At 39.0% G+C, this 72,089-nt stretch overlaps 5 protein-coding genes across 5 annotated transcripts; 2 read left to right on the forward strand and 3 right to left on the reverse strand.

Annotated features, from left to right (window-relative positions):
• The first annotated feature begins 16,391 nt into the window (after positions 1-16,391).
• Positions 16,392-19,048, forward strand: LOC110731816 (40S ribosomal protein S4-3). The gene is made up of 5 exons (XM_021911701.1): positions 16,392-16,541; positions 17,529-17,606; positions 17,692-17,872; positions 18,087-18,184; positions 18,345-19,048. The coding sequence occupies exons 1-5, from the start codon at positions 16,539-16,541 to the stop codon at positions 18,774-18,776; spliced, it is 792 nt and encodes a 263-aa protein (XP_021767393.1). The 5' UTR covers positions 16,392-16,538; the 3' UTR covers positions 18,777-19,048.
• Positions 19,049-35,996: 16,948 nt separating this feature from the next.
• LOC110731819 (magnesium transporter MRS2-11, chloroplastic-like) lies at positions 35,997-40,574 on the forward strand. Its single transcript, XM_021911703.1, has 12 exons — positions 35,997-36,566; positions 36,852-36,924; positions 37,068-37,138; positions 37,776-37,861; positions 37,953-38,043; positions 38,223-38,291; positions 38,568-38,648; positions 38,735-38,900; positions 38,983-39,028; positions 39,277-39,357; positions 39,700-39,826; positions 40,217-40,574. The coding sequence occupies exons 1-12, from the start codon at positions 36,180-36,182 to the stop codon at positions 40,310-40,312; spliced, it is 1,374 nt and encodes a 457-aa protein (XP_021767395.1). The 5' UTR covers positions 35,997-36,179; the 3' UTR covers positions 40,313-40,574.
• Positions 40,575-42,677: 2,103 nt separating this feature from the next.
• LOC110731817 (SRSF protein kinase 2-like) lies at positions 42,678-46,726 on the reverse strand. Its single transcript, XM_021911702.1, has 4 exons — positions 46,296-46,726; positions 44,454-45,371; positions 43,674-43,721; positions 42,678-43,497 (listed from the first exon to the last, which is right to left on the reverse strand). The coding sequence occupies exons 1-4, from the start codon at positions 46,482-46,484 to the stop codon at positions 43,078-43,080; spliced, it is 1,575 nt and encodes a 524-aa protein (XP_021767394.1). The 5' UTR covers positions 46,485-46,726; the 3' UTR covers positions 42,678-43,077.
• Positions 46,727-48,302: 1,576 nt separating this feature from the next.
• On the reverse strand, positions 48,303-53,368 carry LOC110731899 (protein argonaute MEL1-like). Its single transcript, XM_021911817.1, has 23 exons — positions 53,348-53,368; positions 53,044-53,252; positions 52,795-52,944; positions 52,559-52,689; positions 52,354-52,469; positions 52,192-52,260; positions 51,820-51,872; positions 51,614-51,749; positions 51,411-51,527; positions 51,195-51,302; positions 51,023-51,085; positions 50,829-50,948; positions 50,602-50,749; positions 50,388-50,509; positions 50,160-50,297; positions 49,967-50,070; positions 49,815-49,880; positions 49,670-49,733; positions 49,355-49,484; positions 49,167-49,267; positions 48,934-49,028; positions 48,799-48,830; positions 48,303-48,717 (listed from the first exon to the last, which is right to left on the reverse strand). Exons 1-23 carry the CDS (start codon positions 53,366-53,368, stop codon positions 48,539-48,541), a joined length of 2,472 nt encoding a protein of 823 aa, XP_021767509.1. The 3' UTR covers positions 48,303-48,538.
• A 303-nt stretch (positions 53,369-53,671) lies between these two features.
• On the reverse strand, positions 53,672-55,596 carry LOC110731820 (protein argonaute 18-like). The gene has a single exon (XM_021911704.1). It carries the CDS (start codon positions 54,753-54,755, stop codon positions 54,333-54,335), a length of 423 nt encoding a protein of 140 aa, XP_021767396.1. The 5' UTR covers positions 54,756-55,596; the 3' UTR covers positions 53,672-54,332.
• Positions 55,597-72,089: the final 16,493 nt, after the last annotated feature.

A 72,089-nucleotide genomic window follows, 5' to 3' on the forward strand; every position in this document is an offset into this window, starting at 1 on the left:
TAGGGGTGACCATCATCTCGCCCCAAGGGAAATTGAAAGTGTTGGTGGTGTCCCAGAAGAACTCCACCAAAGCGCGCACTACATGATGACCCCCGCTGGAGGCAACCATAGCCTCAGAGGTCTCGAACAAAGTAGTTAGCCCGCAAGACTCCCATAGGAGTCTCGTCTCAAGATCCCTAGCGATGTACATCCTGTACAAATCACCCAAACCATCACAGCCGGAGCCATGATGCCACGTCCTCCCGGGCGTGATGCCCTGTCTCACCCTCTCAGAAATGTGGTGGACGGGGGAGAAGAACAGGGTCCGCTCATTCCACTCTGTAAGTCGACCAAGCGAAGTGGAAGGCGTGACGTCATCCTCTACGGGCTCATGCTCCCGTCTAGTGTTTCGGGATCGTGAACCTAATCCTCGTTGTCTAGCCATGCTACATTATGCAAAAACATCATAAATTAAGGTTCTATAGTATCTAAGGTTTGCCTAGCCGCATGATACTATGTTCGCAAAAACAGAGTACGTGGTACTAAAACAAAGCACAAATTCAAATTGAGCATAACGACATTTTTCAGGCAATTACACAATTTCTTGCAACACTATAGTGATTATTGTGACAAATTGGACAAGAATTGCTAGCAAAAACATTAAGAACGAGTCACATTGTTCTTTACGACCTTAAGAGGTCCAACAATGGCAAATCGCTCATTTCTTCACCAAATTGAGTCAAACAAGTCTCAAATTACTCCCAAGGAAATATATAAACATAATCAAGCAATTTCATGGCATAAAACTTGACAAAAAAGCAAATTGAGCATTATAAATTTCAAATTTTCATGAAATTTGTGAATAAACATGCCAAAAATTCATGAAAACCGATGTGAGTTTGAAGAAAACTTACATAGATCAAAAAAATAGATGAAAAGAGCTTTGATTTGCAACAAATTTGAGCAAATTCGGTTGAGAAACGAGCAAGCACCGAGCAATTGAAGTTTTCGGACTTTTTTCGAGCAAATTCGCGACGAGCAGCCAGCAAAATGAAGAGGAAAGGGGTATTTAAGGAAATCCCCGTGCTGGCGCCAAGCCCTATGCATTGGCGTTCAAAATTAGGCTTGGCGCCTAGCGCCAACCTAAGCGCCTGGTGCTAAGGCTAAATGGGTGGCGCTGATGGTTTTTCAGTGGCGCTAGAGCACCCAGCCCTTGGTGGGGTTGTTCTACCCTTTTGTAACATATGGGTTCCTTAGTACGCCAGTTAGCCCCTCTAAGCAATTTGACATGATTTAGTAATCGGCTTGATTACCTAAGGTGATCGACCTGATGGAAGATCGTCTCACTTAGCTTAAAGCGCCTAAGCATTGGCTCATTAACAAAAAGCACCGACATATAGGTTCAAAAGCAAAAGGGCACCGACGTACAGGTTCAAAGCAACAGAAACGCCAACGTACAGGCATAGCGGGAGCAAAGTTCAGGCGAACTTTTAAAGATCGGCAGGCGTAGATCTTCAGTAATTTCCTTTGGAAAACTATCGCATCAAATGAGGATGACTTCAAGAGAGGATATCTTCGACAGCATTCCCTAGCTTGCGGAGAGTTGTCACAAACAACTGGAGGTAATTTCGGGCGAAGTTGTCTTCGATCATATTCCCTTAGGCATGGAAGATGGTCATAATGCGGATGAGGATTGTTTCAAGAGAAATAATCTTCGATGGTATTCCCTTGGACGTGGAATATTATCAATGCGGAGGAGGATCATTTCGTGCAAAGCAATCTTCCAAATTGGAAGCAGTTACGGGCGTAGCGGTTTTCAAGCGGGATGACGTTCTCTAGGTTGTAGGAGGTCATCAAAACAACAGTGAAGCGGCAAATCGGTTACTTTCAGAGACGTGTGCTCGACGGTGCAAGATACACGTTTCTTAAATCTTTTATCTGTTTAACTAACGCTAGTTTTGCAGGTACCGGCGTTACAAGAATGATTTAGGATCGCAGAACATTCTGAATCAATCTCCGTCCCTATCGACACTTTGACTTTTGTTTTCGAAACTTGCGTTTCTCCAAACTCAGTCAAAGTGGGGGCTTGTGTAGACACCCATTTGTGTCTCCCCAAAACCAAACCTAGTGATGAGTACCTTTCACGTCGAATCATAATCGAATGAAGCGAAAGTGTGGAAAATTTAGTGTTGCGGATAGTTTTAATTCTTTTCTCTTCTCTCTGTTTTTGAAAATTTATTTTAAGAAAACAGCCAATCTAGTTTGGTTGGTCCATGATATGGGTCCAATAGTAGTGTAGTTGGATGGGGCTTGACAAGAGCTTTCCAACGATATATTATAAGCCCAATTCCGATGAATATTGAGGAAGTTATGGCCAATTTACTAAACTGGGCCCGGTTTGAGCTTTATATGCGGACCAATGATCTTGGGGAGGGCCTAATATGATTTATCATTCCTAATGCAATTATGAATGGTTTTAGTCTTCTAGAATCTTCTAGAAGGTTCTTTTCATTCCTAATTCAATTAGCATTGATAAATTGACTTTTGTTGACTTTTCAGAGTTTTAATCAAAATCAAAAAGCATTTTCGAGGAAATTATATGATTTTATCCTCCAGTACGGCAAACTTATCTAATTTTCGAAAACGCGTTGAAAATAGGCTTGGCGCCTAACCCCAGGCCTTGGCGCCTGGAACCAGGCCTGGCGCTAGCCATTGGCGCCTAGCGCTAGTGTTGGTGCCTGTCGCCAGCTAGTCAGGGTTGGCGCCAACTCTGTTTTTTGTGAGTCAGACTCTGTTTTGTTTAATTTATCTTTTTGGCTGATTTTCTCTATAAATATCGTATTAAAAACTCCGTTTTCATGGACGAATTCTCACCATTCATCATCAATTCTCATCTACATTCATCTACAATCAGTTTTCATTCATCTTTCAATTCTTTCTTTTTCTCTAAACTTTGCTTTCACATACAAAATTCCGCATTCACAAGATCTAGAAACACCTAGTCATATTCGAAGTTGCCTTCGCTCTAGACGTGAAAGGTTTAATTTCTGAGGGTTTGGTCCCAAATCTCTCTTTCAATTATTTAATTTAATTGTTTTGTTTATTATTTTCCTTGAAGTTACTAACACGTGTATTTTGTTATTAGAAAGAGGTATGAGGCATCAAAGTAAGTGCTTTAATTGATTAATTGATATTATGATGTAGAAACCATGTTTAGATTGTTATTATGATATTCCTAGTATCATGTTTAGGGAAAAGGTTATAATATCAAATATGCTTATTATGATTGTTACGATGCTTCTTATGTTCTTCCTAATATTTATGATTGTTAATATCATGTTAGGGCTAAAGATTTGATTTTTATTTCTTAGTAACATGCTAGGGATTGTTATTAATCTTGTTAGTATCATGCCTAGGATGTTGCTATTATTATGCTTTAATATTAACATGAACATGATTATAATTGTTATAATTTATGATAATTATGAATATTATGATTATATTTGTGATGATTATAATTATTATGATTATTTATTATTGTTGCTTGATATTTATTGTTATTGCTTGGTCACACCTTTATTGCATGTTTAAAGGAAATTTGTACTTTTAATCACGCTTAACAAGATATTACTCCGTAATAATCTTGTTAGGGTTAATTATGATTATAATTTCAAGTGATCGCCAATAATAGTTTATTTGTGCATTATATTCAACCAACATAGATAAACAGGTTTAGGGTTAATCCTATTGATTGTATGTTAGTCAGAAAGCGCACATGAATACGATCAGAAAAAAGTAGAGGCCTATTATTAGGGCAGGTTCAATCTCTTTTAGGTTGGATTTGTACCTTCATCCCCGAACCCTTATTTGGTTCTAGACCTTATGGAGTTGACGATCTCTTGGATCGTTAAGGGGTGTAACCTTCATCCTATGAACGGTTTACAAGTTCCTTAAAAACTTGTTGGCGACTCTTTTGCTCTATCTTCTTCCCTTTTGGACGCCACCGTACTTTAGTGTATGATCACAGTGGGGTTCAAGCTAGTGGGATTAAGGCTTGAAATCTATTCCCTACATCACCTAACCTGCCCCAATAAAGGGGTACTAACACAGGAGCTAGCCGTGCCAGTATAAAAGAACCACTCGTAAGTGGCGGAATTCCTGTGCATAATAATAAAAAGGAATATACAGCGTCGTGTATTCCCAGTTGAAGTTATGGTTAAATATAAAAGCCCATAACTCCCCTCATGTGTTGATACTCAAGGTATATACGTTCCAAGAGTCTTGGTGCGTAATCTCTTTCAGTTTACGTTGCTTATTACATATTATTAGACTTGGTGGTGACTCTCAGATCATAACAAAATCAAGCATTACAATTACTCAAGCAATCAAACATACCAATTTAATTGTTGAATAGTGACCACATAATATTTAATGTTGAACCCTTTTTAAGTCTATCTCGGTGTCAAAGACACCTTAAATGCTTAATGCGCCACAAATCCTATCCCTCGGTGTTGAAAACACCTTAAGTACACTAAAGCACTAAAATATAATATATTCCTCGTGTTCAAAGACACTTAAATAACTCTTTCGTCATGCTTATATCATCAATAAAAATTATATGAACCATAATACAATCCCTTTTCAATATTCCAAACTCAATTAACATACAGTTTAATTAAACATGCTTTCTATCATGCCAATAATAAAAGTGTGGTTCATATTCAACATGCCAAAATAATTATTAATTCATCACAATAAATCATGCTTCATAATTTAATCACCAATATCAACCAAACCACAAATTCCATTAAAAAACTAGCATGATACTACTTAGAATTAATTAATCAAATCCTAGCATGTTCCTATACCATCAAATATATGCCAAGTATGCGAACGTACCTTGAATACAATCTTAGATCGCCACGACTATGCGAAATCACTCAATTGACAATCTCCTACAATTTAAAATCATAAGGAAGCATTAATATCTACTCCACACAAACTTCCAGCAATATTTACCCTCATTAAATCACTCATAAATTAACTAAAACAAGCTAAAAATTAATTTTAAACCCCTTACTTTAATCCCAATAAATGGGTACTCAAAAATCCCTTCAAGAAACTCAATTGTGACTTACTAACCAAAATTCCAGCTTTTCACCAAAAAAAAAAAAAAAAAAAACCCAAAATTCCAGCTTTATTAAATTATTAAAATTTGCTGAAATTATGTTTGAAAACACCCAAATCAAAGATTTAAAACATCCTTAATCAAATTCCATCATTATACAATAATTTGGAAATCTAGGGTTTTCAATTTGTGAAACGCTAAACATCGCCCGCAATTTACCATATAAAGCCCACAAATATGATATGGTTTGACCATTATGCCCTTTTTCTAAAATTGAAATAATCTCGGTGTAAAAAATGTGGAGCCGTACTGGCTCGCCGGGGGAGACCGGAGGGCAGGCCGGAGATGCGGGGGACGCCGGAGGTACGTCGTCGTCGACGGAAAACGAGGTAAGTCACCGTTAAAATTCACGGTTTACCGTCGGAGTGGCTCCGGCGCCTAGGGTGGACGCCCAAACCGTAGCCTGGACGTCCAAGCCAGACGCCAGAACCACCAGAGTGGCGTCCAGCCCAGACGCCCAGACCACCAGACTGGCGTCCTGGGCAGGCGCCACTCCACTGGGTGAGGCGGCCCTGCCAGGCGCCAGTCCAGTGGTTGTGGCAGCCCTGGCAGACGCCACCCTTATAAATTAATTTTTTTTTTCTTTTTTGATTTTGTTGTTGTTTTTTATTTAATTTTTTTTTTAAAAAAAATCGAAAATGATTTTTTAAAAAAATTCGAAATGGGTTTTTTTTAAATTAAATTTGAAAATTCGAAATAGGTTTTTTTAAAATTAAATTTGAAAATTCGAAATGGTATATTTTTAAATTTAGTTTGAAAATTCGAATTGGGTTTTTATAAAAATTAAGTTTGATTATATATAATTATGCTTTTTTTTGTGTTAATTCTGTGTAAATATAGAAATTAAATGTATTATCCGTTAAATGTATTTATTGTAATATATAATTGATGCAGGAATATGGTGGAGACGGAAATGATTACAGTGGGATATTTGGACATGATGGTCCATTCGAAGAAGCTCAACAGGCGATTGATTGGGCAAAACAGGTTGCAATTGCAGCTGGATTTTGCTTGGTAGTAGCAACTCATAAATCTCAACGGGATGGTAGAATGGATCGCATTTTGAGATGTGACCGTTATCGCAAAAGAGAAGAAAGAGATTTTCGTACAGCCACTCGGTTTGACACAAAGCGGAAAGGTTGTGGGTGTGAGTTCAGAGTAAAGGTTCGACAACTACGGAGTCGTGACGGTTGGGAAGTGATAGGTTACTCTAAATGGGGGTATCACAACCATGAGATGATAGTATATGAAGAGGGTCATCGACAACTGAGCGGCTTAAGTCCTGCTGCGAAACTAGTTGTGAAAGAAATGAGTGATGCTCAAGTGAAGTCTGCTAAAATATTAGCATCTGTGTTAGAGAAATTTCCAGAAGACCATCCAAACCGAAGACACATCTACAACGTCAGACAACAACTCAGGTTTGAACGGTCAGAGGGAAGGAACCCTATACAGCAGCTGCTACACCAGGCACAATCACGTGGTTACCTGTTCTGGTTTGATTCTGATGAAGATACAGCGGAGGTGACTCATCTTTTCCTTGTGCATCCTGATTGTGCTGATATGATCAAGTCTTGGCCATTTGTGATTTTGATCGACTCAACGTACAAGACAAACAAGTACAAGTTCCCACTGGTTGAGATGGTTGGGATGGCTCCAACGAACCAGAACTTTCTGATTGGTCATGCAATCATCAGGGATGAGACGGCTCCAAGTTATTATTGGGTGTTGGAGAAGCTGAGAAACTACATCGGGCCTAATGTACATCCAGCAGCCATCGTCAGCGACTGTGAGGGAGGTCTCTTTGCCCCCATAGCAGAGCTGTTTCCCGAATCGAACCACTTATTGTGCACATGGCACATCAACAACTGCGTGAAAGTGAAAGCCTACAACCTTTTCAAGAAGAATTTGGAAATGGCAGAGAGATTGGTGAATGGTAAGTGGCGGAAGATCCTACAGGCTACCACAGAGGAAGCGTATGAGCGAGCATTGGCTAACTTCAGGGATTCGTACCAGTGGTGTCCGGCACTGGTGGACTATGTGATGCATCAATGGGTCCCTCACAGGGAAAAGTTTGTCAAATATTGGACAAACCAGGTACTTCATTTTGGGAACACTACAACATGTAGAGTTGAGAGCGCTCATAGAGCTACCAAGGACTGGATTGATTCATCGACCGCTGCTTTGGATACACTGTTCGCTAGACTGAACAAGTCAATTGAAACTCAGAAGAACGACATCAGGAACTCTCTAGAGGACTCCAGACGACGACATGGTACGATGTATAGCCATTTTATATTTAAGATTCTCCATGGTCGTGTGTCGCACTACTGCTTGGGGTTGATTCTCACTAAGCTGAACAGGGTGAGGGACTTGGCTGACGAAGTGTATGCTCGGTGTGGGTGTACTATTTCAGTAACTCATGGATTACCTTGCGCATGCACCATTCACCGCGTTATTACAGAAGAAAGGGCGTCGTTACATGTTGATCAGGTCCATTCATTCTGGAGGACGCTTGTTATTGGTGAGCATGCAGACAATCAAACGGCCGACCGTGAACAGGAGGAGTTGGAGCAGTTCCGTTCGATGTACGACCGAGTGTCCTCCAGCCATCCTTCTATTATTCGTGACGCTACTCATGTACTTCATGACATGTTCCACCCGTCTAACTTAGATTATGAGGAACCCGAAGGAGTTGACCGTCCTCGAGGTCGACAACGGCGGAACAGGAGTGCGTTTGAGTATATCCGTGGTCTTGGTCGTGGTCGTTCTTGTGGTCGGACATCGTCATCTAGTCGTAGTCAATCTTCATCGTCTGTGAATATGCCCCTGAGAACTGGTACGTTTTGGTTGTTTTTATTGCACATAGTTTTAAAGTGTTACTCCTGCCTTCTTAACTGTCTATAATTATATGGTGAATAGGAAGAAACGATGTTGATCAGTTTCCGTACAAGGAAAGGATACCTGCGATCATCATGTCGTACTTGGAAGGGTGGAATGATGTAATCGGAGATGGTAACTGCGGATTCCGGGTCGTGGCTGATGTTTTTCAAATGGGCGAAGACAACTACGGTTTGGTGCGTGAGTTGATGTACAGCGAAATTGCCTCTAACCGAAATGTTTATCGTCATGTGTACCAGGATGACTTGGATGGCGCTCTGCGGCGTATCCGGTGGGGAGGTGGACCTTGCGGCGAAAATCATTATTTTGACGCGCCCCTAGATCTGTTTGTCGTTGCAAACATTTACAAATGCGCAGTCATGCATTTCGGCCTGGGAGTGCATAGTCAAGCTTATTATCCTTGTACCACGGTTCTCCCTTGGCGGTCGCGTGAGACTGTTACCACACCGGTCAGAGAGCCAGCTATTGCGTTTCTTGGGTCGTCATACAGACATTTCATCCGACTAGACATGTCAACCGATTTTCCAGTGCCACCGATTATACCTCGGTGGTACAACATTCGCACAGCGAGCGTAGAGGGTTGGGATGCGCTATATCATGACCGGATCCACGAATGGAACACCCTAGCTGCATTTTAGTTTTTCATGTTTACATTCTTTATTTGTAATCTTATTTGTACGTTGCTCTTTTAATGAGAACATTAATACTTTATATTGTATTGCTTACTGCATTCTATATGTTGCATGGGTAAGTTGTGCGGATCCACGAACGGTTATATCAAAATTTAAAAACAGCACTGATAATATGTTTAAGTTGGAAGCTAAAAGAACAATCTAAAATGTTACAATTTTACAACATAATGTCCAACATAATGCTCTATAAATAAAATACAATAACCATCAGTAATCCCTCCTCGACGACGATTTCCACTGCGCAAGGGTCTGTTCCAGACTATCAACAACAGCTCTCCTTGTTGCACTCATGCTGTCCTTCTCAAGAGAGAGTTTCTGTACGTCCTGCATTATCTTTCCCATCCACTGCATACAACAAAAAACAGAAGATGAAATAAAATAACAACATATAAAACTTAATTAAAAGACAACGATAAATATAATAAAAGACATACCGCTTCCGTGGCAGTAGGCGGTGGCACATAATCATCATCGCTGTGGTCGAGATCTGCGATCAACCTCGGGTGCGAATACCGGTTGAACCATTCCATGTAGTAATGGTCACACATGGGAGTAACCCCAGAGGGCGGCCGCTGCAACTCCGCAGTCCATAAGCGGGCCACCATCGGAAACTGGTCCCACGTCCCGGTCATGATATCCGGCCATTGCACGACGTAGTCCCTCGACGATGCAGGTCGGACCGCCTTCATCGGGCATGCCGGGGGAGGAGGGACAACTTGGACAAATCCAAGCTGGAGAAGACAACGCTGGGGCATGTACGCCTCGACGATCTCACGATACTGAATGATTCCCGTGTACAGGGTCCTGGGTACCCTAACACTAGGGTTCGGGCCGAAAGGCATCCAGTTCACCTGTACAATAACAACAAATAAAATTTAATAACATGGATATAATATGTGCAAATAATAAAATGTAGACTCTATAAATAAACGTTACCTCTAAGGGGGACAGCCTGTCCAGCAATAACCGTATCGATCGGAGGCGGTCAACGGACTTGTTCTCCGAGCGCGGACTCCACGCACAAGCACGCGGCATCCCCTCATCAATAGGAACTGGGTCACGATGTGGTCGCAATGCAGGAAAGTACTCGTATATCCAGGTCTGCAATAGAGTCAGACACCCAGTGATACCTGCCGCGTCAGCCCGACTCGCAAATCCTAGTTGGCGATACAAATACGCCAACGTAGCCGATCCCCAGGAAAACTGGCCTACACTGTCGGGGTCACACGCCTCTACTATGTCGCGTGGCCTGAGCTTGTTTCCGCCGCTCTTATCCGGAAACAAGGTACATCCGAGGAGTAGAAAAACATAAGCACTCAGCTGTGCGTCGGGCGTCCTACGTGCACTCGGGTACAAACACCGCTGCAACACAGATGCGATCTTCACACCTCCGTGTTCCCAAACACCTAGCGCCTCGGTGTACAGTGCAGCCCTGTCCACCGCCAACAACTCCGCCAGCGAATCTGCCTGATCCGCATCAGCCACAGCACAAAGTCGTTTACCCTCAACACGAATCCCCAGAATGGCCTCGACGTCATGAACATGATCGTCATCTCACCGAACGGAAGGTGGAAAGAGTTTGTATCAGGCTGCCATCGCTCAATGAAAGCCGTGATCAGCGTACTGTCAATCTTATCGTGCATGGTGGCAGGAACGTGATTCACCCCAGTGCCCTCCAGTCGCTCGAACATCTCGCTCTCCGCCGGCCAGGCCTCAGCCCATGTACGCAAAAAGCTACAAGTCTTTTCCCGGGTATGACATTTCAACAACCCCGTAACTGAAGACCTCTCCTGGTCCTCCCAAATACGGGCAGCTATGTGTCCTAGAAAGCTAGGAATCACACTCCCGTCAACAGGCCCACCGGGCACCTCACTCCTAACAACCCAAGAATCATTACCGGCCCTCGACCGTTTCCTGCTTGCCCCAGATACAGTGGACGCAGATGATGTGCCAGATCTACTAACAAACCTACCACCCCTACCCTTACGCACCTCCACCATATGCGTCTCGTACATGTCATCAACCCTCTGACTGAATGGACCGTAATCATCATACGGTCCACTGCCATCGTCCACATCCTCATCCTCATTTGCGCCCTCCTCCTGCTCCACCTCCTGGTCACCCTCCTCAGCATCATCATCGTCATCGTCATCCTCATCCCGACGGTGGATCCGTTCTCTACGAGCTGAGGCCAAAATACCACGGGATCTGACATGTCTATGCCCCGACCTCTCCACTGAATAACTTCTACTAAGCAGCTCTATATTCTTCCCCGCACCATGACGACCCAGTGAATTCTACACAAAATTTTAAAATATATAAACATACAAAAATTTATACGATAAATAATCATCATCGCAAATCAAATAAACTAAAAACATACAAATAATTGTAAACAAAATATAAACGTAGAAAAAATACAACGAAATTGAAAAAATTTATAAAAATAAACAACAAAATATAAAAACAATTCAAAAATATATTACACAAAAAAAAAAATTAAAAACAGTTTTTAAAAAAAATATAAAAAAGGGGGGGGGGGGGCGCCCTGGTTGGACGCCCAGCCAGCGGTGGTGGCGCTAGCTGCAGACGCCGCCACCAGTTGGCTGGCGCCTGGGCAGGACGCCACAGCCACGGCTGCGGCGCCTTGAAAAAACGCCACAACCGTGGCTATGGCGTCCAGCCCAGGCGCCAGCCAACTGGTGGCGGCGTCTGCATCTGGCGCCACCACCGCTGGCTGGGCGTCCAACCAGGGCGCCCCACCGCCGTCACGGCGGTTTTTCCCTTTTTTTTTTTAACAAAATGTACCTTTCCTCCTTGGGACATCCTTCCCTCCGCCGCCGCCGCCAATTCCTTGCCTTGCCGCCTCGACATTGCCGTTATTTGAAATTTTTTTTTAGAGAGGTTGAAAGAAGATGAGCAATGAGAGTGTGAGTGAGTGATGAGAGTGTGAGTGTTTTTTTTTAAGGTCAAGGGCAATTTTGGCAAACTAAGTGAATTTTGTGGGCTTTATGTAGTAATTTGTGGGCGATGTTTAACAAATCCCTTCAATTTAGGGCTTTTTAATTCAAAAACAAATCTGAAAATTAATTTGCATCATACTTATAATCAAACATTTCAAAATCATCACAAAACCCATAGATCATAATTAGAAACAAGAATTAAAGCAAAATAAGGTTTTTTTTTTCGGAAAACCGCCAACAACAGCCACCACGACGCGCGGCTGGGCTGCTGCCGCACCCGCACATGTCGCCGCGGCTGCTGGCGTGCTCGCTGGTGTTCAGTCAGCGGTGTGGTGGTGGTGGTGGTGGGCGTGGTGCACAAAAAAAGGGAAGGGGAAAATAAGAAAGAAAAAGAAAATAAGAGAGAAGGGAAAGAGAAAATTTACTTTAGGTATTCTCCACTTTGGCAAACATGTGTTGAATATTTATACCCCTTTTCTCTAGAAACCCTCCTACTCTTTAATTCCCTTTATATCCTTAATAATCTCTTTCCTACTCAAACTCATTTTTTGTCTTTTAAAAACTTTCTTTTATAAAATACTTACTTTTATAAAAATAACATGCTCCAAAAATATAATTTTAAATAGGAAAATTTTTAAATTACCAATAAAAAATGTAACAATATTCGAACTAACCACCTGTTTAATTTTTTTATTTTAAATTACCATCCCTTAAATTAAATAAATGCTCAGATTACCACCCATTTTAAAAATCCGGTGGATTATCTGTCTGTAGGCCCCACCTAACACTTATTTTGACTAATTTTTCCCCCGATTTTTCTCTTTAAAAACGCTCTCTAAACTTTAATTCACATTTCCTTCACTAAATTCTACCAAAGAAAAAGCACATATTTCTCGAACAACATAGATGTTGCTGCCCAACATAACATCTCTAAAGCTCCAGGCATGGAAGCTACCAATGATCTTGGCATGTACCTTGGCATACCTACCATTTCAAGTAGAGTAACTAGAGAGACTTTCGAGCATTTGTGCGAGAAAATTGACAGGCGGCTGTCAGGATGGAAAACAAAATATTTGTCCATGGCAGGTTGAATCACTTTAGCCAAATCCACCATTCTTCCTTGGCTTATTACTCGATGCAGACAACTAAGGTCCCAAAGTCGGTGTGTGATGACATTGATAGGAAAGCACGAAGATTTATTTGAGGAGGCAGTGAGAATAACAAAAAAATTCACCTTATTGCTTGGGAAAATCTTCAAAAGCCAAGAGCACAAGGTGGTATTGGCATAAGATCAGCAAGCCAGTCTGATGCAACCTTTTTGGCAAAACTCGGGTGGAGATTACTCACCAATCCGGATGCTCTTTGGGCTCGTGTATTGCGTGAGAAATACTGTAAGGGCAGGTGCGACTCTGATGTGTTTGAACCGAGACAAGGCATGTCAAACGTTTAGAAGGGAATTTCTGAAAACGCTAAAAACCTTTGTGAAGGGATTCATGTTGTTGTTGGTAATGGAACTAAGACCCTTTTCTGGGATCACCGCTGGGTGTCCTCATCACCACTAATTGATGTAGCAATTCAACCTGTCCATGATGATCTTCTGGGAGCAACAGTTGAGGAGATGTGGGAACATGGCATGGGATGGAAGTGGGTTGTGTTTGGTCACTTACTTGATCAAGACACTCTTAAACTCATTTAAGCTCACGAAGTAAATGAGAATCCAAATGTTGAAGACTTGCTATACTGGAACAACTCTCCCAAAGGCAAATTTTCGATAAAGTCAGCTCTGCACATCATTCGTAAAGAGAATTCAAGCTTGGATGAAGACATTTGGGACTTAATCTGTAAAGCTCCAGTCCAACAGCGTGTGAGAGCGTGTATGTGGCTTGCTTGCCATGATAGGTTAATGGGGAATCTGAATAGATTCAAACGCAAAATCACTTCTAGTCCTTGTTGTTTTACCTGTGGGAGTGCAGATGAATCGACTATGCATATCGTTAGGGATTGTCCTGCTGCCAAATGTGCTTGGAGAAGAGTAGGAGGTCCTAGCAATAATCCTGATTTCTTTCAAGGGGAATTAAAATTTGATAAGTTGTCGTACACATGTCAAAAATAAATTCCTAACAAAACCAACTAACCATGTAGTAGGGTAAGTAGGGTCGAATCCACAGAGAGATGGCTATTAAATCTAGCTTTCAAGGTATGGAGAAACTAAACTATGTCACGAAATTGGGATAGAAATATATCCTAATTGAAATAAGAAATAAAACAATTAATAGAAAGATCTAGGGTTATGGTTCACCCTGTTTATAGTTCAAAATCTATCAAGTATCAATAACAATTCAATCAATCAATTATCTAGAGCAATTGCTAAGCCTACGGTCGGGTCTTAACGCTCTCAATTCAACATATATAGTTCGGTCGCTAACATAATCAGAATTGGTAATTGTAGGTAAGCCTCTAAAAGTAAGATCTTTCGATTCATACTCTTATTAACAATAATTAATCAAACAATTGATCAGGTTGCAAGATTAACAACAAAACACTATCAATTAGAGAAATCAATAATCAAAATATTAAAATTATCAATCAAGATTCATAATATAAACATGGATTCCCAAACCCTAGAAATAAACTACTCTAGCATGAAATAAATAATAAAACTAGATCCAAGGAATAAAACATAATTAAAAGCAAGAAAATAGAAATAAAATACCTCAATGTATTAAAATAGTAAACCCAAGAATCATCCATGGAAGAATCCATGGAGATGCCATGAGAAACTAGGGTTCAAAAGAGAAAACTCAAAAGAACGTAAAATTATAAAAGATATAAAAGGCATAAGGGAAAAATAAAATCCCTTGGAGTATTTATATTATCCTAAAACTAATCTAAAGATAAATAAATAAAATAAAATTAGAAAAATAGCAATTACAATAGTCGTGATATGATTGGTCGATTGAAAGAGTTATAATCGATGTAGGATTTCTCGTGGCTTGCGCGCACACCCCACCAATCGGGCGATGGGTGGACGATGGTCGGAACGACACTCGACCATCGGGCGATGGAAAACCATCGCCCCAACCAGCAGCTCACGCTCGAGCGTACATCACGTCATCGCCCGATGACTGGGCGATGGGTTGGCAGCTTCACAGGCTTGACTTCAAAGGGCTGTATCTCGCGTTCTAGGAACTGTATAGGGGCGTGTGACCTATAAATGGAAAGATCTTCAAATCTAGTTTCCAATGCAATTTGAATTACCTCAATCCAATATGTAGAACTCAAGTTATGATCAAAATAGTGAATAAGAGTCAGTTTTACCACTTTGTAAAACATCGTTTAACTTCGCTTCTAACTCAAATTCAATAGCGAAAAGTGCATAACGATCACTGTGGATGCTATTTTTATTTCTCATGCATAAAATCCTCATAGTCAAAATCTACGAACATGAGATCTACGATTAATAAGCTCAATTCATCGACTTTTCATCCTTTCATTGACCGATTCTTCCAAAACCACTTCGAAAGCGTCCAAATAGTTATAGAAACTACCTGAAACATTAAGAAAAACACAAACAAAGCGTAATAGAGCACAAAAAGGACAAATTATGCAATTGCGGCCTAAAAAGCGATAAAAGACTCAAAAAACAACTATAAAACTAGCATAATTGTGCCTATAAACTCTATATAAATGTGATTTATCAATGGTTGATGAGAAACTTGGATTGTGGGAATGAGGAAGAGTCAGAGGAATGGCCTACTTATTTTGGAACCACAGTCTGGTGGTTATGGAGATGGAGGAACAACAGAGTATTTGCTAATGGTAAAGATATTCCCGTGGATATTGGAGCATTCTTGAAGGTCCGATTTGAAGAAACTTGGAGATGCATTCATGATGATCCGCTGAGCACAATGCAGGTCAGTAGGCAGCCTAGAGTTGAGAAACTTATTACTTGGCTCAAACCTCAGATTGGTTGGTATGCTTTGAACACGGATGGGGCAGCTAAAGGCTCCCCTGGTCCAGTAGGGGGAGGTGCCATAATACGCAATAATGAAGGTCATTTCATCTCGGGTTTTGTTGCAAATTATGGAAGATACAATGCATTTAGAGCTGAAGTAATGGCTCTGGTTCGAGGGCTTGAACTTGCTCTAAATCTACACATAAGCAAGCTACAGGTTCAACTAGATAATCAAGCATGTGTTCAAGCACTAAGTTCTGATTCACAACCAAGTGATGAGTGTGCTCACTTGTTTCAGCATTGCCACAATTTGCTTAATAAAGATGATTGGGAAGTTATGGTGGTCCATGTATTCTGTGAGGGTAATCGTGCGGCTGACTGGCTTACTAATCGTGGAGTGGCTCAATCGGATAATCTTGTTATTCTAGGTAGTGCTCCTTTGGAGCTTCGTAGGATTATTAGTGAGAATGTGCAAGGTGTGACTACCCCACGCTTTGTACTTCCCTAGTTTGATTATTTTGTTGTATACTTGTATTTTTTTTCTTTTTTCGCTTTTAATGGTATTTCTCTGCCTCATTTACCCAAAAAAAAAAAAAAAAAAAAAAAAAAAAAAAAAATAGTCCACGAGGAGCAAGCCCAACCGTCCAGGGGATACTAAAGTTGGGCTAACTTTAGAATTACATTTCTGTTTATAAAAAAGGCCCAACTATATAGAAAACCCTAGCAAAGCTTTTTGATAACAGATACAGACTAGGGTTTTTGATTGAAACCCTCATTCATACCTGCTTAACCAATTTCTGTTGTCGAACAAACGCCGCTGAAGAGAGAACAGCTTTCTCTCTCTTCCACCCAAATCTTCAAACATGGTCAGTCTCCTCTCTAATCTCTTGCAATCTACTCATTTCTTGTTTTCTCTAATTTCCAATACTATGATTTTTGTTCATTGCATAATCTGAACTTTATCTGAATGTTGTGGATTTTTGTTTCTGGGATCGGCTGCATGTCTTCTGGGTCTGTAAAATTTCCATCAATTTGATCTTTTCTGTGTAATTTATGTGATTTTTCTTGCCAAAATGTGAACCAGGTCTTTTTTGTTTTTGGAATTGTACTGGTTGATTGTGGTTAAAGACTGTGAATTGATCATAAATGTTGATGAAATTTGCTAATTGTACAATTATCTTGATCTAATGATTTTTGAATATCGGTTATTTCGGTAATTTCTGGTTGGAATAAGGGTTGAAGTCTCTAGTTTAGATACATTTCGTGTTGCTTTTGAATTGAAGGTATCAGTGGATTGTATTTGTATTAAGGATGTCATAATGAGATGGTTGATGCTTCCCTAAATATCGGTTATCGAGTAACTGGTTTAGTGTGGTACTGTCCGAGAGCACAGGGAAATGGATGAAGAGTATTCGAGTGCGTTTGTTTAGCATTTTCTTCGATTGATGATGGGATATGTTTCATTGATTTATTTGTTGAAATGGTTACTTAATCTTTGTTTGCTATCAAATTGCATAAATAACGTATTGCAAAGGTGAAATGATTGTTTTATTTTACTTATTTTTCATTTCAATTGTGTCATAAATGGTAGTGTACTAGGTAAGAGTTAAATTCAGGTGGTAAATGTATAACACTGTTCTCGGTGATTACTTGTCTGTGGAGCTAAATGATTAAACTAGAAGGTGGATTGATTTTTTTATAGGAAATAGAGCTGTTCTCGTTTTGAATTTTTGATATCATGTCTTAATTGCAGAGTATATTTTATATGGAGTAAATGCTATTGAGAATTTAGGGTATGCATGTTTGTTCTCCAATGTTGTTTATTCGTGTTTTGTTGTTTATCTGAATTGCAGGCAAGAGGATTGAAGAAACATTTGAAGAGGCTCAATGCCCCCAAGCATTGGATGCTTGACAAACTTGGTGGTGCATTTGTAAGTGACTCAAATTTGCACGTTATTCATCTGGCTGTTTCGCTGCTGTAATTTTTTCTTATGCTTGCTGCAATTTGATATGCAGGCTCCCAAACCTTCATCTGGTCCCCACAAAGCAAGGGAATGCTTGCCCTTGATCCTTATTCTGCGTAACAGGTTAAAGTATGCCCTTACTTACCAAGAGGTCCAAGCTATTTTGATGCAACGACATGTTCTTGTTGATAACAAAGTCAGGACTGATAAGACCTACCCAGCTGGTTTTATGGGTATGTTCTCTTTCAATTTCTGTCTTGATCTTCTATGTTCCGACGTATATATAAGATTCCTTTAGATTGGATTGCATGATGTATTCACCTTTTTATGGCCAAGACTTGCTATTTTTTCCCCCATATTATACATCTTTGTTAGGATAACTAATACCTGATAACTATGTATAAACTTTTTTGGCACCTGTTCATGGGAACTGCCTTTTTTTTTCAGATGTTGTTTCCATTCCCAAGACAAATGAGAATTTCCGTCTGCTTTATGACACCAAGGGAAGATTCCGCTTGCACTCTATCAGAGATGAAGAGGCAAAGGTATACTGTTATTTGCTTTTAAGAATTTATTGCATTTAGTTTTGATCCATTTATTTTGACTTGATGTCTTTTATGTTCTTCTTTTACCTTGATGCCACCAGTTAAGTCTACTTTATAATGCAGAGAATTGTGTCTTATTTGTACATCATCTACTTTTCAGTACAAACTCTGCAAGGTCCGATCAATTCAGTTTGGACAGAAAGGTATTCCCTATTTGAACACCTATGATGGTCGCACCATCCGTTATCCAGACCCACTTATCAAGGCCAATGACACAATCAAGCTTGACCTGGAAGCCAACAAGATTGTTGACTTCATCAAGTTTGATGTCGGAAATGTTGTTATGGTGACTGGTGGTAGAAACAGAGGGCGTGTTGGAATCCTGAAGAACAGAGAAAAGCATAAGGGTAGTTTTGAAACCATTCACGTAGAAGATGCTGCTGGTCACGAATTTGCAACTCGTCAAGGCAACGTTTTTATCATTGGCAAGGGCACCAAGCCATGGGTATCTGTTCCCAAGGGTAAGGGTATCAAGTTGTCAATTATTGAGGAGGCTAGGAAGAGGCTACAGAAGGAAGCAGCTACTGCTTAATTTTATGTAATGCCAATATGGTTTCTCTTGAGTTGAACTGCTCTACATATTTTTCTTAGATGAATGCTTTAGTTATTTCCTTGTGTCATTACAATTTTGGCTTTTTAAACTTGCTGTGAGGTTGTTATAGATGTTATTTCTGTATTTGAGATGAATGTGACTAGCTAAAATTTATCGTTTTCTGGCAAGATTTTGAATTCTTTGCAAAATGGTTGTGATGCTTTAGAAATATCGGTTGTAATCAAGTTTGAGTTCGACCTCATTGATTTTGATTCCATCAATGTTGTACAATGTCCATTTTTGAACCAAACATAGTATAACTCTTTGGAGCCTATGTATGTTTAGGGCTAAAATGTGCATGATCTTGTGTAGTAACTACTAACTAGTAGGTTGGATTAAGTTGGGGTTAAATTGGGTCAATTTGATTTCTGGGTTTGATTCAGTTTTATAGATTGTTGGGTATTGAGTCAACACTTGGCTAATTAGAATTGGGATTGGGTCATTTCAGTCATATTTAGGCCAGATTGGGTTGGGTCAATTTGTTTTTTTGGGTTTGATTCAGTTCAATATAGTTAAATAACACTTTAATTTACCGTAACATATACTAGACTGAAAATTTTACCAGGAGGAGGTACATTGCATTGTACATCTCACTATAAGTCACAGCAGCTACTTTCCTTTTTTATAAAAAAAGAAAACCAACTTCTATTTTAGTGAAACGCTAAACATCGCCCACAAATTACCACATAAAGCCCACAAATATGTTATGATTTGACCATTATGCCCTTTTGCTAAAATTGAGATAATCTCGGTGTAAAAAATGTGGAGCCGTATTGGCTCGTCGGGGGAGACCGGATGGCAGGCCGGAGATGCGGGGGACGCCGGAAGGACGTCGTCGTCGACGGAAAACGAGGTAAGTGACCGCTAAAATTCACGGTTTACCGTCGTAGTGGCTACGGCGCCTAGGGTGGACGCCCAAACCGTAGCCTGGACGTCCAAGCCGGACGCCAGAACCACCAGAGTGGCGTCCAGGCTAGACGCCCGGACCACCAGAGTGGCGTCCAGCCCAAACGCCCAGACCACCAGACTGGCGTCCTGGGCAGACGCCACTCCACTGGGTGAGGCGGCCCTGCCAGGCGCCAGTCCAGTGGGTGTGGCAGCCCTGGCAGACGCCACCTTTAATAATTAAATTTTATTTTTTCCTTTTTGATTTTGTTGTTGTTTTTTATTTAATTTTTTTTGTGAAAATAAAAAATCGAAAATGATTTTTTAAAAAAATTCGAAATGGGTTTTTTGTAAATTAAATTTGAAAATTCGAAATAGGTTTTTTTAAAATTAAATTTGAAAATTCGAAATGGTATATTTTTAAATTTAGTTTGAAAATTCGAATTGGGTTTTTATAAAAATTAAGTTTGATTATATATAATTATGTTTTTTTTTGTGTTAATTATGTGGAAATATAGAAATTAAATGTATTATCCGTTAAATGTATTTATTGTAATATATAATTGATGCAGGAATATGGTGGAGACGGAAATGATTACAGTGAGATATTTGGACATGATGGTCCATTCGAAGAAGCTCAACAGGCGATTGATTGGGCAAAACAGGTTGCAATTGCAGCTGGATTTTGCTTGGTAGTAGCAACTCATAAATCTCAACGGGATGGTAGAATGGATCGCATTTTGAGATGTGACCGTTATCGCAAAAGAGAAGAAAGAGATTTTCGTACAGCCACTCGGTTTGACACAAAGCGGAAAGGTTGTGGGTGTGAGTTCAGAGTAAAGGTTCGACAACTACGGAGTCGTGACGGTTGGGAAGTGATAGGTTACTCTAAATGGGGGTATCACAACCATGAGATGATAGTATATGAAGAGGGTCATCGACAACTGAGCGGCTTAAGTCCTGCTGCGAAACTAGTTGTGAAAGAAATGAGTGATGCTCAAGTGAAACCTGCTAAAATATTAGCATCTGTGTTAGAGAAATTTCCAGAAGACCATCCAAACCGAAGACACATCTACAACGTCAGACAGCAACTCAGGTTTGAACGGTCAGAGGGAAGGAACCCTATACAGCAGCTGCTACACCAGGCACAATCACGTGGTTACCTGTTCTGGTTTGATTCTGATGAAGATACAGCGGAGGTGACTCATCTTTTCCTTGTGCATCCTGATTGTGCTGATATGATCAAGTCTTGGCCATTTGTGATTTTGATCGACTCAACGTACAAGACAAACAAGTACAAGTTCCCTCTGGTTGAGATGGTTGGGATGGCTCCAACGAACCAGAACTTTCTGATTGGTCATGCAATCATCAGGGATGAGACGGCTCAAAGTTATTATTGGGTTTTGGAGAAGCTGAGAAACTACATCGGGCCTAATGTTCATCCAGCAGCCATCGTCAGCGACTGTGAGGGAGGTCTCTTTGCCCCCATAGCAGAGCTGTTTCCCGAATCGAACCACTTATTGTGCACATGGCACATCAACAACTGCGTGAAAGTGAAAGCCTACAACCTTTTCAAGAAGAATTTGGAAATGGCAGAGAGATTGGTGAATGGTAAGTGGCGGAAGATCCTACAGGCTACCACAGAGGAAGCGTATGAGCGAGCATTGGCTAACTTCAGGGATTCGTATCAGTGGTGTCCGGCACTGGTGGACTATGTGATGCATCAATGGGTCCCTCATAGGGAAAAGTTTGTCAAATATTGGACAAACCAGGTACTTCATTTTGGGAACACTACAACATGTAGAGTTGAGAGCGCTCATAGAGCTACCAAGGACTGGATTGATTCATCGACCGCTGCTTTGGATACACTGTTCGCTAGACTGAACAAGTCAATTGAAACTCAGAAGAACGACATCAGGAACTCTCTAGAGGACTCCAGACGACGACATGGTACGATGTATAGCCATTTTATATTTAAGATTCTCCATGGTCGTGTGTCGCACTACTGCTTGGGGTTGATTCTCACTGAGCTGAACAGGGTGAGGGACTTGGCTGACGAAGTGTATACTCGGTGTGGGTGTACTATTTCAGTAACTCATGGATTACCTTGCGCATGCACCATTCATCGCGTTATTACAGAAGAAAGGGCGTCGTTACATGTTGATCAAGTCCATTCATTCTGGAGGACGCTTGTTATTGGTGAGCAGTCATGCATTTCGGCCTGGGAGTGCATAGTCAAGCTTATTATCCTTGTACCACGGTTCTCCCTTGGCGGTCGCGTGAGACTGTCACCACACCGGTCAGAGAGCTAGCTATTGCGTTTCTTGGGTCGTCATACAGACATTTCATCCGACTAGACATGTCAACCGATTTTCCGGTGCCACCGATTATACCTCGGTGGTACAACATTCGCACAGCGAGCGTAGAGGGTTGGGATGCGCTATATCATGACCGGATCCACGAATGGAACACCCTAGCTGCATTTTAGTTTTTCTTGTTTACATTCTTTATTTGTAATCTTATTTGTACGTTGCTCTATTAATGAGAACATTAATATTTTATATTGTATTGTTTACTGCATTCTATATGTTGCATGGGTAAGTTGCGCGGATCCACGAACGGTTATATCAAAATTTAAAAACAGCACTGATAATATGTTTAAGTTGGAAGCTAAAAGAACAATCTAAAATGTTACAATTTTACAACATAATGTCCAACATAATGTTCTATAAATAAAATACAATAACCATCAGTAATCCCTCCTCGACGACAACTCCCACTGCGCAAGGGTCTGTTCCAGACTATCAACAACAGCTCTCCCTGTTGCACTCATGCTGTCCTTCTCAAGAGAGAGTTTCTGAACGTCTTGCATTATCTTTCCCATCCACTGCATACAACAAAAAACAGAAGATGAAATACAATAACAACAAATAAAACTTAAATAAAAGACAACGATAAATATAATAAAAGACATACCGCTTCCGTGGCAGTAGGCGGTGGCACATAATCATCATCGCTGTGGTCGAGATCAGCGATCAACCTCGGGTGCGAATACCGGTTGAACCATTCCATGTAGTAATGGTCACACATGGGAGTAACCCCAGAGGGCGGCCGCTGCAACTCCGCTGTCCATAATCGAGCCACCATCGAAAACTGGTCCCACGTCCCGGTCATGATATCCGGCCATTCCACGACGTACTCCCTCGACGATGCAGGTCGGACCGCCTTCATCGGGCACGCCGGGGGAGGAGGGACAACTTGGACAAATCCAAGTTGGCGAAGACAACGCTGGGGCATGTACGCTTCGACGATGTCACGATACTGAATGAGTCCCGTGTACAGGGTCCTGGGTACCCTAACACTAGGGTTCGGGCCGAAAGGCATCCAGTTCACCTGTACAATTACAACATATAAAATATAATAACATGAATATAATATGTGTAAATAATAAAATGTAGACTCTATAAATAAACGTTACCTCTAAGGGGGACAGCCTGTCCAGCAATAACCGTATCGATCGGAGGCGGTCAACGGACTTCTTCTCCGAGCGGGGACTCCACGCACAAGCACGCGGCATCCCCTCATCAATAGGAACTGGGTCACGATGTGGTCGCAATGCAGGAAAATACTCGTATATCCAAGTCTGCAATAGAGTCAGACACCCAGTGATACCTGCCGCGTCAGCCCGACTCGCAAATCCTAGTTGGCGATACAAATACGCCAACGTAGCCGATCCCCAGGAAAACTGGCCTACACTGTCGGGGTCACACGCCTCTACGATGTCGCGTGGCCTGAGCTTGTTTCCGCCGCTCTTATCCGGAAACAAGGTACATCCGAGGAGTAGAAAAACATAAGCACTCAGCTGTGCGTCGGGCGTCCTACGTGCACTCGGGTACAAACACCGCTGCAACACAGATGCGATCTTCACACCTCCGTGTTCCCAAACACCTAGCGCCTCGGTGTACAGTGCAACCCTGTCCACCGCCAACAACTCCGCCAGCGAATCTGCCTGATCCGCATCAGCCACAGCACAAAGTCGTTTACCCTCAACACGAATCCCCAGAATGGCCTCGACGTCATGTAACATGATCGTCATCTCACCGAACGGAAGGTGAAAAGAGTTTGTATCCGGCTGCCATCGCTCAATGAAAGCCGTGATCAGCGTACTGTCAATCTTATCGTGCATGGTGGCAGGAACGTGCTTCACCCCAGTGCCCTCCAGTCGCTCGAACATCTCGCTCTCCGCCGGCCAGGCCTCAGCCCATGTACGCAAAAAACTACAAGTCTTTTCCCGGGTATGACATTTCAACAACCCCGTAACTGAAGGCCTCTCCTGGTCCTCCCAAATACGGGCAGCTATGTGTCCTAGAAAGCTAGGAATCACACTCCCGTCAACAGGCCCACCGGGCACCTCACTCCTAACAACCCAAGAATCATTACCGGCCCTCGACCGTTTCCTGCTTGCCCCAGATACAGTGGACGCAGATGATGTGCCAGATCTACTAACAAACCTACCACCCCTACCCTTACGCACCTCCACCATATGCGTCTCGTACATGTCATCAACCCTCTGACTGAATGGACCGTAATCATCATACGGTCCACTGCCATCGTCCACATCCTCATCCTCATCTGCGCCCTCCTCAGCATCATCATCGTCATCGTCATCCTCATCCCGACGGTGGATCCGTTCTCTACGAACTGAGGCCGAAATACCACGGGATCTGACATGTCTATGCCCCGACCTCTCCACTGAATAACTTCTACTAAGAAGCTCTATATTCTTCCCCCCACCATGACGACCCTACACAAAATTTTAAAATATATAAACATACAAAAATTTATACGATAAATAATCATCATCGCAAATCAAATACACTAAAAACAAACAAATAATAGTAAACAAAATATAAACGTAGAAAAAATACAACGAAATTGAAAAAATTTATAAAAATAAACAACAAAATATAAAAACAATTCAAAATTATATTACAAAAAAAAAAAAAAAAAAAAAAAAAATTTAAAAACAATTTTTTAAAAAAATTAAAAAAAAAAAAAAAAAAAGGGGGGGCGCCCTGGCTGGACGCCCAGCCGGCGGTGGTGGCGCCAGATGCAGACGCCGCCACCAGTTGGCTGGCGTTTGGGCTGGACGCCACAGCCACGGCTGCGGCGCTTAGACTAAACGCCACAACCGTGGCGGTGGCGTCCAGCCCAGGCGCCAGCCAACTGGTGGCGGCGTCTGCATCTGGCGCCACCACCGCCGGCTGGGCGTCCAGCCAGGGCGCCCCACCGCGTTCACGGCGGTTTTCCCCTTTTTTTTTTTTTTTTTAAACAAAATATACCTTTCCACCTTGGGACATCCTTCCCTCCGCCGCCGCCGCCACTTCCTTGCCTTGCCGCCTCGACATTGCCGTTATTTTGAATTTTTTTTTTAGAGAGGTTGAAAGAAGATGAGCAATGAGAGTGTGAGTGATGAGAGTGTGAGTGTTTTTTTTTTTAAGGTCAAGGGCAATTTTGGGAAACCAAGTGAATTTTGTGGGCTTTATGTAGTAATTTGTGGGCGATGTTTAACAAATCCCCTATTTTAACGTGAGTTGTGTAACACCAAGATGATCTTTCCATATTTATATTGACTTAATTAGAATATTCATAAATAAGGAAATCATATGTTCAATTTAGAGAGAAATTCATTGATAGAGAGAGAATTTCAAGTTTTTGGAGAGAGAAAATGGCTGCTCAAGAATTATGATTCTGATTGTTGATTTGTCGGTGATGATTATCATGAGAATAATGATGATTGTGGTGACATAGATGATATTGTAATGAAGGAAAAGGTAAATTTATTTTTCGCATTGATTTTGTAATCTAATTGAATTTAATGAATGTAATTTGCAATTTTATTGAAATTTATGCAAATTATTGATTAATTCGGATCTGATAAGAACTCATCCTTATCTAAGAACCTTAGTTATATAAGAATCAATAAATCCGTAGAATTAGGTTAATTCGGACGGTTCAGATTAAAACACGTATCCTCCCTCTAACCCCTTACCCACCACCCAAATTTTTCTCTCTCTTCATTCTCTCTCTCTTCAAACCCCAAAAATCTCCATAGTATTGCAATTTGAAGGATCTTAATTTCAGGTATGTTTTTCTTTTCGATTTTGTTTAAATTTCTATGAAATTAGCATGATGTTCAAGTGAATTTTGTTTTTCTTTTCGATTTTTTTGAGTTCGATTTTCGAAAATTTAGGGCTCGAATTTAGGGTTCAATTTTTGAAAATTTAGGGCTCGAATTTAGGGTTCGATTTTTGCGGCTTTAGTGTTCGAATTTAGGGTTCAATTTTTGCTAATCTTTTGATTTTTGTTCGAATTAATTAGTTTGACTTTTGCGAATTATATAGTTTGATTTTTGCTAATATTTTGATTTTTGTTCAATTTTAGTTCGATTTTGTTTGATTTAATTAGTTCGATTTATGTTCGAATTATTTTGTTCGATTTTTGTTGTTTGTTATTTTGTTGGATTTATATTCGAATTAATTTATGTTCGATTTTTGCTTCAGTTTTTTGATGATTTATTGTACTCCTTCCGTTTTTTTTATATGCATCACTTGAGAATGCACATAGTTTTAGGAGATAAATATAATATTGTGAGTGGGTGAATAAATTATTACTCCCTCCGTTTCATAATGTTAGTCCCATATGGAATCAATCACATAAAATAAGAAAACAAATATATTTGGAATCTAACATTAAAGTACAACAAATTTCATAATTAGCTTACCTTATTTAACTTTTTTGATTTTTCATTTGGAAAGCACAAGTCATAATTGCATAATTTAAGGTAAAATTTTCCTTATTTAGAGTCATGTCATCATTACACAATCAATTAATTAGTTATAAATGAAATATATTCAATATGGGTATATCTTTTTGAAACGCCCAAAATAGTATATAGGACTAACATTATGAAATGGAGGGAGTATGATAAAAGTATGATGGGGACCATGAAAGAGAAAGTATGTGAGAGAGAATAGATATTTTATTATTTAAGTGGGGACATAGAAGAGAGAGAAATGATAAAATAATTTAAGTGGGGTTTAAAGTAAGAGAGAGAAATGATAAAATATAGTATAATTTTACCAAATATAGAAGTGATACATATAAAAAAAAAAACACGCATAAAAGGAAATTGATGCATATATAAAAAAAACGAAGGGAGTATATTAGTGCAAAATGTATTAGACTTCTGTGATTTGTAAATAAGATTAGCATGTTCCAAATTATTTTTCAGCATGTTCGAAACTCTTTCTCAGCCTGAGGAACTAGTTTTAAACACTCCAAATGCATCATATTTGTACCTGCAACACTACAAATATTTCGGGGAATGAAACATGCTTTTAATTGGATATGATTATTTATACGAATGATTTTTATTGTTTGAATGTGTACATGCATAGTGGGCTGGAAATGTGAGGGTGTGTGAAAATTGCAAATCTTTCTAGAACATACAGTGTTGTTTCAAGCGCATTTCATGTTTTTACTCATAGTGGGAAGTATGTCTTTCTAAAGTGACTAATGTTCATGGCGAAATGATGTGAGGAAAACTCTTTGGAAAACTCTTTGGAAGACCCTGTACAATCTAAAGGTGTAGAAAAAATTTAGAACTTGAGAAAAGGTGTAGAACGTAGGAAAAATAATTTAGAACATAAAAGAAAATTTAGAATATAAGTTTAGAACATAGGGTGAAAATAATTTAGAACATATATTTAGAGCTTAGACAGAAAATTTAGAACATAGATAAAAAAATTTAGAACATAGGAAAAAATTTAGAACATAGATAAAAAATGTTGAATATGAAAAAAAAAATTTAGAACATAGTCAAAAAGTTTAGAACATAGGGTGAAAATTTTGTGAAAAAAATTTAGAACATAGGAAAAAATTTTAGAACATAGGGTGAAAAAATTTTATACATAGGAAAAAAGTTTAGAACATAGGGTGAAAAAATTTATATATAGGAAAAAAGTTTAGAACATAGGGAAAAAAATATAGAACATAGGGTGAAAAAATTTATTATATAGGAAAAAAGTTTAGAACATAAGGTGAAAAAATTTAGAACATAGGGAAAAAGTATAGAACATAAGGTGAAAAAATTTAGAACATAGGGTGAAAAAATTTAGTACATAGGAAAAAAGTTTAGAACATAGGGTTAAAAAATTTAGTATATAGGAAAAAAGTTTAGAACATAGGGTGAAAAAATTAGAACATAGGGTGAAAAAATTTAGAAGTGAGAAATTTTAAGATTATAGATAGAAAAAATTTAGAACATAGGGTGAAAATTTTCAGAAATATACGAAAAATTCAGAGCATAAACAGATTAATTTAAAGTAATGGATAAAAAATTTTAGATGATAGGAAAATAATTTAGAACATAAAAAAGAAATGAAAAAAAAAGAACATATGCTAAAACCTATTAGCTCAATTGGTAGAGCACTATGCAAATGCATAAAGAATGTAGGTTCGATTCCTCCATAGGTTATCTCTATAAAAAAAAAATCAAAAGTAAACCATGATAATTTAATAATAGTAAAATATGGAAATAAATCAAATTTGTTATGAAATATTGTATGGATATCCATTATCCTCCTTTATCATTTCGGAATGTTCTAGAACTAGGGTATATTATTATCTAAGCAAACCCTAGTTATATATATATATATATATATATATATATATATATATATATATATATATATATATATATATATGGAATAAGATAGACTGATCTATTCTCTCCCTAATTTCTTTTCTTTCTCTTTAATTTTATAACATGTTATCAGCACCAAAGCTCTAATCAATATGTAAATTTTATTGTTGATTTCTTAGGTTAATGATTAATTCGTTGTATACTGAATGTGTTAAATTATATTCATTATTATCTTGTTGTGTCGCATCTTGGGAAGAAATTAGAAGGACATTAATCTTGATCATGGTTTTTGGTCTTTTAATAATGAAATCACATGTTTCAAGAATGTCATATCATTCCCAATCCTCATTAATTTATTTGGGACTAGTACAAGGAGTCTCACGGTATTAATAATTTGGTTACAAAGAACTACTTTATAATAGATTAGCCTTAATCAAGGGCTATACTTTATTTTCTTTTCATTGACGTTTTCATGAGTTACAGGCTACCAGATGACGTAGACAACATGAAGTTGACGATAAGGCTAGTTTTTATAGTGGTCAAGGTTTTTATATCAGGAAAGTTCATTCTCAACTATGCTGTTATTGTTAATTTTAAACCTTTACATAATATGTTTATATTGTTTCCCAAATTTTCGTATTTTTATTATTCTTGGAGTTCAATGAGCAATTTGGGAATAGTTGGATTTGATGCATAATAACTAATTAGTAGTTTTGTTTTGACTATGATTTTGTTTAGTTTGAATCTAAAAGGTATTTAAAATTATTATTGGGGTTTATTTTATGAACGTATGGTTTTCATGAACTTGTAGTACATATATTTTCTAGATTTTGGTATTACTTTTCCTATCCGTAAATGAGTTTGATTATTTCTCTATGCTTAATAGCAAATATGAATGGTTTGATTTAGCAATTATTTACCCATGTCTAATGCCTTGAATGTTTGTAAATTGTACGAAGTAAGCCTAAGGCACATGTGAAACTATTTATAATTTATGTATTGAATTATGTTTTTATATTTCAAGTATGATATGAACCATGTGGTTTTCCACTAACGTGAACGTGTTAATATTCTTGTTTCTATTTCCTAATTAAGCTATATCAGGCAATATATTGATATAATTGATCGATCCGACAGTATAGTTGATTCAATCGATTCAGGTATGTTTTTATTAAAGCGTGAAGTGGTAGGTTCTCATATTATTTTTTACCTTCTCATTCAATTATAGTATTATGTACCTATTATTATTATTCTTATAAGTTGATAAAATTATGAAGCATATTATATTTACATTATATTGATTGATGTGTGATTAAATTCAATTATAGTATTATGTACCTACTTGAAGTTAGATTATTGGAATGAATGTAAATTGAATATGATGTGCGAACCTGAAGTTCCTTATATTTATAAAGAGTATTCATGTCTTATTTTTACCTTCTCTTTCTGAAAAATGTAGATGGATTGATATATATTCTCGTACATATGGACTTGAAGTTCCTTAATTAATTAAATATATAGCAAAAGTGTGTTATGAGTTCAAGTAATTAAACATGACATTGTGAGAATCCATGCATAATCAACGTTTTATTATGCCCATAAATATAAGAAGTTTTGTTTTTTTTTAAGATGAATGTAATTGGGCATGAGGAACATGATAAGTGTTCTATAAGTATAATTTTATATAAGCATGTTTTTGCTACAAGGAACACGTTACTTGATACATGACATTGCCAAAAGAATTTATGGCTTAAAAGTTGCAAGGATTTTAAAGGTTGTTGGATTGATTCATTCCATACCCCCATATGAAAGGAATAGGGGGACATTGTATGTAATCCTTGCATATAAATAATAAAATATATTGATGGTCAGTTTGATACATACAATAACTTAAATATCAACGATTTATTTAATAGAAGTGGCCACAAGTTAATTAAATATTTTGAAATGATACCATCCTGAAGATGGATATAAACAAATGACATTTATCATATACTAGTTGTAAATGCTCTAATTTGAAATTGATGTCCTTAAAGTACAACATCAATTGTTGATGAACCTATAGCATGCCTGAAGCGTGATAAATCAATATGTTCTAAAGATAATTAAGTATCTTTGAAAAAGAAAGGAGTCACTATTGACAATGACAAATTTGAGGAAGTGGTAAATTTCATTGCATTTCTAGAACAAATCACTTTAAGTAAAGTTCATATGTTTTATGATTATATAAAAGACTCCAGAAGAGTATGAAATATCCAACAAGATTAACATGTATCAAGTTTATAGTTTAAACTCCAGTAGAGTATGAGTAATTATTGGATAAAATATTAATTGATTGTCTTGCCAATTGTATAAAGAAACACATGTTGGTGTTCTAATATCACATCACATTCATGGCCATGCATATAGTAAGTTTAATAAAGTGATCACTAGTGTTGAAAACTGACTAGAGTTTAATAAAGTGATCATATAGAAGTGACTAGATGTGATAATTTAATTAGACCATCCGGGTTTAATAATTACCCATTATGGAAACCTGAAGTTTCGTTTGATACTGTGCTGACGCTCTCTCAATGTTAGATGTATGAAATGAATTGAATGGCAAGACATAACATTGAGATTGAGCTATATATATTTGGATTCTGATTCATACTAATTTGTATTGATGAAAATTTCAAGAGTTAATAAGTTATAAAAAGGAGTAATGGGTGACTAGAAGTTCACCAAAATAACGTATATATTATTGTAAACTATCAGAGAACAAGAAGCTCACCAAATACATTCTTTAAAGCTTTAAAGATCCATAAGATCACCACCTAGTAGAATTACAAGCAAGTGATCTATGCTTGTATAACAATTCTTTTGATTGGGGCTATTATATGTCAGCACATAAGAAATTGAAAAAGAATGGAAAACGTACAACTGCACAACACATGTCTCCCCATTGACATTGTTTTCAGAAGATATTATGAAAAGGGTAATATATAATAAATACACCTGCAATGTAAAGCTAACGAAGTAATGATTCTTCGTTGAACTTGTTCTCCAGAAGAGATGAAACTTGTTTAATACAAATCTTCTAAGGAAATAAATTTTGAATGTGATCCTCCTAATGAAGTGAATTTTATTAATGTAAAATTGTCTACTAATTTGGTATATAATAAGATGCCCCTATAAATGAGATATTTTACCAACTTAGGGAGAAGAACGAATTAGCAAAAGTTGAAAAATTTAATTAAAATAAATAAATAAATAATATATATGATCCCTATAATGGTAGTTTGAAAATTTATATGCCAACTTTTGTATATATATTATCAAGATATGTTGCACATTTATGATTTGATTTGTATTCAGTTATGACTCATGTTGCGTAGCGTTGAAGATACATTTTGGTCATATTAATTATGTTTATACATTGGGATAAAATCTTGCCAATTGTACTTGAATCACTACACCTGAAGTGTAGGTTGTATATGACCGGTTCCAAAATAAAGATTTGTTTAATAGATATGATATTTGGCAAGATAGTGCAGTTGACACTAATAGTGTAATAGTATATAAATACCATAGTGTATGAAATACCCTAAAAGTGGTATAGATATCTGAATTATTATAATAGATGGCCTATGATGTAAGAAAAGTTATGATGGTACCAATGAGAAATGTATTAAGATATCATAGTAAAATAGCATGCGGAATGTAAGTTAAAGGAATTTTATAATACCGGTACATAATGGAACCGGTGAATAATATGCATATGCATAATGGAATGGACTAATGAGTAAGGGATCCGAAATATATGTACATTTTGATGTCGACATAATGATAATGATCATAAGTTTATCATGGACCCGAAGTCCAATGAAATATGAATTTTTAAATCCACACTGTACAGTGTCTTGCATCATTTTGAGTCTTATTTTCATGTGCATGTGTGAGTCATAAGTTAATGGATATTTATTGCATATATAGGAAGTTGTTAGATGCATTACTTTATTGTATATTTGTTAATATGTTATCATATTTTCTATATCTCATATTGCATGCATTAATTTCATACAATAACTGTGGTGTATGTAAATGTTCATTCAAAGTATAGTAAGGTATGTTTACAACTTTGATGAAAAATTAGAAAGAGATTAATATTCCAATGGGCTTATAATTGTGATGAAATTATTGATGACACCGATTTAATTGCACATTATGAATTAAGAAGAGTTCCTGAAGAACTTATATACGACCTATTGTAATATCCAGCCTTACAAAGTTTATATCTTGAATTTGCAATTATTATCAAACTCTTGAAAATCTATGTACGTGATAACATTATTAACATCTCAACCTGAAGTTTGAGCATATGAGAGTTAATGAAATTAACTATTTGTATTTACAAGAGAGCTATCGTGTCAATTATGAAACGTCTAAAGAATATCAATGAATCACTTATGCGTGACAATGTTTTCTTATGGTCCAGAAGAACCATGATTAGCGTATATAATTACGTGTGTTATATTATAATTCATATGAGAAGAATGATATTAATAATATCAAGCTAAGTTTTATCATCAAATTATTACTCGTATTAATGAATGTTTGATCAAATAATGATCATCAATATTTATTATTAACGACTTCCAGAAGAAGTCATAACCGTATAAGTTTATCCTTTGAATCAACTATTAAACAGAGATTTGAAATATTGATATTAGAGATAAACACATGTATGGTGAAATGAAGACACTTCACATGTTAGCGTGAAGACTTGAAGATGCAATTTCAATTTAGGAGGATCAAAGATCAACAAGTGATATTTTACCGACTTATTAAAAGATATCCAACATATTGGATTCATTGCCGCGACACTAGAAGATCTCAAGTTATGTATTCATCAGGGGAGAAAATACGGCTGCACTCTTTTTCCCTTGACCACGGTTTTGTCCCACATCGGGTTTTCCTGGTAAGTTTTTTAATGAGGCAGCATCTCGAGCGTATTACGAAAAATGTTGTACTCTTTTTCCTTCATTAGGTTTTTATCTCACAGGGTTTTTCCTAATAAGGTTTTAACGAGGCACAATCTTCGATAGTGGACATCCAAGGGGGAGTGTTATGAAATATTGTATGGATATCCATTATCCTCCTTTATCATTTCGGAATGTTCTAGAACTAGGGTATATTATTATCTAAGCAAACCCTAGTTATATATATATATATATATATATATATATATATATATATATATATATATATATATATATATATATATATATATATATATCTCCTCTGATCTCTATAGAATAAGATAGACTGATCTATTCTCTCCCTAATTTCTCTTCTTTCTCTTTAATTTTATAACACAAATTATTTTTTTGAACTTATAATCTAAATTATTTTTCTTATGTCTTAAATTTTTTCAATGTTCTAAATTTTTTCTGTTTATGTTCTAAATTTTTTTAGCTTATGTTCTAAAATTTTTGCTATGTTCTAAAATTTTTTATATTTTCTAAATATTAACTCTTCAAAATTACATAAATGTCATTAATAAAAGATTATTTTAGATGGTTAGATCAAAACTAATAAAGGGCTGAGATTGGTTCTTATATAAGATTGGGTTCTTATATAGAGGAGGGTTCTTACATGAGCATTCCCCTCTCTCCCTCTCTCTCTTTTATATATATATATATATATATATATATATATATATATATATATATATATATATATATATTGAATTCTGGCCTTTTTTTTTTGTATATGTTACTCCGTATTGTTTATTATTATTATTATTATTATTATTATTATTATTATATTTAAACTCTATGTTTTTTATAATATTATACGACAATGAGCATTGCATCGAAGTTATATTTTATTTTTATTACAATGAGCATTTGGGCTTGTTCTCTGATGCGTGGAAGCTCACCCAAAAAATTGTAGATATCCTATTTTTTACTCATCAACGTGCGATCAACCAACCATAAGCAGACACGTGACACTTTAATTACATCGGGAGAATTAAAAGAGGATATTTTATTGACATGGAAAGAAATAAAATATGGGAAAAAGTAAGAGGATGAAGAAAGTAAAAAGCATGGTACATAAAAATAGAAGATGAAATGTTAAACGAAAAAGAAGGGAGAGAGAGAGAGTAAATCAGAGGACGATGATGAGAACGATGATGTCCTTGTTCTTTAGTCGAAATATGGATGCATTATTAAATCAAATACTCCCTCCATTTCTTTTTACTCGCAACAAATACTATAAATGACCGTTACACATTACTTGCAACAAACTTATTTATTTCCTTTTATGTTAAGTTTTTTTTGTGTGATTTTACAACATTACCCTTACTTTTTTTTTCTTCTAAAAACCCTAATTAAACTACTAATTTTTTCTTATTAACTTAGCATTTCTACCAAAATCATTCTCTTTCCATCTAATTTCATCATCACCTTAATTGGCAACCACCACCACCACCACTTCTACCACCGGATCTCCACTCTATTTACCCAGAAATTTCTCTCTCTTTGTTCATCTCCCCCGAACACCACCGCAACCACTGCCGTGTCCCGTTGCTGTTTGTCGCCGACTAGCCGACTCGCCGGGAGTCGTATTTACTCTCTCTCTCCTCTTTTTGCCGTTACTAAAGCTTAAATTTGAAGATTTAATGGTCAAATTTAATCATGAAAACTCTAGATCTAGAGTTTTGATGGTTAAATTTGACCAATTAAAGCTTTAATTGATGATAGAGAGTTGTGGGTTTCCGATTTTGGGGTTTTGGGTTCGAGTTCGTGGTTGTGGTTTTTGGGATTGTGGGTTGTGGGGTTGTGGGTGGTGGGTTTCGGCGTGGTGGGTGGTGGATCTGGGTTCGTGGGATGTGGGTTTCGGGTTTCGGGGTTGTAGGCGGTGGTTTCGTGGTTCGTGGTTGTGGGATGTGGGTTTCGGGTTTCGGGGTTGTAGGCGGTGGGTCGTGGTTCTGGGTTCGTGGTTGTGGGTTTCGGGGTTGTAGGAGGTGGTTTTGGGGTTGTAGGCGGTGGTTTTGGGGTTGTGGGTGGTGGTTCTGGGTCGTGCTGGGTCGAACTCGTGGTGGTGATAGGTGGTGGTGGTGGTCTGGTGCTAGGTGGTGGTGGTATGGTGCTACTGCTGGTGATAGGTGGTTGTAATTGATTTTGTTTTTTTGTTTTTTTGTTTTTTTTTTTTAAGGTTGGATTAATTCTAAACACGTGTCCTTATTTTTTGTAAATTACATTTACCATCTTTTGCCTAGGAGTCCGCAAACTATTAGTTTGTTGCGAGTAAAAAGAAACGGAGGGAGTATTTAAGATTCGAGTCAAGGTTGATCAAATCTCGAGCCTAATCAGTCTCACCTTGAGGAGTTCCAAAACACGAGCCGAGCTCAATTTTCTAGACTTGACAAGCTTTGATACATTCCCAACTTCCAAAGCCACCACTGTTATGTCTCAACTCTCAAGTTAACTCGATCTCATTTTTATTCCTTAACACCTCGTGCTAGTTGCTACAATGCTATCCATTTAGATTGCGTGATTTAAACTCAAATAAAGTTAAACTCCCCTTTGGCACTACATTGCTTAGAATGACGAATAACAATTACAACCACAAAACCACACAAAGTCACAAACTATAAACCCCACATATTCAAAAATTGACTACTAACATAACAACAACATTATCCTCAATTCATATCCCATCTTTCCTCTGTTGATGATCATACTCCCAACTCCACAACCTCCATGTTTCCGGCGACAACAACTTCCTCGCCACCATCTCTACCACCGCATTCCCTCTTCTCTCCTCCACCTTCTCACCTCTTCTCCGACCTCCTACTCCTTCGTCCGCCATGCTCAACTCCCTCCCTCTCCCTCTCTCTCCACCGCAACTTCAACCTCGCACTCGCCGTAAAATCTACGCCGAAATCTAGATGCTTCGCCAAATCTACTGCCGAAGATCAGATTAGCGATTCCGAGACTCGTGATGGTTCCGGTGTTGTTGATTTTGATGACAGAGAAATTGCTGGTAATGTTAAAGTTGAGCATTATTCTGCTTCTGGTAATGATGTTCCCAAAGTGAATTCTTCGCCTCCTCCTTCTCCTCTTGGAATTCCTGAGCCTGTTTATCAGGTTTGTTCATAACTTTCACGAGTAGTTTTGTGAATAATTCTACTAATTAATGCTTATAATCGGAGTAAATCCAAGTTTATCAATTTTGTTTCTACTTAACAAAGAATGCAAATCAAATGACAGTTTCGTAAGGAGGATCAATAATTTTTAATTATAAAATGCGCGTGAAATTGTTGATTTATTTTCGATGATGTCACTTGATATGCAATTTTACTAGCTTGATCTTAAAATCATTTTGTTCTGTTGAATTCGATTATGTTATGTTCTGATGTAATGGATGAATAGGTGGTGGAGGTGAAGTCGGATGGAATGGTATCGACGAAAACGATTAATAGAAGGAATTTGCTGAAAACTAGTGGTGAGTTTGAGATCATACATGGTCTCTTTGTTCGAATTTAGTTGTCGCGTTACTAGTTCAAATTACATGATCAACATGACTATTAACTTGATAATTAGTTTTTGTAACTTTGGACAGTTGTTTATGAGCTTGTTTATTGTCAGGTCTTCGTCCTCGTGATATTCGCAGTGTTGATCCGTCCTTGTGGTTGACAAACTCGATGCCATCGTTACTGGTACATAATCAGATCTCTTACTGCTTAGTGACATACAAGTAATTGAGGCCAATAAAGGAAGTAAAATAAACTAAGGCCCCGTTTGGTTTAATGTAAAATATTTTCAATGGAAAATTAGTTATCATGAAAAACATATTTTCAAGGAAAAACACAATTGCAAATTAGTTTTCCTTTATTTGGTTGCATACAAGAAAAGTCCAAGAAAAATAAAAAAATAAGAGTGGAAATGTAAGGATGAATGAGAGGAAAGTAAAAAAAAGGAGGTAAGGAAGAGAGGAAATTGTGGCTTCCCTTGTTTTGAGAAGGAAAATGTTTTTCATCATTAAGGATGAAATTTTCCACCCTTGGAAAAATTATTTTCCACCCTTAACAAACCAAACAAAGGAAAATGGGAAAAAAATGGAAAACTCATTTTCCATGAAAACCTTTTACATCAAACCAAACAGGGCCTAAGTAAAAAGTCATAGACAATACTCACAATACTATATGTTAATCAGTCATGAACTAGTGGCAGTTTACTGATTTGGGCTACAACCTATCGAATTGCTTATGTTAGCTCGAAACCCTTTTCACTGCTGCAATTTCAGGTTTTATTTCGTATGTTAAGATTGATCATCCATTTGAACATATGTTATAGGTTCGGGAGCATGCTATTCTACTGAATTTGGGTTCATTAAGGGCGATAGTGATGCAGGAACGTGTTCTCATATTTAACTATAACCGGTAAATTTTTTTCCTTGCAGAATTGCTTTTGCTGTTTGAAAATTATTTCTCTGCTGATTTCTAACATACCTTTCAACATGAATTATTTCAGGAGGGGAGGAAAAGCTTTCATTGACTCGTTGTTGCCTCGTTTAAAGTCTGTGAACACAAATGGAGTGTTGTCTATGCCATTTGTACTGGAGGTAAATTTAAATGTTACGAATTTGTTTTATCTTAGGCTCTAATCTGTTTATATGGACTAGAACATTATTATGTGGTCAAGTTTGCTTTATAATATCGGATGATTTCATGCCAGTTGAAATGTCTAGTGATAGTATGCAATACTTTAGAATTCCAAACTTCTGAGGGTTAATGTTTCTAGGTTGTCGAAGCAGCCTTGGTTTCAAGAATACAGCGCTATGAGCAAAGGATGATGGAAATTGAACCTCGTGTGAGTATGGCAACACAGTGAGTATAGCTTTTGTTATTTTCTTATTTGATATCTTGGCAATCCAGAACTTGGAAACTAAAATTGTATTCCAATTGTGTTTTGGGTGTTCATCACTTAGCTAGCTTTGTCCTTAAATAGGAAAGTTATGCCAAATTATTCTTAAATTTCTGAAAATCATTAGAGATTGGGGTTATTCACTTATTCTATATTGTATATTCCTTTGGTTTTGTAATTCCATTCCAAACTGTAAGGAAAGTATTCTTTCATGCATCTCAGGTTCAATCACTACTTGAGGTTCTCCCTAATCGATTAACAGGTGATATCTTGGAACAACTTCGCACTAGCAAGCAAACATTGGTATGTCTTGTCGTTTTTTCAATAAACAAGCAGTGTAGCACTTTCATTTTAGCAATAAACAACCTGAAATATATTTATTTGACAAGGTTGAGTTGGGATCTCGAGCTGGGGATCTCAGGCAGATGCTGCTTGATCTTTTGGAAGACACGCAGGAATTACGCAGGATATGTATCATGGGAAGGAATTGCACAGTTGATAGAATTACTCACTCCTTAGAATGCTCAGTCGCCTTGGACAAAGATATTGCAGAGGGTGAGTCAAAAGGGGAAAATTGTTGTGTGCACTTATCATGAAATCTTTGAAATGGGATTCTAACATATTGTGTCTGATGCAGAAGAGGAGGAAGAAATTGAAATGTTGTTGGAAAATTATCTTCAGAGGTAATATGACCAGGCAGTTTATTAAGAATGCTTGTGCTGTATGTTGCCAGAATGATCTACTTGATCTCAGTAATTCCGTACATTATTTAATATCTTTCATATGCATCATGCAGACTAGTAGGCTGTAAAACACTTTCAAATCTGCAATGATATGTAGTGTGTTTTGGGGAAGCTAGTCTAAGAGAGCTCCTATTCATTTTACGAAAGCTTTAGAGTTGTGAGACGAATCTCATTGCTTGCATTTGCAGGTGTGAATCTATCCATGGTCAAGCTGAAAGGCTTCTTGACTCTGCCAAAGAGATGGAAGACTCCATTGCTGTAAATTTAAGGTCAGTTTTGGGAATACATTCTTTACCCATATCCTTCATTCTTTTGGGAATACTCTTGTGCAACCTAGGTCATTGGAGGCTCAAGGCATGTCTCTTACTGCCCAAACCGTAATGTTAAACTTGTTAATTTAGAATAATGAAGTTAGTATTCCCAGAACTTGCATACAATGTTAGCCCTGCCTACCCATTATTCCTCAACTTAAAGAGCAAGATCATTTTTATGGCAAATCAAAAAGCGTGTATATATTGATCTTTTATGCTCTTATATCATTTTTTGCTCCTGAGACTTAAGTTATTGTTGTGGACATTTGCTAATAACAGAAATGTTTTCTCATAATTCAGTTCCCGGAGACTCGAAGTAAGCAAAGTGGAGTTACTCCTCCAAGTAGGCACATTCTGCGTAGCAATTGGAGCTTTGATCGCAGGCATATTTGGAATGAATTTGAGGTCCTATCTTGAAGAACATGTGGTATGTCTTTGGTAGTCTAGTTATATTTTGAATATCATTATTTCAAAGATAGGGCCAACATGTGTTTCACTACAATATAGCTTCTTTGTAATATGAGATCTAAGTAGATTGCATGCCTAAGATATAGGTAAACCCTGAAATCTTCCCCTTCAAATGCTCACTTAATTTCAGTATTTATTTTAAAAAAAGTCACAATCTATATTCTTTTTCTACTAACACCAATTTCCAAAATATTTATGATTATATACTCATAACGACTTTTGTACAAGACAAGTATTGTATGGATCACGATCATGTTCATTTAAAAAAATGTACATATTCATTTAAGGCACTGTTTGTTTGTCGATTTTCAATCTGAGGTGAAATTAATAGTCCGCTCTTTTGATGCAGTTTGCATTTTGGACGACAACAGCAGGGATTATGATTGGTATTGTGGTTGGATTTTACCTTATGTATGTATATCTCAAGAATAGGAAAATATTGTAGCTTTGTTCTCTCAAAAATCAAAGTAAATTGGGTATATCAGATTAGTGTAACCACCTCATTGTTGGGCTGCTTCACTAGGTTAGCTAGCTTAATTTATTTTTACTGTAATTTTAGGGGGAAGGCTGTATAAGTGTAGAAGAGAGATCATGTAAACAGGGGGTGTAATACTTACTACATGTATTTTTCATGTAAGAAACTCATTACTGCTGGTAGTAATTGACAAAATCACAGAATATCTAAATAAAGCAAGCTGTTTGGTTTATGATTTCATCTCCGTTTCATTCTTGTACCCAATTTTTACGTGACCTTTTAGAAACAAATTGTGAATTACTCCCTCTAATAGTCTAATTCCAGATAAGAAGAAGGCTCATCCTAGAAATCAATCTTTTTTTTTTCTTCTCTTTTTTCTTTTTTAAGAAGAAGGCTCATCCTAGAAGGGGAGAATTTTAAGGAAATCTCTCATAGAATGAGCTTGGTGAGATTCGACTCCTGGCCTCACGCCTAGAAGTTGGACAACTAGTCAAGTACTCTAGTCTCCTATTTCAAAGTCAATCAATTTTGTTATTGACTTATTGTTAGTCTATAAAATTTGTTCTACGATACTAAGAAGCATTCCGTTCTATAATGGTATATACAAGTATTTATTGACATATACTCTGTATGAACACATGTGTATTATCACTGATAATACTACTCATACTACATTTGTTTCATAAAGTTCTACTCAGTTATTATTGTCCGTTCATGTGGTTAAATTTTTATAACTTTGATTGTTAAATTATACTTGTATTCACTTATTACATGGTCATGTAGGAATGTAGGATGTACTCTATAATATGTAACTAGATTTGTTTCAATTTTTATTTTAAAAATATCAAATTTTCATGTTTTATAATTCCACATAACTACTAAATACTTCGTATTATTTTTGGGACTAAAACTATATATTTGTTGTTGAAGAGAAACAGGCCTAACTTCATAGAATAGAGGGGAATATTTAATTTCTTAACACTAACGTTTTAAACGGCTTATATTTAGATTGAGGTTGAGAGGAGTTCTAGTCATGCTCTCCAATTTTACTCCACCCATACAAATTGTAGCAATATCTCTACTCAATTGGAAGGATGCATTATGATTGGTTAAATATCACTATTAGGGAGTCGCTTCACTCGATAGTTGCATGAATGGCGAGGACAAATGACAAGGAAAGTTAACAAATTTACTCGTATTTATAACATGCGTACTATTTAAATGAGTCAACTACCAAGTACCAATGACTCACAACCTTTCTTTTGGGCAAGGATACTCTATCATACAAGTGTACAAGTGTTGTTGATATACACATACAAACTCTAGATTTCATTCGAGGTTCTTGTGAATATTTCTTATAATTATTTATGGTTATTGTTGAGGTCAGTTTTGCTGCTTTGATTTACACATTTTAGTATAGCATAATTTATAAATGTCTTGTGTTATATGGAGAATGTCTGATCATCCAAAGTACATCAAGTAGATTCCTCCACCTGATAATTCCAGATGTTCGTAGTCGTCACGCCTTGAAACAGCTTATAAGGGACACCGAGAATGAGATCAAAATATTCAAGGAACTAGTACTGCTCCTTAGGACCTCAATTTGTTGCCATGTTTGTATTCATAGGCAAAGATCTGTCACGAGGAATTAAAACATTTGCATCAGGTCATCTACGAGTTACTGAGTTGGATTGTTGCTGCATTAATATAACAGGTTGAACATATCTTGATTTCTTTATGAAAGCATCTTTACATGACAAAACTACATTTCACAACGAAAATAAATTTCACTGAGAGTCAAGGCATTACCTTCCAAGCAAACATAATTAGATTAATCACCCGCTTAAGCTTACAGCAAAAACCACAGTACTGGATCCCAGCAGGCTCAGCCTCTTGGATCCCACAGAATGGCCATCTTTTTAAAACAAATTATAGTCGCCACAATCGTGTGAATGTACCCTAACAAGCTGCTGATTAATTTCAGATCTAACCCAGGAAGATATGTAAGAACCCCTTGCTCTGCTGGCTGTTGTATGAATTCATATTTTTGATATAATTTGGAATGATGAATTTGGCAACATGTCGCTCTTGCCATTCATTATGAACTCCCTTCCGCCACTTAACTATTTATCCCCAATCTTCTCCCCCATCCATCATCTCAATTTGCATACCATAAGAAAATGTCTCAAAGTTTTAACACCACCCTCCTCCATAAGGAATTATCCTTGGCGCAGGTTTTCTGCCCACTTCATGAATTTCTAAACTCTTGGGCTACCGCCATATGTTGGAGAGCCACCGCCAAAAAAAAAAAAAAAAATAAATAAATAAATAAAAATGGAAGTTCAAATAGCAGTATATAAAATGCAGGAAGTGTAAAAGAAACAAGCTCCAAAGTTGTATAATCCCACTCAAATGTACATTTGATATCCGGCAAAAATTAGAACCAAATTTGACCCAGAATTAGGAAGGATGCTTGGAAGACTACTTTCACATCCTTACTTTTTTCCCGACAGGTACATCATTCCTTTACTAGCCCCACTGCATTAAATAATGTAACTGAAAATGCTCAGCCAATCATATATACCTCCAGCGCCGTCTACCAATGATCCGAAGTATGTCTTGTTAAGCACATGCCACATGACAACTTGACAAGTACTTCAATAAAAATTCAGACTGTGCCGTATAAGAAGCATAATTTGAAGCTGGAAACAGAACAGGACCAATTTAAGCACAAACTAGCCTGCAGTTGTCGTTGACAAGATAGAGATAGGTTTCAAATCTTCTGTCATGTTGGAGTCAGTATCAAGAACCAGATTCCTCACTCCAGCTTCAATATCCCCTCTATCTTCAATCTCTGCCTTTTTATCATCACAAATTTCACTACCTGCAGCCTGGACTTGACTACTAAGCACCAAAAGCTGAGGACCTGAACTAATCCATGGATGATTAAGGCATTGTGCAGCTTTTGGCCTCTTCTCAGGAACAAAATCAAGTATAGGGATGAGGAAATCTGCCAAGTCCTTCGCATCTTGCTCCCCAAAACCATACTTGTCAACAAGCACTTTATTGAGTGGCCAAATTTTTAAATCACGAATGTGTCTTAAATCCCCATTTCTGTTGAAAAACTCATTTGCACGACGTCCGGTTTGAGCTACCTGCAAAAGTTGTGCAATTTCAAACAGTATTCACAAAAATCAACATGCAAGTTGCAAAAAGGTTTAAATATTCTGTCTTCTCAAAAATTTACAATAAAGAAACCATGACAAATACATAAAAAAGAACAAAAGATTCAAGGAAACAAAAACAATAAAGGAAGAACACATTAGTTTACCTTGCGAGGCATCATGCCCAGCAGCTCCATCATCTGAGCAAGGTGGTCCTGCAGAATAACGTTATAGTCATAAGTCACTGATTTAAACTAGTCGCTGAAAGATACATATTCACAGAGGTTTTGACACCGGCATAAATTCTTGGCCATTAAGATACCCGTTAGCCATTACACATACTCCTGGCCAGGTCAACCCACTGAGGCAGTGCTCAAAAGATCTAAGCCACAGACCACCAATCAAAAGATATGCTCACATCATTAACAATTTTACCGAATCTTGCTGATAAAAACCAAAAGAAAAAAGACAGAACCAATAAATCAATGCTCACGACCTAAATACGACCCTTGCACAGAAAGAGTTCAAGTAGTGTTCAACATTTACAGGAATCATAGAAACAGTAAACTACAAAAGTAAACAACAGCTTCATACACTGTAAATATAAGGCATGTCAAGCTCAATGACAGGTAATTGCAGTGAACGGGATACAAGATAAGCTCTCAAGTTTAACAGTTCACTCACTTGTCAGTAAATAGAAGTCCACAAAAGGATTTCAAGGAAGAATTACTAACATTCACTATCAACAAAATTAGCAATATGCCAAAAAAAAAGGGGGGGGGGGGGATAAAGAAAAAAAATCCTTTTGAGGAATTTAGGAAATAATCTTCATCCTTGAGAAAAGATTCATTTAGCATCCAATCCATTCACAGAAACATGATTCCATAATTCAAGAAAGAAAAGAAGCTCTTCTATCAAGGGACATAAAATGATACTAGAAGCCATACCTCATCCTTACTGTACTTGTCTCCAGAATGAGGATCAAACAAAACATCGCCAGTGGCAAGCTCAAAACATATGCAGGCAAACGACCATAGATCTGCTGGAGTTGAGTACTTGGATCCAAGAATAACCTCTGGACTTCTATACTGCCTGGTTTGAATATCCGATGTGAACTGCTTGTATGTCCAACAAGTATTTCCAAAATCAACCAACTTGCATTTAGCATCTACTGAATTCAATAATCTTTGTTTTGTGGCACGACTGAGTCCTCTATTACTCTTCTTTCCTTGTTCAGCAGAGTATCCATTTAGTTTCACTTCATGACTAGATAATTCTAGACCGGGCAATCCAATGCTGGATTCAGAATCCCCAGAGGTTTCTTCTCCAGTACCCTTCTGTGCAGTCCGCTTGGCCTTCTTCTTAATCTTTTTTTTCTGGTTCTTAGTCAAGTTCTCATTTGTGGATTCAGTAGTTACCGGAGGCTCCATTTCAGTCTTAGGTTTACATTTACTAGCTGGAAGCAATGGAGATGCGCCTGACTTCCTAGGATCTTTTGATGGATCCATCATGGACAATAGTAAGACATTCTCTGGCTTAAGATCAGTATGTATCATTGACAGTTGATGATGCAAATAATCCAGAGCAACTAAAATGTGGAAACAAATTTCTTTAACCATGTGAAGTGGAATCCCCTTGTAATCTGAATACTTGATAAGGGTCAGGAGGTTGTCCCCTAAATATTGAAACACCATACACACGTGCTGCCCATTTGGACCTGAATGCTTAAAATGATCCAAAAGTTTCACAACACACTTTTTATCATCAGGATCATCATCTGCGATCAATTTGAGAATTTTTATTTCATCCATTGCAGCCTCCGTGTAATGTCTTGCACTTTTTTGAACTTTCAGAGCTACATACATCTACCAGAAGCAAGTAATAGTATTTTTGTGTTCATTAGTAACGGAAAAGAATTATTTTCCTATTTTAAGTGAGAAAATTGCAGCGACTAAATCATAAATCATTTTCCTAACAATAATCCTAGAGCATATTATCAACCTATACAAACATCACCATAAACATGAATCCAAAAAAGTCAATACAAGATTTCTTTATACTTTAGCCTTTCGCTTTTGATTTTCTTAATCTGAGATACAACATATTTAATCTCAAAGAGTGTTACATGAAACCTCATGTTTCCTCGTTTCAGATACATACTACAAAATCAAAAGCAGATAACCGGACCTTTACCAATAAGTTCACACATTCAGTCATCCAGAATCACCTTTGGCTCCCAAAATCCCTTGTCTAGTTAAAAATACACAAAAGTAGCCTTTCCAATAGCTATTCACAAAACAAACTTCTGAGTTCTAACTACCTTACACTCTCATAATTTGTACTTTTATAGCCATTTCCTTAATTCATTTTTCGAAAACACACGATGCCGCATTTCTACGGTTCCAACTTCCAATTCACATTCCCGTCTCTGCAAATCACTCTCAGCATCAATGCTGCTGCAACCTACTCATCAACAACTATAATTTCCACCAAAACTTATATCATTCTCCAAGTCAACTCTGGAAGTTACCTACCCTCATTCTAATTGCAAATCTACTGCTAATTTTATTTTCACATTTCATTCATTATAAACACTATATTCCTAACTTAAAAAACATTCAGTATCTTACATACCAAATATTCATATCAAACTCATTGATTCAGCAGAAAAAACAAAGTATAGAGAATCAATAACAGAGCGAAGAACACAAATTATTCAACCAAAATTTCAAACCACATAAAAACGAACAAATCGCATTAAATTAAAGATCAATAGAGAAGAAATTTACAGAATTCTGAGTGTCCCAAGCAAGCCAAACAGTGGAAAAATGGCCCCAACCAAGCTTCCTCTGAATCACATATCTTCCATTTTTAAAAGTATCACAAATTCGAATTGCGTGATAACCTCCTCTTCGATAATCCTCAGTTCCTTCATCATCCGAAGTGTAATCGCTCTCCTCGTCTCTATCTTCCGCCATTAAAGCAATTAACAGCAAATTACATCAATTAGAACCCTAACTTTGAGCTTGAATCTCGAAACAAACTGGATTAATTGGGGATTTTGAGATGATTTTGTCGGAGGAGAGAGAAAAGTTTGAAATTAGGGTTTTGCAGGAATTAGATAGGAAAGGATTAGGCCGCCGTCTAAAAAGTTTGCCGGGAAATTTTATGGGACTTCTAAATTAAGTAGAGTAGTTGTTTACGTCACTACTACGTTTTTCAACGGTTATTAATGTAAGAGGAAAGTTTATTTTTCGTCCAATATATTTGATATTTGGTGAGCTATAATATATTCTACTCTTGTACTCTAATTATTTCATCAACTAAGTTTTTATAATTGAATGAATTTATGAATTGGTATTTATTGATTGTGAGACTGTTACAATGCACAATTTATTCAACAATTGCAGTTATAAATTATAATGAATAAAACATTTGCTTGATTCAATTGTATATTGTATGTGTTTGTTAGTTTAGATTGAACCTAATGAATTGGTCGATTTTAGACCAAAGCTTCGAATCAGGCCAAGCCTGGAGTCTAGACCAAAAATTGTATGCCCGAACACATAGTATATTGAGACTATTAGGGGGGTGTTTGGTATGAAAATTTGTAATGTAGGAAACGTAAATAAATAAGTGTTTCCCTTTCTATTAGTTTGGTATGAGCTACAAGTAACAAATGCCGTTTCCAAAGGGTAACAAAATCCCCCAAATTGTTATCCTTACCCAACTAGTGAAATAAAATGTGTTTCCCTCCTCAATCATTAACTCCTCAATTTATTTTCATTCCATAAAGATACAAAACATATACGTAGTATATAACAAAGGTAACTTATATCATAACTCTTTCCCTTACTTATATAAATCCTCTCTATTCCGTTTACGAAATTTATACCAAACGCCCCCTTAATAGTGGTACATTTGACGTTACATGATCGAATCTTGGATCTTACCATACATAATCATGTAAACTTGCTAAGACAAAGGGTAGTAGATTCAATGATAGATAATAGGAACTATGGTTAAGTAACCTTACTAGTCATTCATGAAATTGTGATCAAGCATTGGGGAAAGAAACACTAAGATACATTAGGGGAAATCATTCAAGTCATTTAGGCCCTGTTTGGTTTGATTAGCTAATTGTATTAACATAATGAACTAGGTGGGTGTAAATAGATGGTTGTATAAAAGTGTTTGATAAATAGTTGTTTATTTTTTTTTTGACGGGAAAATAGTTGTTTATTATATGCAACAACTTCAAAAAAAAGTTTTTTTAATCCGAAAACCTCTTTTAGTAAGCTTTTTACCAAACACTAAAATTAGCTTTTTGATAATGGTCAAACGGCTCCGATAGATTCAATAAGCTAAAAGTTCTTTAAAAAAACTCTTTACTAAACAAGACCTTAAACTCACTCCTATTTCAAGCTATTGGCTTGGGAAGGAAATAGCTTGAAACATGGTTGTAAGAAAAAATTGGGGAGCTGGAAATCAGCTCCTATCTTGATCAATCACAAAATATGAGCATAAAAAACAAGTTAATCTATTTTGCAATATTTAAAATATCAAAATCCACCGATCATATCATAATAAATCTTGTTTAATTTAGGCCAACTAAAGATATCAAATTTTATAAACTCTGAAATTATCTTTTAAAAAAACATGTGAAATTAAAAAGAAAAAAAAAGGTGATAGGTAAAATAGTAGGTACTGCTTAGTCGGTAGTAGTAATATTAATTAGCAAGTGTTACTACTATACAGTAGCTAACAATTAGAAAACAGTAACATATTCCAAAATTAACTAATAAAGTCTTGACCAAATATTGACACTTCAAAACATTAGTCTTCACATTCTTAACAAAAACTTTAACAGTGTAAAACTTGAAACTAGACCAAACTTCAGTGTTTTCAAAAGTGTACCTTACATTAAAACTCCTGGGCACATTTTCCACCCACATAACTCGAACTTCATAGCTCCAGAAAATAAGCGAAAACTGCAAAAACTAGTAACAGGTAGAGAATGCTGCAATTCCTCCTAGCAATAGAACATGACATTCCTCACATTTTCCTTGATCTCTGGAAGTGGCTGAACCTCTGGTTTTTTGTCCTTGGTCAGATCTTTGGCACTTGTTGATTCACTATCAGACATGGTCATACCTTCAACATAAAACCGAGCACGGAAAGCCAAAAGGTGTGCATAATAAGCTGGGGGAACTGCCAAACAAAGTTTATGGTTAGTGTATCCTAACACAGAGAGGTGATGAAAGAAAGAAACAACTTTTATTTAACACTTACCTACAGATACTGAGCGTGTGCACCTAGCAAACCTGAAAAACAGGATTCAAAGACACAGTTGATAATCAGAAAGGAAAAACTTATAAGTTGTAATTACATTCATTGAGAAACTAATTGTAAGAAACGGGTATTTACGTGTAACACAAGCTATAGGTCAGCAGCTGGAGAAAATCTGCAGTAAAATAGTTGTCGTCGTAGAGCACATGATAGTGTGTGGGTCGGCTTGTTCCCTAAACATGTCATTCACAATGTCAATAAAATCACAAGATTGGGTTGCAGGAAGTGAAATCAATGGCCATGGCTAGGCAGAAATATGCACATAGTTAAATGACCAGTAATTATCGTTGGACAGTCTGAAGCCAACTAACAGACTGAAGCCAACCAAAATGACTTGCCTTTATCCCTGCATGACTGCATAGATAGAAGTCAAACTCTGATGGATGGCAAATTTTGCTGTCGACCACAGTTCCTGGGATAAGAAAAAGTCATTACGAGGATCACTAATAAATAGAGACAGTGCCTCACAAGAATAGCATAAATTTGGAAATATAATTACCTGGCCGAATATTGCCGCTCTTATTATCAACCATTTTGTTATCTTTGGAGAAAAGCCGGGTGTGGTGTCTTTTTTGCACAACCACAAATGTCACACGTGGTTGATAGTTCGCTTCTATGGATTTGCAGGCCTTGAAAACAAAAACATTATACAATAACGATTGAACAGAAGTAAATATTCAATAACAGCAGAATGCACTTCAACTGCAATTAACATTTCAGACTCGCTTACTTGTTGCTACCAACTACATGTCACAGCATAATAATCAACTCATTCAGAAAATTAAGCTCAGATTTCCTGTCAAAAGACTGATACCTGCTGTATCACATTAACCTCATACTGCAAAACCTGAGCAAACTGGCCTTCACTTACTCCATCTCTGCCCAATAAAAAAGGAGTGAGTATGAATGACAGACAACAAAGTTTTTGACTAGCAAACGATTTGAGCAACAAATTGTACCTAAAGAAGATAATTCTCTCAGGTTTCTTCTTATTATTTGCCTCCAAAAACGCTTCCAGAAGTTCTCTACAAGCACAAGAGATAGATTAGAAACTCACAAGTCAGAATAATGATTTTGGCAACTTCCTGAGCAACATTTACAATTATTTTACCTAACACATGCATACAGATCCTGAATAATTTCCTCCCGATGACCCTGGGCACGAACAACCCCTCTGTACTTGGTCACCCCAGGCCAGTCCATTGAGGCAACAACCTGCAATAGCGAGCAGCAATTAACAGCTGATCACCGTGAATCCATAGCACTAACAAGAAAGCTGGACAGCAGAGCTTGAAAAACCATACAGCTGCAATTGAGGCACTAGAATCCTCCCCTGGTTGAGCATGTGTGATATCAGCACCAAAAATTATCGTTGGACAATCAGTCAAGAGGGGAATATTTCTCTGTATCGCATCACACAAGACTGTGTTGCTTCCTCCAGCCTGCGGCAAACATTGGCTTAGCAGTAGGTAAGAAAATGCTAAATTAAGTGGTTAGGTACTCACATTAGACTCGTGATTTTCAGCACTCACCTTCACATTGATTTTCAAAGCCAAATTTGCAAGATACGACTTGTTAGGAAATTTATCTTTCTTAGGCTTACAACATTGAGAAACTATACCGAGCTCAGTTTCACATATTCTTTTAATTTTCCCTGCATGGATACAGAAATCTCTATTACTTTCAACCAACAAGCAAGCACAACATATAAATCTAGAGAATAGACAAAGTCACAAATTCACATACCATAGTACCCAGCAACATCTGGCAAAATAATAATTAGCAACTGCACGGTCTGCACCTTAGCTGAATAATCTCCCTCTTCTGAAAGAGCTTTCTCAATCTGAGCATGATCAACAGTGCGTATACGAGGAACAGGGTTCGGGGTGAAGTTCTGACAATGGCAGAACAAAATCAACAAAAGGAAACATTCACACAAAGAAATTAATAATTTTCATCTATTGAATCCATACCATTCCCATGCTAGAGCACATGTCAACCAGGTCCTTGCAAAACTTTGGCACTGAATCTTCAACTCGTCTTGCAAAATTCAGGCAAGTCCAGTTTGACACAGTAGCACCAATATACATTTTCTACACATACAAACTGACCAGTTAGATATAAAGAATGCTGTAATCAAACGAAGATTATAATAGCCAAATCTTACTTTTTCAAACATGTTCCACTGGCCCTCCCCTGGAGCAACTTCTTGTTCAGCTCCATACTTGAGCTAGATAAAAGCAATTTGTCAAGTCAGTAGGTGCAAGGGGTGCTTTACTTAAAAAAAAAAAAAGCAAGATAAAAGTTAAACAGAGATTGTAACAACAAAACCAACATACCTTTGGTGGAGGCAATACTCGGGCATCAACAGTTACAGGCTCTTCAGTCATTTTCATTCCAAACTGCTTGACCATCTGATCTTCAGAGTAGCGATTTTCTTTCACCATCTTCAGAGATTAAAAAGAATGGTGATTAATAAAACCAACTGCATGTACAACAAAACCTGCAAACATTTTAGAATACATCAGAATGACAAACTCTCTTATAAAGTTTACCTCGATAATTTTACTCTCTCTTTCAAGAGGTTTTTGGCAGGTTGCCTGAAGAAGACCATTCACCTGGCTCTCGTTCAACTTTTTAGGGTATTTTTGACCATGAGCAATTTTGCAGACCTACAAGAAAGAGAAGAATTTTTATTTTAATATCATTTATGCGTGATACAAAGAAAGTAAATTAACAAGTGAATTAAAAAGGAGACCTCCATGGGCAGATAGATATGCCTCTTAGCCGACCCAATTTGGATGCATGGTAAAGCTGGATGTGTAAGCTGTATATTGTGCTGGTCTTTGAAGTACTCTGCGACAGTCTTGGTCTCATTACTGCTAAGATCGAACCTACAATGCAACATCATTATGCTTAGTATTGGATATTGCAAGTTCAAAATCCCAACTAGAAATAGTTTACATCAGATACAATAGCTTCAAACATAAGAAACCATGTACAGATGAGACAATTTGCTGGACAATATCAATTTATTTATATGCTTACAAGACATTGTATCTACAACCTAACAACATTGATAATCCTGCAAGACAATTTGTTTCTATATAATGTACTTCATGGAAGGTTAGATTAAGCATCAACCCAACAAGAGGTGAGGAAAAAAAAAAGTGAGGTAGAAGGATAACACTACACATTCCACAACAAACAATAGCAAAAATTGAGACATCAAAACACAAATGAATGTTAGTACACTCAATGTCAAATAAAACATGCTTAAAATTATAGTCCAAAATCATACTCCAGCAGGTCTGCGGAAACACTTGACACGCCTACCACTTTGTAGCATTTCTTAGATCGTAAATGATTTGTTTCCACTATGATACCTTTGAGTGCTCTCCTGACCTGATATAAGCACAAACATAAAAGTTACAGAGAATGAAAATGATGAAATAATGGATGCAACAAATGACCACTGCAACACAAGTACTACAGTACCTTGTTACGATTTGCATCAGAAAAGGGCCCAGAGAAATCTCGCTCTTTCAGATTCAAATGTTTAGCCACAAATTTATCAACCATTATTGGTTCATAAAAGGGCCGTGCAGATGCATCTATAATATCAAAGAGTCAATCTGGTTAGCACAGGTGGAACTACAATCAGAGCCAATACAATATTGCAATAATTTAGCCAAGAGTGTACCAATGTTTAGAGATAGGCCCATCTGGGTTGGCCTAATGCTTTGATAATACCCCCTCCAGTAATCTAAACCTTCCCCAAGAGAATCCTTGCCCAGTGATTTCGAAAAGAATGATCTCCCAATCAACACATAGCTACAAAAAACAAGCAAAATTTGTCAGCATCTTAACGAAAGACAAAAGGCAACAGGAATTTATGAGTTAAACACTTAAAAAAGATTGATGTATAAGAAATATTACTCTGTAGGCTTTGTTGCACGAAGAACAACATCAAGCACTTGGATGGCATCTTGGGGAGGAACTGAGGATTGACCAGCAAGGTACTCTTGCAGAAAATGTTTATCAACCTCCTTAGCCAGTTTGATAGTAACCTGGAATTTCTGAACCTCACTGACAATCGAACATAACAATTCAAACAAGGTTAGCGAAAACTTGTTATTTTCATGAATAGACAACCTTTAACTTCAAAGAGATAGAAGCATAAAATACCTCTCAGAACTGCCTCTTCTTTGTTTTTGCATTCCAACGACAAAGTCCTGTGATGTGACTGATGAAGCACCTGCAATATAGAGGCTCTTCTTACCATCATACGCCGGAATCTTGCCCTCGAAAATTGGCTCGTCTTCATTATCACGTAGAAGCTTATCCAGTATCTCTCTACTAAATTTCTTGGAGGCTACCTCTGGACTGATTGACACCTGCTCCATAAAGAAAACAGCATCAGTATGCCATCAAGTTTTAATAGATATCAAAGGACATAAAGTTGGTCATACTAATATTCATAGCTACAAACCATTACAAACAATCCTTGCATCGTTTGCATACTTAGTACAGTACTTACGAAAAATTCCAAGAGTAAACTTGCATCGTTTGCATCAAGAAATAATAGCAATTTAAATTACTGAAAATTTTGCCTCCTCATTTCACTCTTTACTGTTATCTACAATATCTAACATAAGCTTACATAATTGAAAGCTAGAATTAAGAGTACTCCACATTATACTAAACTATAAGTCTATAAGAGCACAGAACCAAAATTTTACTTCTCACTTTCTTACAGAATTTTACTTGTGAGAGGATAAGTGGAAGCTACATATATAAATATATAAATAGCTAACTACTCCGTAAAACCCATCATTTTACAAGAAAAAACCATTAAACTGTGTGTAACTGTGTAAGCTAAATTCGTTAGAAATAGAAACCCATCAATGTGCATAACGTTACAGAATAACACCCAATATTCAGAAATTGTAACAAAAAAAAAAAAAATATTAAAAAGTGGGTTTTACATTTCCTTTTTACAAAAACAGTTTAACCCAACAATATTATTCGATCATAACATAACCATTATTATTAGGGAGGGTTTTTTTTTTTTTTTTTTTTTTTTTTTTGGTAATGAATCATCGTTTTGAAAGAGGACCCAAAATACACGACGTCTAATTCTCACTTAAATCGGAATCATTGATAAACAGCAACACAAAAACATTATACCCAAAATTACTCACACATTTTACAACAAATATTGTGAGTTTGTGACATTATTCGTATTTACCATCAACACCCTTTTCCAAAAATAAATACTCATAACAATAATAATAAGTAATAAATAATTTTAAAAAAAATCAAGGTAATATCAAATTAAGACAAAACTACCATCAAAATCCAGTTAAAAATAAATAAATAAATAAAATAAAAAATAAATAAAATTAACATCCATCAACCCATTCATCAACCAGATTCACAGAAATAATGACGTGATCATCAAGGAATAAAAGTTTTCACAAAAATGGAGAAGATGAGAGAGATAGTAAAATTACATCGTAGTGACGAAAATCATTAACAGAAAGTAGTTGAACGAGGAAGTGATTAGCGCGAACAGCACCATGGAGTCCAACAGTACCAGACCCAGGCCGTTTCGGTATCAGTAGCGGTTCATGACCTTGCGAAGACGACGACAATGACTCCGACACTTTCAGATTCTTCATTCCATCGATCATCCTTACACCCGCCGCCGCTTCTACCCAGATTTTCTTCGTCAATGTCCCGACGTCCGGTGCCTCTGAACCACCACCACCTCCTCCTCTTCGGCCCCTTCTACCGCGGTTATCTCTTCCTCCACGTCTAACATGACCGCTGGAGTTGCCTCCGCCGTAGCCTTGTCCACCGTCTCTGCTGCTGCTGCTACCGCCATGATACGACATCGTTTAACCTGGAAGAGGAGAGAGAAAATAGTAAGAAAAAAATACAGTATAATTTATATTTTTTAAAAAAAAATGGTTACCAGATAGTGTGGGTTTGAAGAGGTAGCTGAATATTTGAGAATGAAAATGATGAAAGGAGAGAGAAAAATGGAGATGAGTAAGAAATTGCAGAGAAAATGTGATGTGATGAAGAAGAAGAGAGAGAATGGGAATAAGTAGTCAACTTTATATAGAAATGTTCGTTAGCATGGATTGTATTTTGAATTTTTTATTATTTCTTTTTGTTTGTTTGGATGGTTTTTTTGGGTTTGGATATTTTGAATCATGTTGTACGACATAAAAGAATGATGGGTTTAATTATTTGGCGGTTTTCTTTCATTTTCTCACCATTAGGTGTACTCGTCCAAAATGCACAAAATATACTCCCTCAGTGTGTTTTTTAAGTATTACAGTTTGATTGATTTATAATTTTATTCAATTTAATTGATTTAAATAAAATAAGAGGTTGGTGGGGTAATTAAAATATTAAAAAAATTATAAAAGAAAGATAGTAGGATTAATAATTTAATGAAAGGTAATGACTGTGAGAGGAGAAATAAGAAAAAAAAAAAAAGTAGTAGTGGTTTGGATAGGGACCATGAGTGGAAAGAGATATAATATTTTGATGTAACTTTTTGCCAAAAATGGAAGTGTAACACTTATCAAAACACGGCTGGATTTAGTAAGTATAACACTTTAAAAAACACGGAGGGAGTATATTTTATCGAAAGATATTTACAAAGATCTAATAACAATATGTATTTTAAATACGTGAAGTTATTTGTGATGTAGTAACTTACTATTTTAGGTAGTTGGATACTCCGTATAGCTAGCTATTATTGAAGTTACTTTGTCAATGTAATAGGGGTTATCCTTTTAGTGTTATTGTGTTATCCCGCCAGTGTTATAAGGGTTATGCGTTTTGTATTATAGGAAGTTACTCCGCCAGTAATATAGGGGTTACTCCAATCACGCTACTTGTCGAAAAAAAAAACGTATTGTCGCTTAAAAAACATTATGTATATATTTTTTGTTTTCATGATTATTGAATTAATAATAAAGTATAGTTAACTAATTTTTAAAAAAAATAAATAAACAATTGGAAGAATTTTTAAAAAGGAAAATAGTGGAACTTATGGTGGCGATATTATACATAACCCTTAGGGTTATATATAAGCATTAAAAACACTATTGAAAAATGTATAAAATTAGGAATTCATGACAAAAACACGCGTAAATCAATGTAATTAGTGTGTTTTTGTCATGATATTCTACATTAATACAATTTTCAAGAGTGTTTTTAATGCTTATATGTAGCCCTAAGGGCTATGTATAACACAAAAATACTGCGTAGGTAGTTTTTTTTGGGTAGTGTGCGTTATTAGGAAAAATACTCCCTTTGTTTTTAAACACTTGCTCCATTTTTCCATGCGCGAAGTTTTAGGAGAAATTGGAGAGAGTAATAAAATATGGAGGTAGTGGGGTAGTTAAGAAAATAAAAAATTATAAAAAGCAAACGTAGTGGAAGGATAGAAGGAGAGAGAGTATTATATTGGGTCCACCTAATGTGAGAAATGAATTATATATTGTAAAAGCTTTCCAAAAAAGAAAATGGAGCAAGTATTTAAAAACGGCCAGAAAAGGAAAGTGAAGCAAGTATTTAAAAACGAAGGGAGTAATAGTGAAAGAAGACCGGTGGATGTTATTTGAATGGAAAAAAGGGAGTGAATGAGAATTGAGATATTGGGTTTTGGAGTGCTATGGTGAGAAGTTGAGAAAAATCTCTTAAATTATACGTAGTATAAAAGATTTTGGTCTTTTGGTTATATATATGGTGGGGATTTGTGAAAGAAAATTTGTTAAGAATTAGCCAGCCTTTGTGTACGATTAACTTAAAATAAGTCGACTTTTAAGGGGGATTTTCTTTTAATAGGTTAAATGACCTACAACCTACCAAACAAGTAATTTTTTATATTAAAAATAATTTTTTAAATTTTTTTATAATGTATTAAATTTAATTAAAAACTAAAATTAAACAAATTATAAAAACTAAAAATAAAAAACCAGTCATCCCTTTCCCCCACCCTCTGCTAGCCCCTGCCAGGTGTCGGCGTCAACGACCACCTCCCTACCCCAGCGCCGGTGACCCCACTCCCTTCCCATTCCCCTTACCCACGAATTCTCTCTCCTCTTCTTTCTCCAAACCACCATCACTTCCTTCACTCATCAACTCCGAGATTAACGTCGGCTTATCTGTCAGTCGCATCGGGTCTGCCGGACTGATTTGATCAGCTGTACCATACCAGCATAAGAAAGGTCATATATTTGATCCCACCCAGATATGTTTGCAAGTGAGATAATTGTCTCTTCACCACCGCCGCATCTCTCTTTGGGAGACGGACGAGTGTGCACCTTCGCGTGTGGTGGCAGGATCTCGCTTTTTTGTTTGAAGATTGGATCTGAACTTTTCTTCATTCAATGAACAACGGATTGACGGAGCTCTTGGCATTGCCCTTCTACTGAGAGGTGTACCATGGGCAAAGACCTTCTTTTAACATCCATTCTTCCTCCTACGACCTCGCTGACGCTCTCCTCCAGCGGCATTCGCAACATCCATGTTGCGCTTCATGAACTTGGGTAGTTGTCAAATATGTTTCGTTTCATCCACTTGTCTATCATCACTTTTGCTCCCCCCCCCCCTCTTTTGTTGAGTTCGGTGAACCGCTAAACGACACCCCTTCTCACTGGATTTCTTGGATGAGGCATAATCCTCTTTCTTGGTGAATATTCATCCCCCGAACCCACCTAGCTAAATCGACCCCCCTCCCCTTCACCACCTAGAAACATCACCCCAAAACCCCCGAAACTAGCCTAAACGTCACCCCGGAAACTCGTTTAGGGTGGTTTCGGGGGTTGAGTTTAAGGTTTGGAAGTTGGGTAGGTTTAGGGATGGGAATGGGGAAAGGGAGGGGATATGGTAGCCAGCGACAAAGAAGGGAGCTGAGATGGTCGCTGGTTGTCGGCCGTCGGAAAGGGGGAGGGTTTGGCTGTGCGTAGTGGCCGGGAGTTTTCCCTTTTTTTAGTTTATTATATTTATTTTGATATACTTATTTAATTGTAAACTAGCTTAGATCCCGTGCCACGCACGGTTTTGAAAACTTTTTTCTAATAGATTACAACCTTTAGTTAGATAATTGCAGTCTCATGCATTTATTTCGCATCAAAAGTTTTGATGGGTTTGTTATTAAAAAAGGAAAAATGGAAACTAAAAATCCAACCTTTGCGCGGTCTAACAAAAAAAATCCAACCTTTAATTAATCTCATAAAAATCTAACCTTTATACACCACCTTCTCCCACAGATCCATTACTTGTTGATGACCGATTTTTGTAATTTATGTGCCATGTGTCAGTCATTAGTTGGTCAATTATTTTTTTAATCATTAAAAAACAAAAAAAAAAAAAAAACAAAAAATCAGAAAAGCTAAAATTCCCATCCCCACCCCCTTCCCTGACCACCCCATCCCCATCCCCACCGCACCTAACCACCACATCCCCATCCCCACCGCCCCCTAACCTTGAAACCCGACCACCTTAAACCACCACACCAACCCCCCTTACCCGAAACTGACCACCACAGCCACCCATGCACTTAAATCCTACCACCCTTTAATCGAAACTGACCACCCATACCCTTAAATCCTACCACCCCTTACCCGAAACAGACCACCACAGCCACCCCCAAACTCGACCATGGACTACCCCCAAACACGACCACCCCCAAACACGACCACCCACGACGTCACCCCTAAACACGACCACCCACGATGTCACCCCTAAACACGACCACCCACGACACCCATACCCTTAAACAAGAAGAAATAGGGGGCGAGTTTAGGGGTGGTCGGGTTTTAGGTTGGCTGGGGTGGTCGGGGTTTTAGGGTGGTTGGTGTAAGGGAGGGGGTTTTGTGGGTCGAGTTTTAATTTGTGGGTGGCTGGGGTGGTCGGGCTTTAGGTTGCTAGGGTGGTTGGGCATCTAGGGTAGTCGGGGTTTAGGGTGGTTGGTGTTAGGGCCAGGTTTTGTGGGCCGGGGTTGGCTGGGGTGGTCGGGGTTTTAAGGTGGTTGACAGGGTAAAGTCGTATCCCCTAATCAAAAGTAATTCTTAAATCCTCTAACTAATGTAGATAGGGAAGTAGGGTCGAATCCACAGAGAAACGAGTCTTTCTATTCCTAATTAACTAAAGTAATCTAAATTATAAAGTAACCAATATGTGAATTTGAATATGAAACTAAACTACGAAGATTAAGAATAAGGAGAAAATAATATATAAAAGGATCTAGGGCATAGGTTCACCAATAAATAATATTCCAGGGTAGAATATAACGATCATTCATCAATGCATACATTAATCAGATCATAAAGGGCTTTCGCTACGTATTACAATCACACAATTAATTTACCAGTATTAAATCTCATCTTTCGAATCTCGACTTAACCATTTATAAATTAACCTGCCTATTGAAACTAGACCTAAACATTAATTCTCATCTGTCGAATCTCGAATCAATATTGTTAAACTCATGCATAAAAGATCTGCGCAAATCTAGTCACAGAGCATTAAATCAATCAATAGGAAATTAATCTAGCATTGACAATTAACAACAATAAATTACCCCCTCATATTATTTATGGATCCCCACAAACCCTAGAAAGGAAACTACTCAGACATAATTAAATATAAAATAAACAAATCAATTAAAGGAGACATGATGAAAGAAAAAAAATAAATAACTGCGATTAAACCAAGAGTTGTAGAGAGAGAAACAAGAGAGAAAATAATACTAAGAGTTTAATTAAGGGAGAGAGAGAAAAGTTAGAGAGAGAAAAAAAAAAGAAAACTAAAACTAATTAAAAGGAAACTAAAACTAATTAATCTAAAGCTAGGAAACTAAAACTAATTAATCTAAAGTTACCCCCACCTACGTAACTACTACCTCCTAAGGAGTAGTAAAAACATATAATCCAAGAATCCCACTCCCACTAAAACAAGGATTACACAATTATTATGAAAAGGCCTCAATCAGATACGGAGTGTATCTAGGCCCAAATCAAACAGCGGGCGACTTAATACGCAAGCAGCAAAATCTCTCGATCGGGCCCGCGATCTGGCAGCGTCAACGAGCTAGGCTTCTTTTGCGGAAATTGGGCCTTGGACTTTAACATTATTGACTTAAGTTCTAGCCCTCAATTAAGATGGTCCATAATTCTTGCGGGAATTTTGAACCTCTTTCATTTAACTGAGCCCTTAATCACTGAATTAAATTCTCTAACTTGGCCTTGAGCTAAAATATCCGGTCATAAAAATACGATCCAACTCCAATGTCTTTGTAGTGGTTCAATAACCTCGGGAATTACCATAATTCTACAAATTCCTACAAAATAATACCAACTCTACAAAAACACTAGAAAACGTATATTAGTAATAAAAATAGCACCATAGAGCTCAAATAAGCAAAAATATGACTGTAGGACGGGGAATAAAAATATACATAAAATAGACTTATCAGTGGTCGGGTTTTAGGTTGGCTGGGGTGATCGGGTTTTTGGTGGGTTGTTGGGGTGGCGGAATTGGTGGGTTGTTGGAGAGAGGAGAGAGAAAGAGGAGGAGTGAGAAGGGAAATTAATATAATTTTTTTAAAAAAACTTTTTAACATGTTTAATAGGTTAAAGGTCAAATGGATCTGTGAGAGAAGGTGGTATAAAGGTTGGATTTTTATGAGATTAATGGAAGGTGATTAGGGGATTTTGCTCCCACCAATCGGAATGCGCCACGTGGGCCAATCAGGTCCTGCCAAGTGTCCCCCAGTTGGAACTGTCAGGGCTTGCCACGTGGCACGCGCTTATTCGTCCACCTTGTACCTATTATGTCATGACATGTGGCATACTCCATGCCTAATGGAGAAACCGGCCACCCAGGCCCAACTTCCGAGGGAAGCCCAATCAGCCCTAGGTTAACCTAAACCTAGGATGGGCACGTTTCCCAAGGTTATAAATACCTCCCTTAATCCTCATTAAGGGGGATTACGAAAAAACACATTAATTACTCCTTAATCAAGTACTAACTTGACCGTTGGAGGCGGAGCTCCCACCACCAGGAGTCTCCGTTATTTTGCAGGTACAGGCGTCCGGTTCCAGTCTCGGAATTGTAACTCTCCCGCAGGACATCAGAAAACCCCGAAACATTTGGCGCCGTCTGTGGGGAGAGTACTTCTGAGATGGCATCCAAGTCTGTACCGACTCCTGAAGAGAGGCGTCCCCTAGACGACCCTCAAGTTCAGTCGGACCATGATACCGAGAGTGAATTTGAAGTTGAAGCTCACACAGCTTCAGACGGGACCCTAAGGGCCCGACGTACCCGTCATACCGAAAGGAGGGAACGGGAACATCTTCAAACTGGAAGTGAGCCAGCAGGCGCACCGCCTGTTCGGCAACAGCCGACTGATGGGTCTGCTCCCATCACAAGGAACGAACTCATGACCTTCATGAGGAACTTCAAGGGAGAGATTCAAGAGTTGATCAACAAGAAGCCGCCTGCTCCAGTCAAGGAGTAGTCGGCTAAGAAACCCTCCACTTCACTAAAGAAGAAGCCAGTTCAAGGGCGAGAGGCGACTCCTCATCCTAAATCTAGGAAGCGGGAGCCACCTGCCCTTGATTTCACAAAATTCCGTTTTCCTACAGGAAATAGGAAACCTGTTCGTCATATTCAGGCGGACGGGTCGAAGCAAACATTCACAGACGCTCGGCTACTGCTAGAGCAGAAGAAGAGTGACTGATTGTCAGAGTCGGCCTCTACTTCAAACTTTCAAGACAGTCTGCGAAATGCCTCGATGAGGCATACTCAGTCGTATCATGAGAGTCAGTCAGGCGGCATCTCACGTCAGTCCGGCTTTCATAGCGACCAGGCGGTACCAAACTTACCATTTGTGCCGCAACAACAGTATTTTTTGCAGCCACCTCCGTTTGGTGGACCTGCAGCAAAAAACGTCCAACCTATGGACTGGTAGCTACGGTTGCTTAGACTTGGTGAACAGCCGTCGGCCTTCTCCAAGGAAATTACTGAAGCCGCTCAGCCGGCCAAAGTGAAAAATGTACTAGTAGGCGCCTATGACGGCACTACTAACCCAGAAGACCATCTGATGGCATTCACCAACCTGATGTACCTTCAAGGGTTGGATGATCCCACTTGGTGCAAGTGTTTCCCAGCGACTCTCAAAGGAATCGCACAACAATGGTTCGGCAACCTGCCGACTGGTTGTGTAAATAGCTTCAGGACGCTTGCTTACTTATTCACCTCCAACTTCGCCATGAACATCCCTGCGAAGAAAACGACCCTTGATTTAGGAACAATTCAGCAGGGCGAGAAGGAGGGGCTTCGTTCTTACATCAGGCGGTTTAACCTGATGAGAATACAGATTCAAGGGTTACCGGATGAGGTAGCCTATACTGACTTTTTCAGAGGTCTCAAAGACGGGTCTACCTTCAAATTTGATTTGGTTCGAAAGAGGGTGGCGACTCTTCAAGAGGCCTTGATTGAAGCAGAAGCCTATATACAGGCGACTGATCTTTGTACGGTAAAACAGTCGGACGGGAAAAGGTTCGACAAAAGAGAAGGACGACAGAAATAGTCGTCAAACAAAGATGAGAAGAGAAAAGAGGTCTGGGCGGCTGATTCCTCTAAACAGCCGGCCCAGAAAAAGAAAAAAGAATTCAAACCATACTCCCCAAAGTATGCGTTTAACAAAGATAACCAGTTTATCCTAAAAGAAATCAAGGGACGGATCTCAATTGAGAAGCCGGTCCCCATGAAGGGTTCTGCAAACAACCGGAACCAAGATAAATTCTGTGCTTATCATGATGATGTTGGTCATCACACCAATGACTGCATCAGTCTCATGCGGTATCTGGACCGCCTGGCCGAGCAAGGTGATCTTGACACTTATGTCAAGAAATCTACGGGGAACACTTCCTCAAAAAAGCAGTCGGCCAAAAAGAATCAACAGGCCGACAGCTCCGATACAGATGATGCAGTCGTCTACACCATTGCAGGCGGCTTCTCAGGAGGCGGCCCCACTATTAGGGGCAACAAAGACAATATCAGGCGGTTAGATGTAAATTCCGCTCACCAAGAACGGCCGTCCAAATATTCATTTCCTGAGATTGTCATCACTGAAGAAGATCTAGGAGGGGTAAGAGGGCCGCATGACGACCCTATCGTTATTGAATGTAAAGTGGCCAACCAGAGAGTTGGCCGAATCCTCATAGATACTGGAAGCTCCTCAGATCTCATCAGTAGCAAATGTCTGTCGAAACTAAAATATCAGACTGATTGCATACATCCGGCCTCCCACCCTTTAGTAGGGTTTGGAGGAGGATTCGTCCACCCACTGGTACGAGTGGATTTACCCATCCGCCTGGGCGAAAAAGGGGAAGGACGACACATGGTAGTCCGTTTCCTGGTAGTAGAAGAACTCTCGGCCTACAACATGATTCTGGGTTGACCAACCCTGAATAATTCCAAGGCTGTTATAATCCCATCTCTTATGTTGCTCAAGTTTGAGAGGGATAATGGAACAGTCGGCTCCCTAAGGGGAGATCAGAGGATGGCCCGAGAGTGCTATCTCTCGGATGTCAAGCCCACTGTTATGGCCACTGGGTCAAGCGGTGAAAAAACAGACCTTGACAATGTCAAGGAGAGTGCGCCTGTTCAAGAAGCAGGCGGCAAGAAGAAAAAGGCATCCCAGACAGGGGCCGCAAGAAAAGAAAGAAAATAGCAATCATTGGCAGAGGAGCGGTCGGATGAGTTCCGCCCTCAGCCGGCTGGTGAGCATGCGGACCTGATCTTAGACGACTCACGTCCTGACCGAACAGTCAAAGTTGGGACGACTGCTCTGAGAGACCTTGGTGACGACTTTCACAAACTATTGAAAGAGTACAAGGACATCTTTGCATTCGAAGTCCATGAAATGCCAGGCATTAGTCCTGATCTGGCGGTACATAAACTGGCCGTGGATCCGAAAAAGAAGCCGGTACGACAAAAGAAGCGGAACCATGGAGAAGAAAGAAGTCAGGCGGCAGCCGCCGAAGTTAAAAAATTACTTGATGCAGGGTTCATTCGGCAATGTTACTTCCCAGACTGGGTTGCAAATGTGGTGCTTGTTAAAAAGCCGAATGGCACCTGGCGAATGTGTGTAGACTACACAGACTTAAACAAGGCGTGCCCCAAAGACAGTTACCCTCTGCCTAAAATTGATAACCTGGTCGACTCAACAGCCGGCCATGCTTTGATGAGCTTTATGGACGCCTATTCTGGTTTCCATCAAATTCCTTTATGGAAGAAAGATCAGGAGAAGACGGCCTTCGTCACTGATCAGGGGTTATACTGTTACACGGTCATGCCGTTTGGTCTTAAGAATGCCCCGGCTACCTTCCAGCGAATGATAAACACTATGTTCTTTGATCAGATTGGGAGAAACGTCGAGGCATACATTGATGATATGATTGTCAAGACTAAACTTCAGAAAGATCATCTGTCGGACCTCCGAGAAACTTTCGCCACACTCAGGCGGCACCATGTCATGCTCAATCCCAAGAAATGTGTATTTGAAGTTGAGTCTGGGAAATTTCTCGGATTCCTTATCAATCAGAGAGGAATAGAGGCGAACCCTGAGAAGGTGCAGGCGGTCATTGACATGCAGTCGCCTCGTACCATCCGAGAGGTTCAGAAGTTAACAGGTTGTCTGGCGGCCTTGGGAAGATTTCTAAGCCGATCAGGCGACAAATGCCTATACTTTTTCCAGGCAATTAAGAAAAAGGCAAGGTTTGAATGGGGGTCGGATGCTGAGGCCGCCTTCCAGAAATTGAAAGTTCACTTGCATTCCTTGCCGATGCTGGTCAGCCCTTTGCCTAAACAAGTACTCTACATGTACCTGGCCGTCTCTGATCATGCGTTAAGCGTTGTTCTCCTTGCTGAAAGAGACGGCTGTCAGCTCCCGGTCTACTTTGTCAGTCACGTACTGAAAAATGCCGAGTTGAGGTATCCCCTAGTGGAGAAATTTGGTCTTGCACTCTTCGTGGCTGTTAAAAAATTGAAGCCCTACTTTTTGGCACATGCAGTCGTCGTGTATACAGACCAACCTATCAAGCGGCCACTTACCATCATGGAGTCGTCAGGCCGAATGATCAAATGGGCCATAGAAATACAGAGCCTTGAAGTTACATTCGAGCCTAGAAAAGCAGTGAAGGGGCAAGCCTTTGCTGATTTTATTGTAGCAAAGACTCGTCCTCCTGACTCTCAAGTTCCAGACCAAGTATGGAAGGTATATGTGGACGGAAGCTCTACTTCAAATGGTTGTGGAGCAGGCGTCATATGTCAGTCGCCAGAGGGCGACAGGTACGAGTATGCTCTACGCTTCAGTTTTCAGGCTTCAAACAATGAGGCAGAATATGAAGCTTTACTAGCCGGGATCCGCATGTGCAAGGCGGCAGGGGCAAGAAAAATAGACGCCTGTTCCGATTCACAATTGATAGTGAGTCAGTACAATGGCGAATACGAAGCAACCCATCCGGCCATGATCAAGTATTTACAGGCGGTCCGACAAGCAGTCGGCTCCCTTGATGATTTCCATCTGATCCAAGTGCCGAGAACAGAAAACAACCAGGCGGATGCACTGTCAAAATTAGCATCATCCGCCTCCTCTGATACTCCTCGAACTGGTTTTTGGGAAGTAATGCAGAAGAGAAGCATCGAGGAAAACCCTATTGGAATCCTAGACAGAAGCTCAACCTGGATGGATTCAATCAGGGCATATCTGACAAACGGTACACTGCCGGATGATCCTCAACAGGCGGCAGCACTGAAAAAACGAGCCACCTGTTTTGAAATGATAAAGGGAGAACTTCACAAAAAGGGGTACCTTCAACCCTTCTTAAAGTGTGTTACTCCAGAAAAGGGCCGAGAGATACTAGACGATATTCACTCTGGTTACTGTGCTTCTCATATAGGCGGTAGGACGCTTGCTCAAAGGGCAAGGCGGCAGGGCTACTTTTGGCCTACTTTGGAAGCAGATGCAATGGAGATGGTGAAAAAATGTGACAAGTGCCAAAGGTTTGGCAAACTAATTCACCGTCCGGCTACTGACCTCACTACCATTCATAGCCCACTACCGTTTGCTAAGTGGGGCATGGACATTCTGGGTCCATATACGCCTGCTACAGGCGGAAGGAGGTACATACTTGTTGCCGTTGACTACTTCACTAAATGGGTAGAGGCGGAGGCTGTAAAGGGAATCAAGACGAAAGATGTAATTTCATTCATTTGGAAAAATGTCATCACTCGGTTCGGGGTTCCCATGTCTATGGTTTTTGATAATGGTCCTCAATTTGAGACGCCTGTTCTCAAAAGCTGGTTGGGTGATCAAGGAGTAGCAAACTACTTTGCATCTGTCGGCCGTCCACAAGCAAACGGCCAGGTAGAAGCCTTTAATAAAATCATCTCGGACGGTCTCAAGAAAAAGATTGAACGAGCAGGCGGCCTATGGGCGGATGAACTACCACATGTTCTCTGGGCCATTAGGACGACTGAAAAAGGGGCGACTGGAGAAACTCCATTCCTCCTAACTTACGTTGCGGAAGCTGTTCTTCCAATAGAACACTACGAGCCGACTCTTCGAGTAATGCTATATGACGAAGAGGCAAACTGGGAAGCCATGCGCCTGGCATTAGACTCACTTCCTGAAAAGAGGGGCAATGCTGTCTTGCGCCATGAAATCTATCGCCTGAGAATGACTAGATCATACAACAAAAAAGTACACAGGCGTCCACTCAAAGTAGGGGACTTTGTACTTAGAAAAATGGAAGCAGTTGGTAGGGCTAATGAGTCTGGAAAACTAACTCCCAACTGGGAAGGACCCTACCGAATCTGTGAGGAAGTCAGGGACGGTACCTACCGTCTGGAAACACCAGACGGACAACCGTTGCCTCGAACTTGGAATGTAGATAATCTTAAGAAATATTTCTTTTGAATGATGTAAATAGTCAAGAGCTACTTAATAAAAGTTTGCACTTACTATTCAATTTTGTACTAAGAGGGGCACGCCTACTAACAAATAGTCGGCTACTCTCCATGTTTAATTTTTATTCTTACTTAAGAGGGGCATGCCGTCTGTACCTTTACAGTCGGCTACTCTCCATTGAGTATTTTTACTCTCTTCAGAGGGGCATGCCGTCTGTACCTTTACAGTCGGCTACTCTCCATTGAGTATTTTTACTCTCTTCAGAGGGGCATGCCGTCTGTACCTTTACAGTCGGCTACTCTCCATTGAATATTTTACTCACAATAGGGGCATGTCGTCTGGACATATAGTCGGCTGCTCTCCATAAGAAGATGGTCGACTGGTTCCAAACACATAGCCACCCCCCTAATACTTAGCTAAAAAGATTAGGGCCTGGCCGACCCTGTGCCTAACAGGCGGCTACCCTCCTTTTACTTAGCACCTACGTTCACCAAGAACTTACCAAGGCCACAGGCCGAATGATCAGACTAGGCGCCAAGCCAACTGATCAAATCTTCAAGACTAATACGACCTGTCCCAACATCATAGCAGGCGTCCGGCGGCATCCCTCCGGATGAAATTCGTCGCAGAGAGCAGCTCCCTTTTGGGTGGAACATTGCTCTATAAACTAATTACACGACACCTATACGACTGTCCCCAAGGGCAACCACGTAGCCATTTTTGAGACAAGGATAACTCTATCACTAACCAAACCAGTGGTAGCAGTTGACATCTGAGTCAGATGACCGCCTGTATTACTTGGGATAAATGCAGGGGGTACCTCTTGAGTTAATAGCCAACAAACATTGGCGAATCAAGGGGTCTAGCCGGCCTCCGCCGCCTGGTACCTCTACTTCTCAAGCAAGAGTGACGGCGACTGAGTAACTCCAACGTTAACTCATAGTCACTCCCTCAAATTTGGTATGGAACCTAAAAGGTTTGAGTAGACCGCCTGTTTTTTGGCAAACAGAGGCACTCAAACCCCTATTCCTACTAGGTAACCTATTGAGTTAATAGCCAACAAACATTGGCGAATCAAGGGGATCAGTCGGCCTCCGCCGCCTGGTACCTCTACTACTCAATCTAGAGTGTGACGGAGACTAAGTAACTCCTATGTTAACTTATAGTCACTCCCTCAAACTTAGTATGGAGCCTAAAAGGTATGAGTCGTCCGCCTGTTTTTATCAAACAGGGGGTCTCAACCACTACTCCTGCTAGGTTAACAAATTATGAGTTAAAAGCCAACAAACATTGGCGAATAAAGGGAAACAACCGGTACCCGCCGCTTGTTATCTCTACTACTCAGTTCCTTTGCGACTAGGTAACACTCATGTTTACTTGGTCAGACCACTTTCCTACTTGGTTAAATTTACAAATGACAGGACCGCCTACCTAAAAAGGATCCAGACCTTAAAATAGTTCGAATAACGATTGGATAAATGGCCGACTGATCGTCTATCCTGGAAATAGACAACCAGTCGTCCAGGGGCATAGGCGGCGTGACTAACTATCCGTACCTGTCTGCAACTATCGGCCATGTAAAACAGTCGGTCTAGTGAACAATTGGATATTAGAATATGGAATACTTAGACAAATTTGAGGCAAAACAAAAATTCATTAAAAAGAAGCCGGTCATTAAAGACCGGCAAAATATTCAAAGCCCCGGCCCCCTGGCCGGGTAAATACAAAACAAACGGCACGCAGGCCGTGGAAAGAATACATAAAGCTTAAGAAGGGGGCAGATCTTCAATATTAGCAGCTGCCGCCTGGTCAGCACTCTTCTTGCTGGACTCGGCTTCAGCTGCATCCTTTTTTGATGCCTTACCCCCAAGCGGCACAAGCGCCACTACCGGCTCCTCCTCCTCCAACGCTTCCTCCAACGCCTCTTCCTCAGCAGCCGCCAGGATCTCTTGATTATATGTATCAGAACACTGGCGGTACGTTTTTTCCCAAGAGGCAAAGTCGGCATTGGGGAAGAGGCGGCCCCAAGTCATGCGCTGGATTTGAGCGGAGTCTTCCATCATCTCCCGGACCAGCTCTTTCTTCTCTTGCTCGGCCTTTTCCGAGAGCTCCTGAGTAAGACTCTTCTCCTGGGTCACCAGGCGTTCCTTTACGTTGGCCAAGGATTTCTCCAAGGCTTCTTATGAGTACATTTTTAGGCGAAGAGGTTTCAGCTCGGCCTTGAGATTGGTGATGGTCGCCTCCAGCTCGCCATTCCTCTTCTGGGCCGCCTCTAACTGAGCCCGAACAGCGGCGGTAGCCTGCGCCTGATAATAAAGAATATCAATGGTCAGAACTTCATTTTGGGCAATTTGAAACATTGCCTTATCACAGTCAGAGGCGGCCATAGCTTTTGCAGCCTTTACCTCTTTGTTCTTCCGGTCAAGCGGCTTGCGAAGGCCGTTCACTCGGAGCAGGGCCTAAGTACAAAGGAACAGGCGTCAGTTTCCAAACAAAAAGAAAACAGGCGTCCAGAAATTCAAATACTCAAAAATATGCTAAGTATACCTCAGCAAGGACCCCTGCAATCCCGTCAAGGTCAAGGGTGCCGACACCCCTGACCGCCTCCCTTTCAGCTGGAGGAACTGCCCTGATCATAGACTTGGTCATCTCTACCAAGTCAGGCTCCTGAGGGCCGGCTGCATCAAGAATAAACAAACGGATTAGACCTAGTAAAAAAGGGAGCGAGTCTAAAATTTACAAGGACAACTTCATACTTCTAGGCGGCCCAGTTGGAGTTTTAGAAGAAGTGGCCTGCTGTTTCTCAGCCGCCACATGTTTCCTGGCAGAACTAGGAGAGCTCGCAACAGTCGTCCTCCGGGCCTTGGGGTCCGGTTGTTGGGAAGATGAAGCTCTTGGAGCACCCGTCTAAAAAAGAAGAAAAAAAGTCAGTATATGCATAAACACAACTCCAAAAAGAGGGTGAAAGGTTCAGAGCTCACCAAGGGTGCCCCCTTCTTGGGGGAGTCGGTTGAAGCTTGTTGCATGATGGAGGCCCGCAACATGGCCGCCGCAGTCTTGGAGGCGGTGATTTTGCTCATGGCGTCAGCTGCAAAAACAAACAGCAAAGTTAATAAAAGTCGTAACAAGAAATGTATGGAACAACAGAGTATTCGACAGGCCGACTACCTCTTGAGCACCGACTGCTGAGGCCACAGGCGGCCAAAAAGTACTCGTCGTAGAGCCATTTGAATCTCGGGACGTAGTGCAGGGGTACTTGCTCTCGTACCCCTGAAGTAGAGTCGACCCTCGACTCTACTTTAAAGAGTCCTTTATCAAGGATCTCTTTCTTAGCCTTGGGGGGAACAGGCGGCATGCTACGGCCGCCTGCAAGAAGGGGCGGATTCCTGTTCCACCTATTGAAGCGCTTGTTCAGCTCAGTGTCTGAACTCTCAATGATGAGGAAGGTGCTCCGCCAGTCCTTCCACTTGTTTGCTTTACCTCTCGTCATGAGGTAGCCCCTCTGGCTTGTCAATTGATACCAGCCGGTACCGCCTGTCTTAGGGGTCCGGCTAAGATAGTTCATATGGGCGAAAGCCTCGAAGCTCGGCTCCACCCCGTGCAGTTCGCACCCGGCCACATAGCCGAGTACGTTGACCCAGGAGTTTGGGGCTAACTGCCATAACCCCAACTCATACCCATCCAAGATCCGCTGAACAGCCGGATGTAATGGGAAGCGCAGCCCTGCCTTGCCGCCTCGTAGCAGCCAAAGCAGGCGCTATCATAACTGGTACCAGCCGGCCAGACGACTGTGTCTTCTGGATCCGGCACAAACACTAGAAAGTCGGGGCCCATGGTGTGGTTTGCAATAAAGCTCTCCACTTTCTCTTGCATGGCTGTGATCCGGCCCCGAGGTACCGTGCAGTAATAGGGGGTATTTAGCTCTCGGTAAGAGGCGGATGGCTCCGCCCAATTGTCCCCCTTCTCAACTGCGTGAGAAAGTCTCGCCTCTTGCAGGCGGCTGTTTTTCTCTTCTGTTTCCAAAGAAGCATGGCCAGAAGAGCTTGACTCGGAATCGTCCTCTGACGAGTCCGAAGAGGACGACTCCTCCCCTCTCCCGGAGGGGCCCGCCTCCTCTCTTTGAAAAGGAGCAGAATTGTTAACTGTTAAATGGGAAGGGGTCACTATGACTCCTCCCACAGAATTGCCGGCTTTCAGGCCGCCTTGTTTCACTTCCACATCTGGCGCCTGGTCAGATATATCACTAAGCGGCACCCTATGGGAGGAGCCGTCTGAATTTGAGATCCTAGCAGTCTTTTTCGTTCTGGCCATCCTGCTCTGCATAGACACAGATACAGTCGGACTTTGTATAAAGGGCAAAGATGGGTCCGGAAAAGGGCAGGCGGCACTCCTAGTCCCACTTTCAGAACTCAAAATTTGGGCGGGAAAATCTCTCGTCCTTTCGCCGACTGACACCTGTAGAAGGTCGTCGCCTGTTACAGTGCGACACCTGTCACAGGTAACACGTGACCAGTCACGTGCCACCTGTGAGGGGCAAATGATTAGGGGATTTTGCTCCCACCAATCGGAATGCGCCACGTGGCACGCGCTTATTCGTCCACCTTGGACCTATTATGTCATGACATGTGGCATACTCCATGCCTAATGGAGAAACCGGCCACCCAGGCCCAACTTCCGAGGGAAGCCCAATCAGCCCTAGGTTAACATATACCTAGGATGGGCACGTTTCCCAAGGTTATAAATACCTCCCTTAATCCTCATTAAGGGGGATTACGAAAAAACACATTAATTACTCCTTAATCAAGTACTAACTTGACCGTTGGAGGCGGAGCTCCCACCACCAGGAGTCTCCGTTATTTTACAGGTACAGGCGTCCGGTTCTAGTCTCGGAATTGTAACTCTCCCGCAGGACATCAGAAAACCCCGAAACAGAAGGTTGGATTTTAATTCTCAGACTGCGCAAAGGTTGATTTTTAGTTTCCATTTTTCCATTAAAAAAAAACATAGGCATATTAGATGGAAAAGAATAATTAAAAAATTACTCCATACCCAAAAAAAAAAAAAAAAAAAATAAAAATAAAAAAACTATGTTGCATATTATTTTTTATTTTTTAAGTACAAATTAATTTAATGAAAAATTATTGCACCAAATTTCAACATATTATTGCTAATTATTATGACTTAAATTGCTGGAATATACATCTTTTATCTTATGTATATAGTA

This window comes from Chenopodium quinoa, unplaced genomic scaffold (assembly GCF_001683475.1).
Source record: "Chenopodium quinoa cultivar QQ74 unplaced genomic scaffold, ASM168347v1, whole genome shotgun sequence".
Classification (NCBI taxonomy): Eukaryota; Viridiplantae; Streptophyta; class Magnoliopsida; order Caryophyllales; family Amaranthaceae; genus Chenopodium; species Chenopodium quinoa.

Bases quoted from the DNA above. Each gene is read 5' to 3' on its own strand.
- LOC110731816 (XM_021911701.1), top strand. The intron at 17,607-17,691 runs GTAAGTGACTCA...TTTGATATGCAG, and splicing joins ACAAACTTGGTGGTGCATTT to GCTCCCAAACCTTCATCTGG. The intron at 18,185-18,344 runs GTATACTGTTAT...TCTACTTTTCAG, and splicing joins TCAGAGATGAAGAGGCAAAG to TACAAACTCTGCAAGGTCCG.
- LOC110731819 (XM_021911703.1), top strand. From the start codon at position 36,180: ATGTTTCCGGCGACAACAACTTCCTCGCCACCATCTCTACCACCGCAT. The intron at 36,925-37,067 runs GTGAGTTTGAGA...GTTTATTGTCAG, and splicing joins GAATTTGCTGAAAACTAGTG to GTCTTCGTCCTCGTGATATT. The intron at 38,649-38,734 runs GTATGTCTTGTC...TTATTTGACAAG, and splicing joins GCACTAGCAAGCAAACATTG to GTTGAGTTGGGATCTCGAGC.
- LOC110731817 (XM_021911702.1), bottom strand. From the start codon at position 46,484: ATGGCGGAAGATAGAGACGAGGAGAGCGATTACACTTCGGATGATGAA. The intron at 43,722-44,453 runs GTATGGCTTCTA...GTTATTCTGCAG, and splicing joins ACAAGTACAGTAAGGATGAG to GACCACCTTGCTCAGATGAT. The intron at 43,498-43,673 runs GTAAACTAATGT...CAACTTTTGCAG, and splicing joins TGGGCATGATGCCTCGCAAG to GTAGCTCAAACCGGACGTCG.
- LOC110731899 (XM_021911817.1), bottom strand. From the start codon at position 53,368: ATGCAAGGATTGTTTGTAATG. The intron at 51,873-52,191 runs GTAGGCGTGTCA...GATATTGTCCAG, and splicing joins CTAAGAAATGCTACAAAGTG to CAAATTGTCTCATCTGTACA. The intron at 50,071-50,159 runs GTATGGTTTTTC...TCGCTATTGCAG, and splicing joins CTAGTGCCTCAATTGCAGCT to GTTGTTGCCTCAATGGACTG.
- LOC110731820 (XM_021911704.1), bottom strand. From the start codon at position 54,755: ATGTCGTATCATGGCGGTAGCAGCAGCAGCAGAGACGGTGGACAAGGC.